Source organism: Trachypithecus francoisi, unplaced genomic scaffold (genome assembly GCF_009764315.1).
Source record: "Trachypithecus francoisi isolate TF-2019V2 unplaced genomic scaffold, Tfra_2.0 Lachesis_group1, whole genome shotgun sequence".
In the NCBI taxonomy this organism is placed as follows: Eukaryota; Metazoa; Chordata; class Mammalia; order Primates; family Cercopithecidae; genus Trachypithecus; species Trachypithecus francoisi.
Genome location: NW_022681454.1, coordinates 90,236,678 through 90,308,766, shown reverse-complemented (window position 1 = coordinate 90,308,766; position 72,089 = coordinate 90,236,678).

The following is a 72,089-nucleotide window of genomic DNA, read 5'->3' as shown; positions in this document are numbered from 1 at the left end:
GAAACTTGCAAATGCTTATACTATCAGCCCTTAAATAGTTAACAACTCTGGTGGTTTTAATACACATTCACAAATTTTAGGAGTTGAAGCTTATTTCCACTTTCCTCTAGTAAGGGGTATACTTAGTGGTTCATTTCTAACAAACAGAATTTTGAAAGCAAAAATATATACAACTTTTCAATACAGACATCTTGCAGACAACACTTTATCCAAGTGATCAAGATTGGTGTCATCAATAATGACATTGGTATTTTGTACTCCTCGATATGATGTTATGAAAAGGATGCTTTACCTCTACACAATATTCTTCCCCAAAATCCAAGTATCAGTCAAATCAAGAGAAAGCATCTGATAAACACATATTGAGTGACGTTCTAAAAACATACCTGACCCACAGTCTTCAAAGTGTTAGTCATACAAGATTAAGGAAGTCTGAAGAATTGGAACAGATTGGAAGTGAATAAGCAGATACGGCAACTAAAGAGAAAGAGTATCCTGGATTTGACACTGAAACACAATACAGAAATTGATGAAAAAACTGATGAAAATTGACTAAACTCAGTATTTTAGTTAAGAAATTTATGCCAATGTTATTTTCTCTATTTTGATAATGTTAATTAATTATGTAAGATGTTACATGAAATGTTAACAATGGGAGGAAGTTCAGTGAAAAGTATTCAGGAGCTTTCTGTACTATCACTGTAACTGCTGTAAATCTAAAGCTATTTCAAAATAAAAAGTTAAAGAAATTTTGTACAAACAACCTTAAAGATATTCTATTCTCTTCTCATTTCTACTTCTACTAAATGTATTGAGGTCCTTACCAATTTGTTTATAATTATTAAAACTGATTTCAATTGTGTTCTAAATGTCTCTTACTTTGACCTTTTTCACACTCTAATATAAACTGTCACATGTAAAAATAATCAAAAATATTTGCATAAAATTTTACAATACCACATGGTTTTCATTACCTGCCATATTTTTAGCTTCATTTCACTCTGCTCTCATGCCTGTGCCATACCTAATTGTTCTTTCCAGTTCTCTATATCTGCTAATCTCATTTAGATGTCTGTTCTCTCACATCTGAGATTTCTTTAACCAAAAATATTCCTCTCAATTATTTAAGCTGATAATTTCTCCTCCCTCAGGAAAAACAAACAAAAACAGCTCAGGAATAACAGTTCCCAGAAGCTTTTTCTAGCATTCTTGATATAAATTGTGTGTGTGTGTGTTTTTTTTCCCCAGAACACTGATCGTAAGTCAATTAGTAGTAGGGAACCTATGTCATCTACAATCCCCTCTTTAGGGCCTAGCAATAAATACGTTCAACCACATTTTTCAATAATTATTAAATAATTATTGAGAATAAATTCAAATGGAAAGATAAAGTCAAATTCAATAAGTAATAAGAACATGTGAGAAAAGATTAAAAAGATTTTTAAAATATCAAATCATATGATTCTATTTAGAAAGTTCCCATTTAAACATTTCAAATTTTATCAGGTATCTGGACTAAGATCCCAGAAATCAGTCATAACTATTACTTGGTGAAACACACTTGACAGGAAAACATCATTGGAGGAACTGATCTCAGATAGAATTATACTGTAGAACTACAGACATTTCTGTGACAGAAGAACTAGATGTATGTGTTCATGTGTGTGCATTAGGGTTCTGCCATCTGCGAATCAAGTCCTAAGTGTCACAGGATTACCAATCCCCTTTCAGAGCCACAAGGACTCCACAACTCAAAGTGCATCTTTATTTCCAAAGATCAAAGTCTCAGAAGATCCATTCTGAAGGCTTTTAAGGCTGACATTGACTCTATTGGGGCAACCTGGACAAGTCATTCATCTTAAGTGACTCGGTCTGCAAAGAAATTCCAAGGGAAGGGCATGAAAGAAATTCCAGGGGAATGGCATTTTGTCTGACAGCAGAGGAAACAGAGCCAGCCTGTGCAAATCTCCTTTAAACTGGGAATGTATGAATTAATTCATTTCAGTCATTGCCAAATAGACAAGAGTTCGTAATTTTTTAATTTGAATTTAAAAAGAAAATCTGGGTTTTCCCCTCCCACTACACACCAACTATAAGATATTAAAGTTCATAAAATTCTTTGTATGTAATGTCAAAATTATATCCAGTATATGTATCTGATTGCTTTACACATTGTATTGAAGACAGTAATGTTGAAAATGTCAATGATCAAGGCCAAAGCAAAGCCTGAACGTTTTGAATGCATTTTCTTCTTAGTTTTATATAGTAGAGTTGCCATGGAAACTGGTGAAGGAGCTAAATTACTTGTTGATTTTGTATATCCCTTATCTTCTGTTCTCCTATTCTGATGCTTAACTGAAAAACTGAATAGGTAGGACTTTTTACATCTTCATCTCCCTTTAAGAATATCCTTCATCTCCCTTTAAGAATATTCATCTCCTTTAAGAATTTACAAGAATATTTCCTTGTGTATTCTAAAGTCAGAAATGCAAAAGTCTTTAAATTTTAAAATGCATTTTATATTACAAAACATTCTCTTCAGTGACTTGAGTCCATGATTTCCTTATCGTCACATAATCATCATATTTAAGGAATGCACAGAGTAGAGCTTAGTGCCTAATGTTATCCAAACTATGCCAGCTGTTGAGGTAAACAATTGTAGTACATCTGCATTTAAAGCTGGATGCTCCACAGTGGGTGTGTATGGGACAACAGCCATTAATGACTCTCACTACCTTATCTTAAGAAAAGTATTTTAAAGAAAAGATAATTATTCAGGCTGAATGTCATCAGTAAAGACAGAAAAAAACAGTATTACTGTTTGCCATGATAAGCTGCTGAAATGCAGCAATGCCATATCAGAAAGGGTGATGGACATGAAACAAAATCATGGCCAGTCTCTTAGGGAAAAACATAACATGATGAAATGGGGTTGATTCAGTGGCATAAGGGTTATTTTAGCAGTAATATTGAAAGTACTAGAAATGAATATTTCTGGGGTGAAGGATTTGAAAGTTTATATAGAGGACTTGGCATCTAGTTATGAATTTTTAAAAGTGCATTCAAAAATGGCTTCTAACGGCAGGGATTTTGGGTGGAAATGGTTTATTATGGAGAGTGTGTGCTTTCTCTCTTCCTCATGCATACATCCCCAAGGGATGTCTGTGTCGATGTGATTTCTCAGTTCAGGAAGTAATATCTCTAGAGTAAAATAATCTAACCATGCTAAGAAAGGGCATCCCAGGAGAGGAAGGACTATAAGGTGATTAAAACTACAGGGAATTAGTATACTCCTCAGGGTAGAAACACACAGGAAATCCAATACTGAAAGAATAGATAATTAAAAGTACTATGCACTGGCAAAATTGTTTCATATACAAATTATATATATATATATATTTGTCTCTGTATCATTTTTAAACAATGGACTATATAAGGAGATGAAAACTACAGGGAATTAGTATGTTCCTCAGGGTAGAAACAAACACACAGGAAAACCAATACTGAAAGAACAGATAAGTAAAAGTACTACTCACTGGCAAAATTTTGTCATATACAAATGATATATATGTATATACATTTATCTCTGTATCATTTTTAAACAATGAAAAAGATTCACATATAATCAAATTAATTGAGCTCAAAAACATTATGTTGAATGCAAAAGTAATCTAGGCAATAATATTTACTGCATAAATCCAGCAAGATATATTTTCAGATATACATTTGTGTAAATAAAATGATGGAAGTTGAATGGGAGGAGATAGGAATGGGATTAGGAATTGAGTACAAAATTAGAAAACCAATAAAGTAAATGAAATAAGTACATGAAAATGACACTTTGCCAGTATGTGGTAGAATATCACATACTTTGTCCTTAAAAGCAAGTGCATTAATTTCTACATGTATTTTGAATATTAGAATTCAACAAAAATGGAATGTCCCATATCATTCTCCTGTGGACAATAACAAAAGACCATAAGGAATAAGGATGCTCCCATGAATTGAAAAGGGAGTGGGTGCTGCATTTAACCTTCAGCACAAGATAACAAGGAGATGAGTCCACCTGAGGAAAGCCCCTCTAACCTTTGAGGAGACTCCAGGGAATTTAGGGTTTCAGAAAAAGACCTCAGAATTTTGATACGCATGTCTTTTTCCTCCTCTTTTTTTTTTTTTTTTTTTTTATGTGCTCAAATTTTCTTACATTTTTCTTCAAGGAGTAAATAATTCCTGCCATACATATTTGAGGAAAAGGGCAAGGACAGTTTTGCTTTAAAACAGAGTCCCTATTAGGTCTGAGCAGGTTGCTTTCTGTGCTAACACATGTGGCTAAAGAGGCTGGTATACACAGAAATGCTGCATAGCTCTGTTCTCCATGCTCTGTGTCTGAGGTGCAGCTGTCTTGGCCATGAAGTGAAGCCCTGTTCTAAAGTGAGCAATGATGATGAGAGCTTGCCAAGCTGCCTACCTACAGAGCTGATTCTGTTCAGAAGGGATGTATTATTCCATTTCCAAGCTGCTAATAAAGACATACCCGAGACTGTCAAGGAAAATAGGTTTAATGGACTTACAGTTCCATGTGGCTGGGGAAGCCTCACAGTCACGGAACAAGGCAAGGAGGAACAAGTCACATCTTACATGGATGGCAGTAGGCAAAGAGAAGGAGAACTTGTGCAGGGAAACTCCACATTACAAAGCCATCAGATCTCATGAGACTTATTCACTATCAGGAGAACACCAAGGGAAAGGCCTGCCCCCATGATTCACTTACCTCCCACCAGGTCTCTCCCACAACATGTGGGAATTCAAGATGAGATTTGGGTAGGGACACAGCCAAACCATATCATTCCATTGTGGCCCCTCCCAAATCTCATGTCCTCACATTTCAAAACCAATAATGCCTTCCCAACAGTCCCCAAAGTCTTAACTCATTTCAGCACTAACTTGAAAGTCCACAGTCCAAAGTCTCAACCAAGACAAGACAAGTCCCTTCTGCCTAGGAGACTGTAAAATCCAAAGCATGTTAGTTACTTCCTAGATACAATGGGGGTATAGGCATTGGGTAAATACAGCCATTCAAAATGGGAGACATTGGCTAAAACAAAGGGGCCACAGGCCTCATGCAAGTCTGAAATCCCATGGGGCAGTCAAATCCTAAAGCTCCAAAACTATCCCCTTTGACTCCATGTCTCACATCCAGGTCATGCTGAAGGAAGAGGTGGATTCCCATAGTCTTGGGCTCCACCCCAGTGGCTTTGCAGGGTAGAGCCTCCCTCCCAGCTGTTTCTAAGGGCTGGTATTGTCTATGGCTCTCCCAGGTGCACAGTGTAAGTTGTCAGTGCATCTACCATTCTGGGGTCTGGAAGATGATGGCTCTTTTCTCACAGCACCACTAGGTGGTGCCCCAGTAGGGACTCTGTGGAGGCTCCCACCCCACATTTCCCTTCCATACTGTCCTAGCAGAGATTCTCCTTGAGAGTCCTACCCCTGCAGCAAACTTCTGCCTGGACATCCAGGAATTTCCATACATCCTCTGAAATCTAGGTGGAGGTTCCCAAACCTCAGTTCTTGACTTCTATGCACCCACAGGCTCAATGCTATGTGGAAGTCACCAAGGCTTGGGATTTGCATCCTCTAACACCACAGCCCAAGCTCTATGTTGGTCCCTTTCAGCCACAGCTGGAGCAGCTGAGCTGCAGGACACCAAGTCCCTAGGTTGCACACAGAAACCCCTTTTTCCTGCTAGGCCTCTGGGCCTGTGATGGGAGACGCTGCTGTGAAGAACTCTGACATGTCCTGGAAATATTTTTCCCATTGTCTTGGGGATTAACATTTGGCAACTCATTATGTATGCAAATTTCTGCAGCTCGCTTGAATTTCTCCTGAGAAAAATTGAATTTTCCTTTCTATCACATTGCCAGGCTGCAAATTTTCCAAAGTTTTATGCTCTACTTCCCTTATAAAACTGAATGCCTTTAAAAGCACCCAAGTCACTTGTTGAATGATTTGCAGCTTAGAAATGTCTTCTGCCAGATACCTAAATCATCTCTCTCAAGTTCAAAGTCCCTCAAATTTATAGGGTAGGGCAAAATGCTACCAGTCTCTTTGCTAAAACATAACAAAGGTCACTTTTGCCCCAGTTCCCAACAAGTTCCTTATATCCATCTAAGACCATCTCAGGCTGGATTTCATTGACCATATCATTATCAACACTGGGATCAAAGCCATTGAACAAGCCTCTAGGGAGTTCCAAACTCTCCCACATTTTGTTATCTTCTTCTGAGTACTTCAAACTGTTCCAACCTCTGCATGTTACCCAGTTGCAAAGTCATTTCCACATTTTTGGGTATTGTTTCAGCAGCAACCCACCCTACTGGTACCAATTTACTCTATTCATCCATTTTCACACTGCTGATAAAGACATACCAGAGACTAGGAAGAAAAATAGATTTAATTAACTTACAGTTCCACATGGCTGGGGAAACCTTACAATCATGTCAGAAGGCAAGGAGGAACAAGTCACATCTTACATGGATGGAAGCAGGCAAAGAGAGAGAGGGCTTGTGCAGGGAAACTCTGCCTTATAAGGCCATCAGATCTCATGAGAATTATTCACTATCAGGAGAACAGCATGGGAAAGACCTGACTCCATGATTCAACTACCTCCCACCAGGTCCCTCTCACAACATGTGAGAATTCAAGATGAGATTTACGTAGCGACACAACCAAACCATTTCAGGGGACAATCTTTTTTTTTCTATTTGGCACAAAAGTGGCAGGTGAATTTTTGTGGTCTTGAGTTAACCTTGCTTCTCTGCCAAATATAGATTGATAATTTTGTGTAAGTGTAGGTCAGAAGATATTGCTTAATATTATAATTAGGAATTAAGGAAGAAAACACATTTTCAGAAATGGAAGTTCAAGGGATTTTTTTTTGCTTCCCCTTTCCCTTATCCTGCCCAACCTACATCGAAGTTATGTTCTTTAGTTTGTCATGTCAGGACAAAGGTAAAGCAGTTCTTTCTGATAATTGTGTGTAGCTTTTTCATGACTTTTCACACATGTTTTAACAGGGACTTTTTAGTGCTGAGCAAAAAGGATTGGGGACAAATTAGAGGATCACTTTTGAAATCTAAATCAATTTCTGCCTCCCATCATCATTTTAAATGAATTAAGGTTAAAATACGACACCATAGTAGAAATTGTAAAATAATCCTGGTATACAGAAAGCCTTCCTAAGCAACATAAGGATGTCCAGGAGTCATAAATGAAAAGAATAACCGGTGGGCGGAGCAAGATGGCCGAATAGGAACAGCTCCAGTCTCCAACTCCCAGCGCGAGTAACACAGAAGACCGGTGATTTCTGCATTTTCAACTGAGGTACTGGGGTCATCTCTCTAGGGAGTGCCGGACAATCGGTGCTGGTCGGCTGCTGCAGCCTGACCAGCGTGAGCTGAAGCAGGGCGAGGCATCGCCTCACCTGGAAGCGCAAGGGGAAGAAATCCGTTTTCCTAGCCAGGGAACTGAGACACACACACACTGGAAAATCGCGTAACTCCCACCCCAATACTGCGCTTTAAGGAAACAGGCACACCAGGAGAATATATCCCACACCTGGCCGGGAGGGTCCCACGCCCACGGAGCCTCCCTCACTGCTAACACAGCCGTCTGCGGCGATCTATCCGCAAGGCAGCAGCGAGGCTGGGGGAGGGGCGCCCGCCATTGCTGAGGCTTAAGTAGGTAAACAAGCCGCTGGGAAGCTCGAACTGGGTGGAGCTCACAGCAGCTCAAGGAAACCTGCCTGTCTCTGTAGACTCCACCTCTGGGGACAGCCCACAGCTGAGGTCCAATAGGGAAAGCAGCGGGGGCGGTGCAGAGGCGAACGACTCTGTCTGACAGCTTTGGGGAGAGCCGTGGATCTCCCAACGCGGAGGTTGAGATCCGAGAACGGACAGACTGCCTGCTCAGGTGGGTCCCTGACCCCTGAGTAGCCTAGCTGGGAGACATCCCCCACTAGGGGCAGTCTGACACCCCACCCTCACAGGGTGGAGTCATCCCTGAGAGGAAACTTCCAAAGGAAGAATCAGACAGGTACACTCGCTGCTCAGCAATATTCTATCTTTGGCAACCTCTGCTGCTGATACCCAGGCAAACAGGGTCTGGAGTGGACCTCAAGCAATCTCCAACAGACCACAGACAGTCCTTCTGACTGTCAGACGGAAAACTATCAAACAGGAAGGACACCTATACCAAAACCCCATCAGTACGTCACCATCATCAAAGACCAGAGACAGATAAAACCACAAAGATGGGGAAAAAGCAGGGCAGAAAAGCTGGAAATTCAAAAAATAGAGCGCATCTCCCCCTGCAAAGGAGCGCAGCCCATCGCCAGCAACGGATCAAAGCTGGTCAGAGAATGACTTTGACGAGATGAGAGAAGAAGGCTTCAGTCCATCAAACTTCTCAGAGCTAAAGGAGGAATTACGTACCCAGCGCAAAGAAACTAAAATCTTGAAAAAAAAGTGGAAGAATTGACAGCTAGACTAATTAATGCAGAGAAGATCATAAACGAAATGACAGAGATGAAAACCATGACACGAGAAATACGTGACAAATGCACAAGCTTCAGTAACCGACTCGATCAACTGGAAGAAAGAGTATCAGCGATTGAGGATCAATGAATGAAATGAAGCGAGAAAGAAACCAAAAGAAAAAAGAAGAAAAAGAAATGAACAAAGCCTGCAAGAAGTATGGGATTATGTAAAAAGACCAAATCTACGTCTGATTGGGGTGCCTGAAAGTGAGGGGAAAATGGAACCAAGTTGGAAAACACTCTTCAGGATATCATCCAGGAGAACTTCCCCAACCTAGTAGGGCAGGCCAACATTCAAATTCAGGAAATACAGAGAACGCCACAAGATACTCCTCCAGAAGAGCAACTCCAAGACACATAATTGCCAGATTCACCAAAGTTGAAATGAAGGAAAAAATCTTAAGGGCAGCCAGAGAGAAAGGTCGGGTTACCCACAAAGGGAAGCCCATCAGACTAACAGCAGATCTCTCGGCAGAAACTCTACAAGCCAGAAGAGAGTGGGGGCCAATATTCAACGTTCTTAAAGAAAAGAATTTTCAACCCAGAATTTCATATCCAGCCAAACTAAGTTTCATCAGTGAAGGAGAAATAAAATCCTTTACAGATAAGCAATGCTTAGAGATTTTGTCACCACCAGGCCTGCCTTACAAGAGACCCTGAAGGAAGCCCTAAACATGGAAAGGAACAACCGGTACCAGCCATTGCAAAAACATGCCAAAATGTAAAGACCATCGAGGCTAGGAAGAAACTGCATCAACTAATGAGCAAAATAACCAGTTAATATCATAATGACAGGATCAAGTTCACACATAACAATATTAACCTTAAATGTAATGGACTAAATGCTCCAATTAAAAGACACAGACTGGCAAACTGGATAAAGAGTCAAGACCCATCAGTCTGCTGTATTCAGGAGACCCATCTCACATGCAGAGACATACATAGGCTCAAAATAAAGGGATGGAGGAAGATCTACCAAGCAAATGGAGAACAAAAAAAGCAGGGGTTGCAATCCTAGTCTCTGATAAAACAGACTTTAAACCATCAAAGATCAAAAGAGACAAAGAAGCCATTACATAATGGTAAGGGATCAATTCAACAGGAAGAGCTAACTCTCCTAAATATATATGCACCCAATACAGGAGCACCCAGATTCATAAAGCAAGTCCTTAGAGACCTACAAAGAGACTTAGACTCCCATACAATAATAATGGAGACTTCAACACTCCACTGTCAACATTAGACAGATCAACGAGACAGAAAGTTAACAAGGATATCCAGGAATTGAACTCATCTCTGCACCAAGCGGACCTAATAGACATCTATAGAACTCTCCACCCCAAATCAACAGAATATACATTCTTCTCAGCACCACATCGCACTTATTCCAAATTGACCACATAATTGGAAGTAAAGCACTCCTCAGCAAATGTACAAGAACAGAAATTATAACAAACTGTCTCTCAGACCACAGTGCAATCAACTAGAACTCAGGACTAAGAAACTCAATCCAAACCGCTCAACTACATGGAAACTGAACAACCTGCTCCTGAATGACTACTGGGTACATAACGAATGAAAGCAGAAATAAGATGTTCTTTGAAACCAATGAGAACAAAGATACAACATACCAGAATCTCTGGGACACATTTAAGCAGTGTGTAGAGGGAAATTTATAGCACTAAATGCCCACAAGAGAAAGCAGAAGATCTAAAATTGACACTTTAACATCACAATTAAAGAACTAGAGAGGCAAGAGCAAACACATTCAAAAGCTAGCAGAAGGCAAGAAATAACTAAGATCAGAGCAGAACTGAAGGAGATAGAGTCACAAAAACCCTCCAAAAAATCAATGAATCCAGGAGTTGGTTTTTTGAAAAGATCAACAAAATTGACAGACCGCTAGCAAGACTAATAAAGAAGAAAAGAGAGAGGAATCAAATAGACACAATAAAAAATGATAAAGGGGATATCACCACCGACCCCACAGAAATACAAACAACCATCAGAGAATACTATAAATGCCTCTACGCAAATCACTAGAAATCTAGAAGAAATGGATAATTTCCTGGACACTTACACTCTCCCAAGACTAACCAGGAAGAAGTTGAATCCCTGAATAGACCAATAGCAGGCTCTGAAATTGAGGCAACAATTAATAGCCTACCCACCAAAAAAGTCCAGGACCAGATGGATTCACAGCTGAATTCTACCAGAGGTACAAGGAGGAGCTGGTACCATTCCTTCTGAAACTATTCCAATCAATAGAAAAGAGGAATCCTCCCTAACTCATTTTATGAGGCCAACATCATCCTGATACCAAAGCCTGGCAGAGACACAACAAAAAAAAGAATTTTAGACCAATATCCCTGATGAACATCGATGCAAAAATTCTCAATAAAATACTGGCAAACCGGATTCAGCAGCACATCAAAAGCTTATCCACCATGATCAAGTGGGCTTCATCCCTGGGATGCAAGGCTGGTTCAACATTCGCAAATCAATAAACGTAATCCAGCATATAAACAGAACCAAAGACAAGAACCACATGATTATCTCAATAGATGCAGAAAAGGCTTTTGACAAAATTCAACAGCCCTTTATGCTAAAAACGCTCAATAAATTCGGTATTGATGAACGTACCTCAAAATAATAAGAGCTATTTATGAACAACCCACAGCTAATATCATACTGAATGGCAAAACTGGAAAAATTCCCTTTGAAAACTGGCACAAGACAGGATGCCCTCTCTCACCACTCCTATTCAACATAGTGTTGGAAGTTCTGGCTAGGGCAATCAGGCAAGAGAAAGAAATCAAGGGTATCCAGTTAGGAAAAGAAGAAGTCAAATTGTCCCTGTTTGCAGATGACATGATTGTATATTTAGAAAACCCCATCGTCTCAGCCCAAAATCTCCTTAAGCTGATAAGCAACTTCAGCAAAGTCTCAGGATACAATTAATGTGCAAAAATCACAAGCATTCTTATACACCAGTAACAGACAAGCAGAGAGCCAAATCAGGAATGAACTTCCATTCACAATTGCTTCAAAGAGAATAAAATACCTAGGAATCCAGCTTACAAGGGATGTAAAGGACCTCTTCAAGGAGAACTACAAACCACTGCTCAGTGAAATCAAAGAGGACACAACAAATGGAAGAACATACCATGCTCATGGATAGGAAGAATCAATATCGTGAAAATGGCCATACTGCCCAAGTTATTTATAGATTCAATGCCATCCCCATCAAGCTACCAATGAGTTTCTTCACAGAATTGGAAAAAACTGCTTTAAAGTTCATATGGAACCAAAAAGAGCCCGCATTGCCAAGACAATCCTAGGTCAAAAGGACAAAGCTGGAGGCGTCACGCTACCTGACTTCAAACTATACTACAAGGCTACAGTAACCAAAACAGCATGGTACTGGTACCACAACAGAGATATAGACCATGGAACAGAACAGAGTCCTCAGAAATAATACCACACATCTACAGCCATCTGATCTTTGACAAACCTGACGAAACAAGAAATGGGGAAAGGATTCCCTATTTAATAAATGGTGCTGGGAAAATTGGCTAGCCATAAGTAGAAAGCTGAAACTGGATCCTTTCCTTACCCCTTATACGAAAATTAATTCAAGATGGATTAGAGACTTAAATGTTAGACCTAATACCATAAAAACCCTAGAAGAAAATCTAGGTAGTACCATTCAGGACATAGGCATGGGCAAGGACTTCATGTCTAAAACACAAAAGCAACGGCAGCAAAAGCCAAAATTGACAATGGGATCTCATTAAACTAAAGAGCTTTTGCACAGCAAAAGAAACTACCATCAGAGTGAACAGGCAACCTACAGAATGGGAGAAAATTTTTGCAACCTACTCATCTGACAAAGGGCTAATATCCAGAATCTACAAAGAACTCAAACAAATATACAAGAAAAAACAAACAACCCCATCAAAAAGTGGGAAAGGATATGAACAGACATTTCTCAAAAGAAGACATCCATACAGCCAACAGACACATGAAAAAATGCTCATCATCACTCGCCATCAGAGAAATGCAAATCAAAACCACAATGAGATACCATCTCACACCAGTTAGAATGGCAATCATTAAAAGTCAGGAAACAACATGTTGGAGAGGATGTGGAGAAATAGGAACACTTTTACACTGTTGGTGGATTGTAAACTAGTTCAACCATTATGGAAAACAGTATGGCGATTCCTCAAGGATCTAGAACTAGATGTACCATATGACCCAGCCATCCCACTACTGGGTATATACCCAAAGGATTATAAATTACTCTACTACAAGACACATGCACACGTATGTTTATTGCGGCACTATTCACAATAGCAAAGACTTGGAATCAACCAAATGTCCATCTGTGACAGACTGGATTAAGAAAATGTGGCACATATACACCATGGAATACTATGCAGCCATCAAAAGGATGAGTTTGCGTCCTTTGTAGGGACATGGATGCAGCTGGAAACCATCATTCTTAGCAAACTATCACAAGAGAGAAAACCAAACACCGCATGTTCTCACTCATAGGTGGGAACTGAACAATGAGATCACTTGGACTCGGGAAGGGGAACATCACACACTGGGGCCTATCATGGGGAGGGGGAGGAGGGAGGGATTGCATTGGGGAGTTATACATGATATAAACGTTATGCACATGTACCCTAGAACTTAAAGTATATAAAAAAAAAAAAAATAAATAAAAAATAAAAAAAAAAAAAAAAGAATAACCAAACAAAACATCTAAAAATATATGTATTTTATACAGTGAGAGGTACTGTACAATAAACTTCATAGACAAATATAAACTGGCAAAATTATTTAGCACAAATAAAAAAGGAAAAGGAATTGAATGACATTTTATACAATGGTATTTTACAAATTTAGAAGGAAGAACACTGCCCTTGAGGAAAACGGTGTCTTAACCCAAACTCCCTAGAAAACAGAGCTAGAGTCAGGCTCACATGGCAATGTTTTACTGGAAGATGCAATCTCAAGGTGGAAAGACTGAGAGAAAGAAAGCAGGGAGAAGATAATAAAATCAGGGACAAGCAATTCAAAACCCAAGTTCATCTGGGCAATAAAAGGAAAAATAAATTTACCTGCCTGCTCTTTCCTGCTTCCTCTGCCCTATTTGTCAAGATTCCTCTAATAGGGAGTTAGCTCTTTGCCCCTATTAGTTGAGTGTATTGGCCTCTTTGGGAAGCCAGTTCCTCTCTCTCTATCATGATGCCTCATTCAAGGCACCATGTGAGAAAAAGGTACTGACCTTGGAGATGAACAGAGACTAGAGGACTAAAAACAAACAAAACTACATGTATACTATACTCTAATTGATGAGTTATTTCCACTAGAAATGTTACTGGAATTTAAGTAAATGAATGAAATGGATGGTGGCTTCTCACTGTGGGGGAGAGGTGGTTACAGTTAACCAAGAGCAGAGCAGTAAAATGATTCATGTGGTAATGGGCTAGAGTTAAAGACATGTGTATGAATTTATGTTGACTTAATATAGATACACTTGGATAAATTTGTAAATATGTATAGATATGTATATGTGCACAAGTTACTATATGAATATATATTTCCTTCCTCCATCAGCTGAGAGAGTCTAAAGGCAATGGTATCACAGGAGTATTGAGCACATCTAGAGCCAAGACCTTAGTTTTTCCAATACCATTTACAAATAAAAGGAACCAGCACTCTTTAAAGAAATGGTGGATTTTGGAAGTGGGTAAAGAAATATACAGGATGAGTCTACAGCATCTTGTAGTGCCAGAAAACAATAAAATGCTTAAAAAAGAAGAAAAAAGAAAGAAAGAGAAAGAAAGAGAGAAAGACAGAAAGAAAAAAGAAGAAGAAAGCAAGAGAGGAAAGAAGAAGGAAAAAGAAAAAGAAAGGAAGAAAGAGAGAAGAGAGAAAGAAAGAAAGAGAAAGAGAAAGAAAGAGAAAGAAGGAAGGAAGGAAGGAAGCAAGGAAGGAAGGAAGGAGGGAAAGAAAGAAAGAAAGAAAGAGAAAGAAAGAAAGAGAAAGAAGGAAGGAAGGAAGGAAGGAAGGAAAGAAAGAAAGAAAGAAAGAAAGAAAGAAAGAAAGAAAGAAGAAAGAAAGAAGAAAGAGAAAGAAGAAAGAAAGAAAAGAAAGGGAGCAGAGGAGGAAGGAAGGAGGGGAGAAAGGGAGAGAGGAGAGGAGGGAAAAAACTAATATTTGCACAATCACAAGTGACTACTGTTAAGATACAATTAACTGGTGAAAGTATAAGTGATCTGTCAGATAGGAAAGTAATCAATAACTACAAGCATACAGATGGCATGAGCCAGTATGGTTTACTGGGAGAATGGTGAATGTAGTTAGTTAAACAGGTAAATTGAGGGATTTTGATTTTAAATGAGATCTGCTGTACAGAGAAGATTTTTTTCTGTATCTGACTGTCTAAACCAAAAACAAAATATCCATATAAACATATAGATATAAAAGTAAAAATAATAATGGCATAAAAAGCATACTTTAAATGAAAACTGAGATTCTCACAAGGACCACAGTTTATATACTATAGAAATGAAGTGAAATGGTTTGGCTGTGTCCCCATCCAATAATCTCATCTTGAATTGTAGCTTCCATAATCCCTACATGTCATAGGAGGAACCCAGTGGGAGGTAATTGAATCATAGAAGTGAGTTTTTTCTCCTACTCTTCTCATGATACTGAATAAGTCTTACAAGGTCTGATAGATTTATTATGGGGAGTTCCCCTGCACATACTGTCTTGCCTGCCACCATGCCAGATGTGCCTTTGCTTCTCCTTTGCTTCACACCATGATTGTGAGGCCTCTTCAGCCGTGTGGAACTGTAAGCCAATTAAGCCTCTTTCATTTGTAAATTACCAGGTCTCAGATATTTCTTCATAGCAATATGAAAATGGACTAAAACAGTAAATTGGTACCAGTAAAGTGAGGGTGCTGCTGTAAAGATGCCCCAAAATGTGGAGACAACTTTGGAACTGGGTGACAGGCATAGGTTAGAGCAGTTTGGAGGGCTCAGAAGAAGACAGGAACATTTGGGAAAGTTTGAAACTTCCTAAAGACTTGGAGCACTCAGAAGACAGGAAGATGTGGGAACGTTTGGAACTTCCTAAAGACTTGGAGCACTCAGAAGACAGGACGATGTGGGAAAGTTTGGAACTTCCTAGAGACTTGTTGAATGGCTTTGACCAAAATGCTGATAGTGATATGGATGATAAAGTCCAGACTGGGGTGGTGTCAGATAGAGAAGAGGAACTTGTTCAGAACTGGAATAATGGTCACTGTTGCTATGCAAAGAGACTGCTGGCATTTTGCCCTTCCCTAGAGATCTGTGGAAATTTGAACTTCAGAGAGATGATTTAGGGTATCTGGTAGAATAAATTTCTAAGCAGCAAAGTGTTCAAGAGAAAGCAAAGTATAAAAGCTTGAAAAATCTGTAGCCTGACGATGTAGTAGAAAAGAAAAACCCATTTTCTGGGGAAAAATTCAATCCCACAGCAGAAATTTGTACAAATAACGAGGAATCAAATGCTAATCACCAAGACAATGGGGAAAATGTCTCCAGGGCATGTCAGAGATCTTCATGGCAGTCCCTCCCATCACAGACCCAAAGGCCTAGGAGGGAAAAATGGTTTCCTGGGCCAGGTCCAGGGTTGCCCTTGCTATGTGCCCTGCATCCCAGTCACTCCAGCTGTGGCTAAAAGGGGCCAAGCAACAGCCCGGGACATGGCTTCAGAGGGTACCATCCCTAAACCTTGGCAGCTCCACATTGTGTTGAGCCTGTGAGTGCACAGAAGTCAAGAGTTGAGGTTTGGGAACATTCACCTAGATTTTGGAGGATGTAGAGAAATGACGGTATGTCCAAGCAGAGGTGTGCTGCAGGGGTGGAGCCATCATGGAGAACCTCTGCTAGGGCTGTGTAGAATAGAAATGTGGGGTTGAAGCCCCCACACAGAGTCCCCACTGGAGCACAGCCTAGTGCAGCTGTGAGAAGAGGGCCACTGTCCTCCAGAACACAGAATGGTAGATCCACTGACAGCTTGCACTGTGCATCTGGAAAAGCTGCAGACACTCAACACCAGCCTGTGAAAGTAGCTGGAAGAAGGTCTGTACCTTGCAAAGCCATAGGGGTGGAGCTGCTCAAGACTGTGGGAACCATGCTCAATATGGTGCTTATATTGAGATAATTACTATCTATCTTCATTTTTCACCTCTTGCATCAGCATGACTTGTACATGAGACATAGTCTCAAAGGAGATCATTTTGGAACTTTAAGGTTAAAGACTGCCCTAATGGATTATGGACTTGCCTTTTCTCAGATGAAAACTAGGACTTGGACTTTTGAGTTATTGATGGAATGAGTTAAGACTTTAGGGGGACTTTTGAGAAGGCATACTTGGTTTTGAAAAGTGAGGGTATGAGATTTGGGAGGGCCTAGGAGCAGAATGATATGGTTTGGCTGTATCCTCATCCTAATCTCATCTTGAATTGTAGCTCTCATAATCCCCATATGTCATGGGAGGTGCCCAGTGGGACATAATTGAATCATGGGAGCAGATTTTTTTCCCATGGTGTTCTCATGATAGTAAATAAGTCTCATGAGAGCTAATGGTTTTATAAAGGGCATCTCCCCTGCACACACTCTCTTGCCTGCCACCATGTAAGATGTGCCTTTTCTCCTCCTTTGCCTTCTGCCATGATTGTGAGGCCTCCCCAGCCATGTGGAACTATGAGTCCATCAATCCTCTTTCTTTTATAAATTACCCAGTCTTGGGTATTTATTCATAGCAGCATGAAAATGGACTAACACATGGAGGAACAAAGAAAAATGTCTTATGGAAAAATAAGAAAAGTTTCAATGGTAATACAAATAGTAGCTAACATTTGCTGAGCATTTACTGTGTACTCAATGTGGTACTTATGCTGAGTTAAGTATTATCTATCTTCATTTTTCAAAAGAAGAAACTGAGGCACAAAGAGATTAAGTAGTTTGCCTAAGGTCTACAGCTAATGTGAGAAAAATGTATTATAATATGTCACATACTGAATAAAACAACATTAATCACTTAAGGAATCAATGGAAACACGATTATAATACAGAAGGCAAACCAAAAGAATATGAGGCTATCTTTAAAAAAAAAAAGTTTTTTTTTGTTTGTTTTTGGTTTTTTTGTTTTTGTTTTTGTTTTTAATGAAGAGCATCACAGGCTCTGAGGGTCAGGAAATAAAATAAAATAACTAAGAAAAAAATGAAGAGGAAAGCCTTCTGCCTAAATTCTCTTTAGATGAAGAACTGCAGATGCAGTTCCAACAGTAATTATTATTTCCATATAACAGCCATCCAATGAAAGCAGCTTAGAGGGACGCAAATGTACTGCCTCACATAATCATAGAAAGCATTAAACACAAAAATAAATAAATAACATAACATAAATGAACCTCATAATAGAAAAATGCTTCACTTGATAGCTTTTCATTTTCCTTCTAATAACAAATGTTACAGGACTTTTTGTTCAGTGCTATCTCATAGGAATCCAGGTAAGACTCTAAGAATCTCTGAGTTATGTTCCATGTGGAAAAATTATGTGATTAACAGAGCTATAGTAAAAGGGAGTTATTAATTAATGGGCATAAAGATTCAGTTAAGCAAGATGAATAAGCTCTAGAGATCTGCTATACAACATTGTACCTGTTGCCAACAATATCGTATTATACACTTAAAAATTACTTAAAAGGGAACATCTCATATTGAGTTGTCTTACCAAAGGAAAAAAATTAATAAACATAGTCGTAGAGGTTATCAGATATGCTAGGAGAAATCTCTGCTATCTTGGAGCAAATAACATGTCCTTCTTTTCATTTACAATGTTTATGCAATTCTCATGCTGTAACTCTGACAAATTACAAGAACTAGGAAAAGGTCTAAAGAAGGCAATTAAAATGATAAACAAACGAATGGGCTTCTAAACAAGAGGAGACTAATAAAGCAGTATTTTGACTGCAGGAATTTAGGTTTGCTATCAAACTGAAGGACAGTAGAACTAGTATTAACACTGCTGTTTGAAATTTCAAACAATACATTTAAGACAAAATTATACACCACTTTAGAAAGCATTGTGTATAATGCAATTAGTTATTGCTAAGAGTAGTACAAAGTAGACATAGTTTCCAGGAATGGTTAGAAAGCAGAGTTTGGTGGAAATGGCTTATTGTATATCTGTTCAAATATTCTTTCTGCCTCTCCCTGTAGGAGTGTTATACATGGCTTCTCATTGATATCAGAAATGACCTTGTGACTTACCGTGAAAATAAAGTGTTGGTGGAAGTGATTAAGTTTCAGTTCCAAGAAACTTTAATGATAGTAGGTGCTTTGGAGTGATGATCTCTTGTCCCTCAATTTCCAACAATGTTCCAGGTTGCAGTTGCTCCATTCACCTAGTTCCACAGAGAGAATGACATGAGAGTGGAGCCATAGCCAGGCCTAACGTAGACTTGTTAAGTGGATGACACGTGAATGTTTGGGGTCAAAGCCACCAAGACTTGTTGTTGTTGTTGGGGAAACTTAGCCTATCCAGAATGACAGAGTAGACATGGAGTTGGTTCCCCCTAGCAACTAAGAAGTATGGAAATATACACCTTAAAATTATTTTCTGGAAGTTTACTCTAAGCTAGGAATTATACCAGATACTACAGAAACAACAACAACGTCCCATCCTTAAATACTTCAAAACCTACCACAGAAGCAAATATGAAAACAGATATTTACAGAAAAAAGCATATATTAACAAATAAATAGATAATAAACCCGTGTTTAAGTCTTCAATTTAAATATACTTACATGTCAGAAAGAGGTTCTTAGCTCAAGAAGACAAATATATTTTTTAAAAAAGCAATTTTGTTATAATGATACTAATGGAAATATTTATATACCACCACATGCCTGACACTCAGTGCTGGGCATACATTTACAGATTCATCTAACAGTCTTGGGAAGTAGCTACTTTCATTAACCATTTTATAGCTGAGGAATTTAAGGCATTAAAGGCTAAGTGATTTCCAAAACTACAAGGATTGACGGTAAGATTCTGAGTTCTACCCATGTATTAACTTCTAGTCTTTCTTGAAATCTTGCTAAAATAATAGTAAAGATGTTTTTAAGGCCATAAATTTACAAGAACAATGAAAATTATAAGCCATAGAGACAAACTTTTACAAGCTAGAACGCCATTTCTTACTCTGAACAACTAGATACATTCTGTCACCTCTTTAGAAAGCTAAAAAATGTTTACCTCAACTTATGATCCATATAAAAAAATAGTTAAGTTAAAAGTAAAAGCATAGGAAATATAGTCTATTCAAACACTCATCATAATAAATCTTCCTATATATTGATATAGCCAAATAAATTTCAGAACAAAGAACATTTATAGAAATCAAGAAGAACAGAAGGAAGACATAGCAATCCTAAATATCTATGTGCATGAATTCAAAATACATGAAGCAAAACTGTTAGGAATGTAAGGACAGTAAAAATTTCACTTCTGAAATTAGCCATATTAATAGAATAAAAAAGAAAAACTGTATGATGGCCTCTAAAGATGAAAAAAAAAATTTGATATATTTTCTTTTTTTAACTTTTAAGTTCAGGGTTACAAGTGCAGGTTTGCTACATAGGTAAACTTGTGCCATGAAGGTTTGTTGTACAGATTATTTTATCACCCAGTTATTCAGCCTGGTACCTATTAGGTGTCCATTAGGTTAACAGCTTTAATACATGCAGTATTTGGTTCCTGTGTTAGTTTGCTAAGGATAATGGCCTCCCTTTTATCATGGACATACATAATAGTCAGAACAAAAAGGAACTCCCCCAACCCGATAAGGGGCTTCAACAAAGAACCCACAGGTAACAACTTACTTAGTGGTAAAAGATTGAATGCTTTCCTTCCAAGATCAGGAACAAGACAAAATTATCTATTCTCATTACTTTTCCCAACATTGTACTGGAGATGATCAGAAAGAAAGAAGTAAAATCACCTTAAGTCACATTGACATGATCTTTTATATAGATAATCCTAAAAATATGGAAAAAAGAAACTACTAGAACTAATAAATAAATTCAGCAAGTTGTAGGACACTAGGTCAATATGCAAAAATCAATTTATGTATGCACTTTAGCAACAAAAATCATAAAATAAAATTAAGAAAACAATTCAATTTATACTTTCAAAATATTTAAATGCTTAAGAATAAATTTAGAAGTTTTATTTAACAAAAACTAAAATTTGTTGAAACGTTGAATATTTTTGAAAACTATAAAATCATGTACAAATAAATTTAAAAATGAAATTAATGGAATGAAAGAAATGGCAACCCATATTCATATAAAATACTTAATATTAAAATAGCAATCATCCTCAAATTCATACATAGTTTCAAGTTAATCATTATCAAACTCTAAGACTACTTTCTTACAAAAATTGAAAAGCTGATTTTATTAGTTATAAAAAATTCAAGGGACCCTGAATAGTCAAAACAATCCTGACAAAGAAGAACAAATTTGAGGAACTCACAATTGAACTGAACTTCTCAATTTCAAAACCTACTACAAAGCTTCGGTAGAAAAGACACACTATAGCACTGCCATAGGACAGACATGAAGATCAATGGAATATAACTGACATTCTAGAAAGAAATCATGACTCTTATGCTAAAATTACACTCAATAAAGTTTCCAGGAAAATTCGATGAGGAAGGAATATTCTTTTCAAAACTAGTGCTGGAACAACTGAATATCCATGTGCAAAAGTATAAAGGTAAACCTCTAACTCACATCATTCACAAAGATTAACTAAAAATGGACTATAGTTATAAAAGTAAAATGTAAAACCATATAACCCTTAGAAAAAAATGTAGGTGTAAATTATCATGACTTTAGGTTAGGCAATGTTTTCTTAGACATGACATCAAAAGCACATCAAGAAAAAATAGATAAATTTGAATTCATAATATAAAAAAATGTTGTGCTACAAAGAACATCATCAATAAAGTGAAAAGACAAATGATGGAATGGGCGAAAATATTTCTAAATCATATATCTTATCATCATATCTTAAATGATATATCTCTAAATCATATATCTGTAAAATAGTACAAGCACTTTACAAAACAGTTTGGCAGTTGGTCCGAAAGGGGACTAACATTCAGAATATATAAGGGACAACTACAACCCAAATGTAAAAAGACAGACAACCTGATTTTTTTAATTGGCAAAAGATTGGAATAAATATTTCCCCAAAAGAGATACAAAAGTAGCCAATAAGCATTGATAAAATGCTCAGTATCATCAGATAATAGGGGTCCACGAACCAAAACTACAATGAGATATCACTTCACACTCACTAGAATGGCTAAAATAAAAAGATATAAAATAACATGTATCGACAAGGATATGGAAAAATTAGAACCCTTATTCATTGCTGGTAAGATTGTGAAACAGTACAGGCACTTTACAAAACAGTTTGGCAGTTGGTCAAAACGCTAAACATTGAGTTTCTGTATAATCCAACAATTCCACTTCTAATTATATACCGAAAGAAGATAAATGAAAATTTATGTACAGACAAAAATTGTACATGAAAATTCATAGTAGCATTAGTCACAATAGTCAAAGTGGGACTTAAATGTTCATCAGCTGACCCATCGATACACAGATGTGGCATAGTCAGACTATGAAATATTATCCACCCACACAAAGGAATGAAGTACTAATACATGCAACATCATGAGTAAACCTTGTAAAAGTTATGCTTAGTAAAAGAAGTCAGAAGAAAAACCCACGTATTACAGGATTTCATTTATATGAACTACCAAATCATACACCTTAAAATGGTAAATATCATTTTTGAAAATAATATTTCAATAAAAGTGTTGTAAAAAAATCAGTGTGTGCACAAAGGACCAGAACGGTGAGTAGATAACCATATATCAATCAGAGCATTAGAAACAATGCTGAAATTCATCCAGGAGTGACAGGGACCATCACAGGCACAGAAAAAGAGAAGAGTTAAGCAGCTGGACTAGATGAAATGGGTTTATAGCCAGGAGAGTCTTCTTGTTTTGGGGAAAGGGAAGAAAGAGCTCCCCAGCAGTCCACACTTGCATCACAAATGCCTGCAATTTAGCCTCAGGAGAGCACCTTGGCTACCACAGGCCTTAATCCTAGTATAAGAAGTGGCTTAGGGTAAATGTGACTGCGTTATTCCTGAGAGAGAATTTACACTAGGTCCCACACTGAGACTGAGATCCAAACTGCTACAGCATGGTGCAATTTTGAGAGCCCAGTTCCCACCAGATTACATCCTAACAGCCCCTGCATCTCCACATTCGGGAAGTAGCACTGACAACCACCCAGAGTGTTGCAGCATCACAATATTGGCTGGACCTAGTGGAGGTACAGCTAAGAACCCAGCAATCTAGCCCATATAGTGTCCTACAATCAGAGCAACATGAGGTTCAGTGCAACAGGAATGCTGCCTTAGGACAAAGGGAAGTGACACATGTTTCCAAGAGTATGGGAGCCAACTCTCTGGAAATGCTGTCGCTGACAACAACCTGTCTCCTCCAGTGGTGGGCCACCATGCACCTGCATGTGCCTTTTGGGGGCCTGAGGACTGGCCCATCCTACCCACCACCACAAACAATACCCATGCACACTGCCTGAGTACCTGAGAACAGAAGTGTCATCAATGCAGCCTATGCTACACATAGGCCACACACTGTGGGCATGAGATCCTGGGCACTAAGGTTCAGCCAGCCCTATTGGCCAACACTAGTACCATCACATGTGCTTCAGGAACCTAAGGATAGATCCACCACTTGCTGCCACCTCCAGTACCTGCACACAACTTTGGGAGTCCTGTGAACTAGACCATTCAGCCTGCTGCTGCTGCCACTGGCACCAACCCAAGAGTGCCACCTGGGGACCTGGGGACTGGCCACCTGGCATCCTCATCCCCAGCAAACACCACTAAAGATTTTTCCAGTCAAAGAAATGACAGAAATCACATTACTGCACACACCCAGAATCAAAACCAAAATACCCCCACCCAATTGGCACTGTAGGTACATTTACAGAAAAAAGTATGTCCCTGTGAAAGCCAATACATAACATTAGAAGAAGCTACCATTGCACCAAATTTGTAGATATCAATTAAGGACACAAGAAACACGAAAGAGCAAGGAAACCTGACACCTTCGAAGAATACAATAATTCTCCCCTAACACATTTCAAAGTAAAGGAAATCTATGCAATGCCTGAACAAAAAGATAGATTTTATAGAACAGAAGCCAAATCAAACAGAAATCCTGGGACTGAAGAATTAAATGCATGAAACAAAAAAGATAATAAAGAGTTTCAATAATGACTAGATCAAGAAGAATAAAAAAATTCTGTACTTGAAGACAGGTCTTTTAAGATAACCCATTTACACAAGACAAAAAAGAAAAATAAAAACTCTATGTAACATATGGGACATGAAAAAGTGAATAAATGTTTGAATTCTGAGAGATTCATAAGGAGAAGGGATTTTTCCAAAGGCATAAAAAAACTATTTAAGGGAATAACTAAAATTTCCTCTGTCTTTTAAGAGATATAGGTAATAAGTTACAGGAAATTTAAAGATCCCCAAATAGATGCAATTCAAATAGATCTTCTTTAAGGAATATTATGGGTGAAACTGTCAAAAATCAAAGACAGAGAAAGAATTTTAAAAACAACAAAAAGTAAATGTTAAGTAACACGGAATAGAATATCCAGCAGACTAACAGCAGATTTCTCTGCAGAAAACTAAGAGTTCAAGAAGTTCTAGTTGGAGTAACCAGGCAAGAGAAAGAAATAAAAGGAATCCAAACTGCTGTAAAAGAGGAAGTAAAATTATCCATGTTTGCTGATTATATGATCTTATATCCAGAAAACCCTGAAGAGACTACCAAAAAAGTTCTTGGATTTGATAAATAAATTTAGTAAAGTTACAAGATGCAAATTGAATATACAAAACTCAGTAGCATATCTTTATACAAAAAGCAATCTACCTGAGAATGAAATCAAAAAGGCAATTCCATTTACAATAGCTAGGAAAAAAATAAAATACCTAGGAATAAACTTAACCATGGAGGTGAAAGATCTCTACTAGAAAAGCTGCAAAACACCGATGAAAGAAATTGTAGACGATGCAAACATGTGGAAAAACATCCCATGTACATGAATCCGAAGAATTAACATCATAAAAATGACATTATTTCCCGAAGCAATCTACAGAGTCAGTTTGATCCTTATCTAAATAAAAATGTCACTTTTCACAGAATTAGAAAAAAAATATTCCTAAGAATGATATGGAACAAAAATGGAGCCCAAATAGTCAAAGCAATCCTAAGAATAAAAGAACAAAGCTGGGGGCATCACATATTCTGACTTCAAAGTATTCTACATATCCTTGTAGTATAATTTGAAGTCAGAATATGTGATGCCTCCAGCTTTGTTCTGACTTGTTACTAGCATGGTACTAGTATGAAAATAAACATATAGATCAATAGAACCAAGTGAAGAAACCAGAAATAAAGCCACATATTTACAATCATCTGATCTTTGATAAACCAACAAGAACATACATTGAGGAAGGAACAACCTTTCCAATAAACGGTGCTAGGATAATTGGATTGCCACATGCAGAAGAATGAAATTGAACTCCTGTCATTCACCATTCACAAAAATCAACCCAAGATAGATTAGAGACTTAAAGGTAAGACCCTAAACTGAAAGCACTAGAAGAAAACCTAGGTTAAACTATTCTGGACTTTGGCCTGGGCAAAGAATTTATGACGAAAACTTCAAAAGTAAAGACAATAAAAACAAAAAATACACGAAAATACTACTGCATAGCAAAAGAAATAACAGTGTAAACAGGCAACCTGCAGAATGAGAGAAAATATTTGCACACCATTTATTTAACAATGGACTAATATCCAGAATATACAAGGAAATAAAACAACTCAACAACAAAAATAATGCAATTAAAAAGTGAGCAAAAAACACTAGTAGACATTTTTCAAAATAAGACCTACAAATGACCAACAGCTATATGAAAAATGATCAACATCACAAATCATCAGTGAAACACAAATTAAAACCTCAAGGTGATATCATCTTACCCCAGTTACAATGGCTATTAATAAAGACAAAAAATAACAGATGTTGATTAGTTTGTGGAGAAAAGGGAACTCTATGCATTGTTTCTGGGAACGTAAATTAGTCCAACATCTATGGAAATAAGTATGAAGATTTCACAAAGAACTAAAAGTAGAACAACCATTCAATCTAGCAAACTCACTAGTAGAAGAGATAAGGAATCTTTATGTCAAAAAGATACCAAGACTAGTATGTTTATTGCAGCATTATTCATAATGGCAAAATATAGACTCAGAAACTAAGTGTCCATCAGCAGATGATTAGATAAAGAAAATGGGGGATATACGCACAATGGTATACTGTTCAGTATTCCATTCTTAAAGAGAATAAAATCACATCATTTACAGCAACATGGATGAAACTGGAGGGTATCATCTTAAGTGAAACAAGCCAGACATAGAAAGTGGAATATCACATGTTCTCACTCAGAGGTCAGTGCTAAAAAATGTGTACACATGGATGTAGGAAGTGGAATGATAGGCAACGGAGATTCACAAGGGTCAGGGAGTGCCAAGAAGGTGAACAAAAAGAAGCTACTTACTGGATATGATGTATGTTTTTCAGGTGATGAGTACCCTAAAAGCCCTCACTTGACCACTACACAATCCATGCATGTAACAAAATTCCACTTGTATCCCAAAAACTTATACCAAAAAAATCAACATACAAAAATCAATATCATTTCTATGCACCAATAATAATCTAGCTGAAAAAGAAATAGAAAAGCAATCCCGTTTACAAGAGCTAAATAAATAAAAACAAATGCCTAGGAATAAATTTAACCAAGGAGGGGAAAGCTTTCTACAAAGAAAACTCATAATTCTGGCAAAAGAAACCAAAGAGGACACAAACAAATAAAAAGATATTACATATTCATTGATTGGAAGAATAAATATTACTAAAATGACCATACAATGTGACCCAATTTGCAAATTTAATGCAAACACTATCAAAATACTAATAACATGCTAAATATCATTGCTAAAATTTGTATGGAACCACAAAAATCTCTGAATAGCTAAAACATCACCAAGCAAATAGAACAAAGCTGGAGGTATTACACTACCTGCCTTGACACTGTGCTACAAATATATAATAAACCTGCATTTTATTCAGTGCTCTCCAAAGGGACAGAACCAATAGTATATATGTGTATATAAAAGGGAGTTTATTAGAGAGAATTGGCTCATACAATCAAAGCGTGAAAACTCAAGACAGGCTGTCTGCAAGCTGGGTAAAGAGAGAAGCTAGTAGCGTGGCTCACTTCAAGTGTGAAAACCTCAAAACCAGGGACTCCAATAGTGCAAACCTAAGTCTAAGACTGAAGATGTAAGGGCACTGTGAAGATTGCTGGTACAAGTTCCTCAGTCCAAAGGCTGAACTACTTGGAGTCTGAGGTCCAAGGGCAGAAAGACAGGAAGCAAGCATCAAGCAGAGGAGAAAAGAGAAAGTGAGAGACCCAGCAAGCTGCTTGTCCCTTCTTTGGTCTGCTTTGTTCTAGTCATGCTGGCAGCAGATTAGATGGGGCCCACCCACAATGAGGGTGGGTTTTCCTCTTCCAGTGCATGGATTCAAATGTCAGTATCCTCTGGCAGCACCTTCACAGATACACTCAGAAACAATACTTTATCAGACACCTAGGCATCCCTCAATTTAGTCAAGTTGATACCTAATATTAACCATCACGAAAACAAAAACATCATGATATTGCTATAAAAACTGACACACCAATGGAAAAGAATATATAACCCAGGAGTAAATCTGCCTATTTACCTCCAACTGATTTTTGGCAATGTCACCAAAAACATACATGGGAAAAAGAATATCCTCTTCAGTGAATGATGCTGGGAAAACTGGATATCCATATGCAGAAAGATGAATCTAGACCCCTCTCACCATATAAAAATATCAACTCAGAATGTGTTAGAAACTTAAATGTAAGACAAAAAATTATAGGACTACTGTAAGAAATTTAGGGAAAACTCTTCAGTGCATTGGTCTAGGTAAATATTTTATGCCTAAAATTTCACAAGAGCAGGCAACAAAACCAAAAATAGACAAATGGGACTATATGGAATGAAAAAGCTTCTGCACAGCAAAGGAAACAATCAATATTATGAAGAGATAATCTGTAGAATGGGAGAAAATATTTGCCAACAATTCATCTGCAAAGAGCCTAACATTCAGAATATACAAGAAACTCAAACAATTCAACAAAAAACCTCAAATAATCCAATTAAAAAGTAGGCAAAAGATCCGAATAGGTATTTCTCAGAAGAAGACAAACAAGTGAACCACAAATACATGAAAAAAGTGCTCAACATGACTAATCGTCTAAGAAATATAAATCAAAGCCACAGTGAGACATCATCTCAACTCAGTTGTGGTGAGAATGTGTAGGAAAGGAAACGGTGATACACTGTCAGCAGGTATGTGAATTAGTACAGCAAGTATTATAATACAAGTATTATGTATACATATTTGTATATATACAGTTATATATACATATTTATATATACAGTTATATATACAATATATACTATATATAATATGTATACAATTGAACCAATAGATGAATTTGATAAAGTTGCATTATACATGGTTAATATATAAATTTAAGTACATTTTCATAACTAACCTTAAACAACTAGAAATTGAAATTAAAAAAAAAAATTTACAGTAGTGTGAAAACCCATCTTACTTAGACATAAATTTAACAACATAGGCATGAATTTGTTTCACTGAAAACTATAAAACATTTCCAAAAGAAACTAAAAAGGACCTAAAAATGAAGAGTTATACTATTTTTGTATATCAGAAGACTCAATATAATAACATATCAATTATCTCTAAATTGATTATTACAATTGAAATATAGGAAACAATCAGAAGCAATTAGCAGAATATGTAAATTATAACATTATTAATCTTAAATATACAATATTAAAAAAATTAAATATGTTTAGTGTAGGATAATTTATGTAAATTAAAGACAATGTATATTCAACATAATTTTTTAAATGTATCTATTATATAATTGAGAAGATTGTATTAGTTAGGTTATAGACTGTATCATGAAACATCAAACTATGACTATAGGCCAAATATAAACAGTCACCTGTTTTTTTGAAATAAAATTTGGAACACATCAATTTGTGCGCATCTATTTATGTATTGCCTATGTCTCCTTTCACACTAAAACGGAAGAGTTGAAGCATAGTTTGGTAGTTGCAACAGAGACTACATGTCTTGAAAAGCTGAGAATATTTACTCTCTTACCCTTTATGGAAAAAAATTTCCAAATCTTTGACTAACTTATTGTGAAGAAAAGACTCCAAAGTATAGCGACTCAAAACAAGATATAAGTATTTCATGTTTTTTAATTTATCTTTTTTGTTTTTGTTTCTTTTCATTTTACTGTATAGTGGTAGATAGGTAGTACAGGGCCAAAAAGACATTTCTGTTACAGTCACCAAAATTTCATTTTCTTATGCTTTGCTATCTGGTAGTGTAGACTACACATTTCAGCACATGAGTAGGAGAAAGAGTGAAAGCAATGGGTATGCATGTTCCCTTTAAGTAGATGACATGAAAGTGCACATACTACTTTCACTCACATTTCACTGACAAAAAGTCATGTAGTTATAACCTAGCTGCACAAAAAGACTGGTAAGCATATTCCATGCTAAAATTTTGGGAATATCCTTTTGTTAATTAATAGAAAAAAAAAGTACAAACAGAAATGGGGGAAAGTTACTTGTTATTAGTACAAATATATTCAACACTTTAGATTGGATGCCTAAACAGGGAAAGAGAATCAAAGTTGAAATCAGTATTGAAAAGAAAAAAATATAAAATAAAATAAAAATATAAAAAAGACTTGGGAAAACAGAAATTATTAATCCATTTATGTAATAAGGACTTGGGGATGTGTTGACACTTTGGTTGAATCTGATCATTGGGAACTTATGCAGCCTGTTGCTCATTTTTGGAAGTGTTTGGTATGCTAATTTGAATGTCATGGCAGTAGGATGACAAAAAATTCCTCTAGTGTGGCAAACAGATTTTCTCTCTTAGGATATTTCCTCCCTCATGAGCAGTCATATGCCTCTATGAGGAAACTGAAAAAAACTGGTAAGCTTGTACTACTATGTATGAGCATGCAGAGCTGTCTCCTGTTTAGGTAATTATCTTCCTAAGTTTCCATTTCTTTCCCATTAAAGAAACATTACTTCTTTAACTATGCATGTTTTACTGCCAAGCACAGTATTATCCTTGTGTGACAACCAAACTAACACTAAATTAAAGAAAAAGCTCTTCCTCAGAAACAACTAACAGTAGACTAATGCTGGGAAAACCTAATTAAGAAAATAAGAGAAAGCAAAAGTGTACAATTCCAGGATTGACCAGGAAGACGTAACTACGTATGTGGAAGAGACCAAAATAATTATAGTCGAACATGATATGAAAAAAAGGGCATTTTCTGGATAATACAGAGAAAAAAAATAAGTGGGAGAAGATAGAGAACAGGAATTTCAGAGAAGAGCAAAACTGAAAGCTTGATTATTAACTTATATGGTGATTGACCCGATTGCTGTTCTGGAAAATGCAAATTACAGTGACAATTAAGGTTTCCTTCAGATAAGAAAACACTAAAACAAAACTAAACTAAACTAATATTATCCAACACTAGTCAAGACAAAGAAACACTTGTATTAATTACGAATAGAAATGCAACAATGTACATTAAATTATAAAATATACATCATTTTTGACTTTGAATTCTACTTTTGAAAAACCATACAAAAGAAACAAAAGCACTAATATCTCAAGGTACTTGAACAATAATATTTATTGTTGTAGTGTTATCGATAGAACAAAAACTGAACATAGTTGAATGTCTATCAGTTCGAACAAGATTTATTAACTTGCTCTTCAGACATGTAAAGTAGAAAAATTAAAATAATGAAATCCTGTCATTTGAGGCAACATGAATGGGGCTGGAGGGCATTATGCTGAGTTAAATAAGCCAGGAACAGAAAGTTAAATACCACTTGTTGTCACTCATATATGGAAGCTAGAAAAAAAAAAAAAAAAAACCTCGTTGATCTTATAGAACTAAAAGTAGAACAGATGATACTAGAGATTGGGAAGGGTAGGGGAAATGGAGAGACAATGAGAGATTTGTTAAAGGAGACAAAATTACAACTAGATAGGAGAAATAAGTTCTAGTGTTATTTGCCACTGTAGGATGATAACAGATAAAAATAATCTAGCTTCAAAAAACTAGAAGAAGGATATCGGAAGTTTCCAACATGAAGAAGTAATAACTGAGGTGATAAATATACTAATTAGGCTGGTCTCATTACCATAAATTGTACATATTGAAACATCATTATGTATCCCATGAATACATGCAATTATTATTTGTCAACTTAAAGATAAAATTTAAAAATAATGACTTACATCTATATTTATCTTTCTGTTAAGGTAATTAGGATACATTTTTGTCAAAACAAAAAAAACTGACCTTTAAATTAATGTTATTTTTTGTTTTTCTATTTCATATGAGATGAAGAATGAAGTGAAAGATAACCCTCCAAGATTTTAAGATAAGGTTCTTAAAAGTTATGGAGATGTTTGTGTGGGAAGAAATGTGAGATTATTTTATTTATGCATCTGACTTTCCTATTTAATTCAATGGTAAACATGCTCCTTTTGTCATTTAAAATATGAAGAAAAATTAATGATTGGTAATCATAATTGGAAAACAATATATGAAGATTGACTGGTAGGAGATAGAAAGGGAAGGAAGAGTTTATCAAACAGCTGTTTGTTAGAAGCACTGTCATTGAAGTCATCTGTAACCACAATGCTAAATCCAATGGTCAGTTTATATTATTCATCATACTTGACCTATAAGCAGCATTTGACACAGATAATCACTTCCTCCTTATTGATAAACTTCACTAGTAGCTGCAGATGTCATATTTTCATTATTTTTCTTTGATCTTAATGGTTGCTCCTTCTTAATATGTTTTGGTCATTGCCTTCTCTTGTCCTTTATGGACAAGAAATTCTGATGTAGAATACTTCAAAAGTCAATCCATGGTCTTTTACCATTTTTATCTGTAATCATCGACCTCTTGATTTCATTTAGTCTTTTAGCTTTGTATACCACTGTAGGGAGACCCCCTGCATCTATTGTTATGGAATAAAAGATGAAATGCTCCTGATTATTGTAAATACAAACTTGCATGCAGGATTGTGTAAAGACAATGCCAGGTTGGACTGCCAGAACGAGCCAACAGTGCGTGATGTGCTTCCCCCTGCAGAGAGCCTATGAATGGACGTGCACTCAGGGAAGTTTCACATCACCAAGATTCCTATCCCAGAAAAGGAGATGTTCATAGCTCTGGGAATGGAATTTGACCCTCGTGGAAAGCCTATAAACAGATGCATGGGGGCACCTGTCCATATGTATAAGATAGGGCTATAAACGCCCTCATCTTGCCATGGCTCTTCTAGGCCTCTTTAGAATTAAGGCATACTCCCTTCTGAGAAATTCTGGTCTAACCAATTGTCTAACTTCATGTCCTGTTTCTACGAATTGTTTGTAACCAGCTTTTGCTGTAACTGTTACCGCTGATTAATATCTTACTAATCATAGGTTATGGAAAGACTATGTTCCCACTTTAAGGCTCTCTTCAAAATTACTGATGCACACGCTATATTGTAAATTCTTATCTCTGTGTATGGTACTTCTGCATACAGATGTTATGTTAAAGGATTACTTTATCCCCATTGACCATCTTACCTCATAATCAAATGACACTAAATCCCTCACTAACCTACCCCCGTCCTCACTAAGCTTGATAATAAATGCTGGCATATCCAGTGCATTGTTGGCACCATGGGACCAGAAGGCAGTGACCCCCCTGGACCCAGCTTTCACTATCTTGTGTGTGTCTGTTATTTCTCGACCTACCGATCTGCCTGGGAACAAAGAGAGAGTCCCATTGCATTGGGGCCTGCTGGCCAGATGCCGCAATATACCACCTTATGTATTAATTCCTAATTTCATATTTATAGTACTGACTTCTTTTGTTATCACCAGACTCATCTATTCATCTACTTACTTGACATCTCCACTTAGATATTTATTGAAACCTGAATTTCAAAAGGAAGCCACAGCTTTTCCTCTTCCACTACCCTCCCCAAAATCTGTTTCTCCAGTAGCTTCCCACATCTCACAAATCATACCTCCCTCCTTTCTATTTTCCCAGACTGATGGCCTTGAAATCATCCTTCATCTATTGGGAAGTACCAAGAAATCCTGTTGATTTCAACATTGAAATGCATCCAAAGTTTGACCAGTTCATGCGTTTTCTACTCCTTTTACTTTGGTAGAACCCACATAATCTCATACTTTAAAAAAAGAAAAGACTTTAGGGGCCTTCTAATTTGTCTTCATAAAAGTCTATCCTTACCACTTGTGCAATCTATTCTTAAAAGAATAACCAAAGTAATCCTTTTGAAATGTAAGTAAGCTCATCATAATCCTCTGGTAAAAACTGGCCATTTTCTCACAGTAAAATCCAAAATCCTTACAATGTCCTCTAAGTCAAGATGACTAGACCTAGATGACCCAGGTTCCCATGGCTTCTCTGATTTCTCCTACTTTTTTCTTATCCTAGATCTCTACACTGCAGCCACTCTGGCCTCCAAACACTTTCTGGAGTATACAAAGTAAACTATCTCAGGACTAAGCTCCAGCTCTCTTCTTGCCTAAATATTCTTGCCCTAAATAGTTGTTTGGTCAACTCACACCTCCTTCAAGTCTTTGCTCAAATTTTAACTCCTCAGTCAACACTACCCTTACTATGTCATTTAATATTGCACCTGTTCCACTCATACTATTGCCTGAACTTGTAAACCTAATTGTCCTCCTCTACTTATACTTCTTTCCTGTAAAATGTATCATTATCTATATATTTTGTTATTTTATTTTTTTACACTTACTTTTATTGTCCCATCAGCTAAAATGTGAACTCCTCAAGGGCAAATATCTTTGTGTTATTCTCTGATATACTGCATGCACCTGTAACAGGGCCTGATGCATAGTAGACACTCAGTAACTGTTGGATAGATGGATGGGTGGATGTGTGGGTGGGTGGATGAATTGATGGATGGATGAAAGCATGAATGGGGACAGGAAAATTTTAAGAGAAAGTTCTCAATTGCAATTATAAGTGCTGAGTATTCCAAAATGTGAATAGATTTAAGTCATTTATTGAATATGAGCTTTATACAAAGATAGTATGAATTAGATAAAATATATAAACTGCTAGTCTTATTCTATAAGGAGCTACAGAACAGAAGAGTGTTTTTCAAGATGGAATTGAGAATTGTTTGTAGCCAAGGCCTTAAAGAAGTGCCTCTGCAAAATTTTGCTAGAGTCCAAAAATGCAAATTTACCCCATATTTATACTGCATATTTATGTCTGCACTGCTAGACAACATTCCTTCCTAATTCTCTGAGAAAACACAAAAGTGTCAAAGATGAGTTTGAGTAACACAGATTTATAAAATCAAAACAGTATTTGCCTTATTTAAAGTGGATCTCTCTCCGTATTTTCAGTATGTAAAAGGAAAAGCAAATAAGTCAAAATTGTCTTTAAAATCAGATAATAGAGCTTAAGTTGAAAATTGTTTATATACTAAAAATTTTATTGATTTTTGATATAAAGTCCTGACCTCTTTCATTATCTCGAGACTCGTCTACCTATCTACGTACTTGACATCTCTGCAAGTGGTCTTGAAGAGCAACATTTGATTTCTCATACACATAAAATCATACGATAGTTTTCTTAGCATTAAATAATTAATTGTTTTCTTAGCATTTAATAAGCTGTAGAAAAAACATAATAAAAATGGTTTGTATTTGACAAAACCTTAGATTTGGTATTTGAATCATATATCCTACTTTTAAAAAAGTAAGTCGTGATCTCAGGTACACTAAATCTGCAAAAGATACATTGAATCTAACAATTCCATCTGTCAGACCTAAGACCAGAATTTCACAGTTAATTTAACTGTATGATTTTTTCTCTACATATTTTAATACTTATTTTACTGATAAACCAGAATATAGGAGAAGGAATCACAATCAAGTGAGGAAATTATCTCCAGATGATGATGCGACTGATGATACATACAGGACACTCAGGACTCTGGAACAGACGCAGTCTCAGGAATAATTTTCCCCTTTTCAGAGTAGTAGTTATTAACCACACTTAATGTTGTTTTAAGTATTCTACCATCAGGAAATGGGCTCATTTATACCTTTTCAGAGCTTTAATATATTACATATTCAGTAGAACTTGTGTATGTATGTGTTTACCTTGTGTGATTTGTACTAATTATGAGTGATTCTTAACATCTACACCATAAAGTTCTTTATAAATGAAGATTACCCAGTCCTTTAAGACTAGTGTGCTTGCTCAGTCAGTCAGTGAAGGTCCGTCTTATTATTCAGCACCCACATTTGAATGCTAATTTGTTCCTCTTGTTTAATATATGATCTAATTTATTTCTCACAACAATCTTTTGAGGTAGATATTTTGTCTTTGTTTTAATGAAGAATTTAAATACTGTTACATGCAAATGTGGACATGTTTTAGATCTAAACACATATTCCTTCAAAGTGTCATATTTATCCATCGCTGACCTCTAACTATCTTCTCTACAGAGAGAGTTCTGTATTGTTTTCGCTCTCTTCCAACTTCTAAACGTATTGAACACCTAATCACCGTCATTTGGAATCTGATGAAGCAGGCTTATAAGAGGTACTGAGAAATAGGGAACCAAGATGACAAATATATTCATGGATTTGACCATTAGAATAATGATTTGACTATCCTTCGAAGAATGGGTATTACATACATGGGTAACTGATTCATAGATTGTTTTGTTCCATGGATTAATCCACCTAACTTGATGTCAGAACCTCAGTGAAGACGTAAGAATCACGGATCTCTTATAGGCAAGACTGAAGAACCATATGGCTGATGAAAAGTGAGTGAAGTGTAATGGCATAAGAGAACTGAGCATAAGTTAGATATAAGAGGGAAGTGGAGGGCATATTTGGCTTTATAGAACATTTTTAGTGTTGATTTCAAGTGCAATAAGAAGCCAAACAGTAAAATCAATTCATGTTTTATTTATTGAATAAATTGGCAGGAATTGTTGGAAAATATGAGACAAATCGTGAACAGAAAGCTAAAATTAAAGTTAGAGATTTTACATTCCTTCTTCACACTGAAAACAAAAAATGACATTTGATGGCCAATCTCAGGAATTATAATTCAGTAAATTCATTTGAAAAGTTTTATAATAATAAGTAGTGATACATTATAAGTAAGGATCGTACTCTTGCACTAAATTATTTCTACAAATACAGCCTATTTAGGCTTTAACAACCTCAGTGGATTATAAATCTTCTTTACATTTCCAAAGGTTTACTAGTATTATACATTGGTAATATATGGGGGTAATGGAACACACAAGTAAGAATCTAGAACTTCTTTAATATTGATATAAAGGAAAAATATCAAATAGCTTAAAGCATTGCCTATTTATTCATTCTCTTTTCCATTAGGAGGTTTTGATTATGATGTTTTTCTTGTTTCTGTTTTTCTGAAAATATATTTATTTTACTTTTTTAACTCATACAATCGTTATTGAAATATAATCCACATGCTATTAAATTCACCATTTTAAAGTATTTTTTAGTATATTCACAAACTTGGGCAACCATCACCACTATCTTATTTCAGAATATTTTCAACTCCTTTCTAGTCATTAGCAATAACTTCCCATTGTCCCCTCCCCACAGACTCTGGAAGTCACTAATCTACTATCTCTTTCTCTGGATTTGCTTATTTAGGACACTCCATACAAATGGAATTCTACAATATGTGCATTCTTGTGTCTGGCTTCGTTCACATAGCATAATATTTTCATCTGTGTTGTGGCATATATCAGTACTTCATTACTTTTTATCAGTGAATATTTTTAATTGTATGGATATACCCTTTATCTTTGTGTCAATTGATAGGCCTGAGGTTCATCATATGGTTTTTAAAGGTAGTACTGCTATAAACATTAATACATTTTTTGTGGACATCTGCTTTCAATTCTCTTGGGTATTATCTACAAAGATCTTAATTTTATTTTTCAGTAATAGCATGGAAGAATCTTAAACTCTACATCTAATGATAGAAACTGTTATGGACTAAATGTTTGTGTCCGCCCAAAATTTATATGTTGAAGTCAAATTCCCCAGTGGGGCAGTTATTTGGAGAGGAATCCTCTAAGACAGGGATTAGGGTTAAATGAAGTTTTGGTGGGGTTAGTATCCTCATAGAAAAAAATATCAGAGAGCTCACTGCCTCTCTTTCTGTGCATAAATACTGAGGAAAGGCCATGTGAGGATATAGCAAGAAGTTGGCTGCCTGCAAGCCAGAATGAGAGCCCTCATGAGAAACTAAGTTAGCCAAAATCTTCTTGGACTTCTAGCCTCCAGTACTGTGAGAAAATAAATTTCTGTTGTTTAATCCACCCAGACTGTGATTTTTTGTTATGGCAGGTCAAGCAAACAAAAACATCAAACTGGGTTACTGCTAACAGCGCTAATTCTGCTTACTTAGCTGACTCTCAGTCACATTATGACTCCTCTAGATGGAATCTCAAGGTTTTAAGGATGTAAAAATACTAGGTTGGTGCAAAAGTAATTGCAGGTTTGGCCATTGAAAGTAATAGCAACCCACAATTACTTTCATACCAACCTAGAATATATTTCCTCACAAAATGATAAATGACCTTGAAGTTTCAAAACACCTATACTGAATTAGACTCACTGTACCAAACCACAACTTGGGCCTACTGGTATTTCGTAAGATTTTAAAGATTTTTAAAATGCCTTCAGAAAATTTTCAAGAAATCTCATGACTTCACATATGAAAGGTGAAAACCTGTGAAAAGTGGCTGTAACATTTCACATTGTCTAGATAATGCAAACATATCTGGAATATAATGTCAGGATTTTCTGTAGTCTATCACATTGGTTTTTGGTAACAAAAACTATAAGGTGAAGAGCACATATTCTATAAACTTGTTCCTTGCGGTATTTATTACAATGTCCTCCTATCCCTGACCTTTAATTTTTGTTATTTTTGTTTGTTTTTTACTTTGCTGTCATCTCAGTTCCTATCCCTGTTATCCTACAATGGAATAACTAAGCTGGACTGCTTATCGCTCTCTCTGCCCATTCTGTTATTCCTACAAAATGCCATTTATGCACACAGGTACAAATTTTATATTCTTAAAGCTCAGCATTCACTATGCTAATCAGTTACTTTAAAACCTTCAGAGTTACCTCAGTGTTTATAAGATTTGCTTATTCCTTAGCCTGATATTCTGGGCTTACCACAACTTTTATCTTAACATTAGTGCATCAACATTTGTTTCATTATCTTTTGTCATATTATGTAACTTATATTCCTATTGCTCAGGTGCTTTCAACCAGGTGTAATTTTCATCCTCCTCCCCACAGGGATATTGGCAATATTTGGAGACATTGTCTTTTATACTACAGGGAACAGGGTGTGCTACTGGTTTCTAGTAGGTAGATTATAAGAAGAAGCTAAACATCCTACAATGCACAGGACAGCCACCTACAATGAAGAATTTTTGTTAGTGGTTAATAATAATTAATAATAAGTGCTAATAGTTCCAAGTTTGATAAACATTTTCTAGAGCTTAAGTCCCAGCATGCATTTTTCTTGAATGACTATCTTATTTGTTACATATCTTATCTACTCTTCAAGGTTAAGCACAAGTTCTTTATGAAGGCATCATTGAAAACGTAGACCCTGTCTTCTGCATCTGTAACCACACATTTTTGTTTTTGTTGTTGGATGCATTTGGCACTGATCATATACTATGCTGGTATGTAAAAGTCCGGTTTTTAGGTTTACAGTATGTATCTTCCAAATACAGTTCAAAAACTTTAAGCAAAGTCACAGACTTTTGAAATGTCTTATTTTGATTACAGGTATTCTGAAGATTTTATCTTGCTAGAAAATGTAAGTGTGAAATTCTAACATACTTCTGAAAATCAAATTGCTTTAAACACTACTATTAATAACCCTACTGTTGAAAATAAATTAATTCAAAACAGTAGTCAGTGTTGATAATAAAAGTAAAAAAGTATTTCAGTTAATATATTTGACAATCGGCTTTTCTTTTTTTTTTTTTGGTGTAAAGCATATATTTCCATTTGTTGCTTATGAGGAAGGGATTTTCTAATTATTTTGTGAAGTTTTACATTGATTTGAAAATATAAGCTTTCTTATGGGCTGAGTATGCTTTGATCATACCATTGTTTATACATGATTATTAGATTATAGGGTGGAAAAATATTTATTCTCTCTTCAGTTTTGAATGAATTAATAAATAGAATTCATTTTAAAACTATGCCTGCTTTCTCTATCCCTTCTATAAACTTTTCTCCTGCAGCATTTAAAATTAGCTGCAGTGCAGCCTAGAAATTTTACTCTAAAGAAAGCTCTTCTGCCTTTTCTCCTTCTTTGTTTGTTTCTTGCAAGAAAAACCTTAGAAAGATGAAAGTGAATAATGATGGCATTTTTTAAATTTGTGTTTTAAAGGGAGGGTAACTCTTCATGCAAGTCCATTTAGTAAAAATTTACATGATGGAAAATGAGGAATTAACCTACTGCTTTTCTGCATCATGAAATCCATGTACTGTTTTATGCAGCTGTAAAATAGATTACTGCTTTCCATAATCCACACGGATGCCACGCAAATCTACATAGTACCCACTTGCTCCCAAGTGCTAAGAATACCACTTGAGCAAGCACTGGGAAGATGAATCTGAATTCATGTTCCTTAAAGATGATCTGGCCTTTGTGCTCTAGCAGAATCCTGTTCTGGGAATGGAAATGTACATTCTAAAGAATGTAAAGAATGCCTGATTGTTAGGAGGCAAGCTAATTTTATTAAAACAATTTTTGTCTCCCTCTTGCTTAAATCAAAAACAAAACATTATTTCAAAGTCTGAGCAAAGCCTATCAATCTTCCTTAATTAGCTTAAGAAAAAAGTCTGTATCACTGAAATAGAAAAATAACTATCAAATTACTCCATTTGGAAACAGACACATGCAAATTCCTCTCCCAAAAGGTGTGATCAAATGCATATAGATAGAATTCGTGTGTTTGTTAAGAACATGAGGTTTCAAAACTCTACACAGATCTTTTGGTAACTCACTGTCATGTGAAAGTTTTCAGATGCTATTTTCGTTACTTGATGCTGGTGTGTCTGAGCACCTGGAAGTGAGCAACATTGCATGACCTGGAAAACTTAAATGTCATAGTCATTTAGTTTACATTATCAAGGCCAAGTCAAAATGTAATCTCCTCTACATGTTACTGATACTCTAGTCTCCAATCTGTAAAAAACCTTTAATATTCCATTCTTTTTGACGTCCCTCCTCCTCCCAAGACCCACTTGCAAGCTCCAATACAGTTAACGGGATCAGGCCCACTCAGACCTCATAAATCAAATGAAAAATGCAATCTTAAATTCTAAAGTTGACTACTACTCAGTCCTTTCTTGACCAATCTTAATTACTATAAACCTTTCATTATTTTGAAATATCTCTTATGCATAATTATTATACTTGTTACAGGTAATCTTTTAATTTAAACAAAATAGAGCATCAATATTGAAGCTTTACTTTTTAATTTTATTTAATTTAAATACTATTAAAATATTGGTCTCCATTACACATATCTATATGTATTATTAGTGTTTATTTCCTAGATTTGTTTTAAAATTTCATTTGTTTCTGCCAATATAACCTCATGCCAAATATTTCCTCACTTAAAACTACGCATTACTATCTCCATTTTATAGAGAGTAAACCAAGCTATGTTTCTGCCTAAGCAGGTAGATAGTGAAGTCAAGATTTCAACCAGACAATTTGGTTCAGAGTTTGGGAAAAACAAGATAATCTCCATCAAATGCACTGGCAAATTAAAATTGATATTGCTTTTGAACATGGCCATACCATATATTATACACTCCAAAATATTTCCTTAGGAAAAATAAATCTATAGTATTTTTTTAAGATATTTTTTAAAAGTTTTTGAAGTCCTGCATGCTAACCAGGAAATCATTATAAGCTGTGAAAAGAATAAAATAATTTAACTTGGTGACATACGTTGAATGGCTGGTACTAGATGAAAACTATATAGGCACCATATTGCTGATTTGAAAGTATTTCATTGTGAATAAGTCAGCTTCCTTAGGGGCTTATGGAAATACTATATGGGGAAAATCAATGATTTCGTTTTTTTTTTTTTGAGACGGAGTCTCGATCTGTCACCCAGGCTGGAGTGCAATGGCCGGATCTCAGCTCACTGCAAGCTCCACCTCCCGGGTTTACGCCATTCTCCTGGCTCAGCCTCCCAAGTAGCTGGGACTACAGGCACCTGCCACCTCGCCTGGCTAGTTTTTTGTATTTTTTTAGTAGAGACGGGGTTTCACCGTGTTAGCCAGGATGGTCTCGATCTCCTGACCTCGTGATCCGCCCGTCTCAGCCTCCCAAAGTGCTGGGATTACAGGCTTGAGCCACCGCGCCGGCCAAATCAATGATTTCTTATTAAGATAAGCTATGAAGGTACAAATATTTAGCCTATGACTTAAACACAAATACCTTCCATTTTGTTGTCATTGAGTAAAATGTTAACAAAGGGTCTTACTGTTGAAGACTAGATTTTTAAAATCATATTTTGAAAAACGGAATCCAATCTCTGTATCTCAAGCATACTAGTCATTTCTCCAACCTGAAACACTTTATACTCTCCTCAATGTCAAAATTCAATCTCTCTCATCTTCAAATTTTTGTTTTATGTTCCCTTTCCTCTCATACATATCCCCAGACCAATGCTGCCAAGGTTCACAATAAAAATTAATACAAACATTAGCAATCATCTGTACATAAAGTCTCAGGATTCTGTGGTAAGCAGTCAAAGGCTATATAACATGAGCTATGATCTATCTTTTTCAGTAGACTCTAAATTACTCTATTTTTTATCATTATTATTATTTTAGATGAAGTTTTGCTCTTGTTACCCAGGCTGGATTGCAATGGTGCAATCTTGACTCACTGCAACCTACACCTCCTCGATTGAAGTGGTTCTCCTGTCTCAGCCTCCAGAGTAGCTGGGATTACAGGCAGGCACCACAATGCCCAGCTAATTATTTTTTTATTTTTAGTAGAGACAGGTTTTCACCATATTGGCCAGGCTGGTCTCGAACTCCTAACCTCAGGGAACCTTCCCACCTAGGCCTCCCAAAGTGCTGGGGTTACAGGCGAGAGCCACCACGCCCAGCCTCTAAGCTACTTTAAAACTATAATCTAGGCTCCTATTTCCTTTAAAAATTAACAAAAGAGGGGGCAGGCCCAAGATGGCTGAATAGGAACAGCTCCAGCCTCCAACTCCCAGCATGAGTGACACAGAAGATGGGTGATTTCTGCATTTTTAACTGAGGTACCAGGTTCATCTCACTGGGGCATGTTGGACAATTGGCGCTGATCCACGAGTGCAGCCCGAACAGCCAGAGCTGAATCAGGACGAGGCATCACCACACCTGGGAAGTGCAAGGGGGAAGGGAATTCCTTTTCCTAGCCAAAGGAAATTGAGACACATAACACCTGGAAAGTTGGGTAACTCCCACCCTAATACTGTGCTTTACCAAGGGTCTTAGCAAACAGCACACCAGGAGATTATATCCCACACCTGGCCCAGAAGGTCCAAGCCCACAGAGCCTCCCTCATTGCTAGCACAGCAGTCTGAGATCTAACTGCAAGGGGACAGCGAGGCTGGGGGATGGGCGCCCACCATTGCTGAGGTTTAAGTTGGTAAACAAAGCTGCCTGGAAGCTGGAATTGGGTGGAGCCCACCACAGCTCCAGGAGACCGGCCTACCTCTGTAGACTCCTCCTCTGGGGACAGGGCAGAGCTGAAAAAAAAAGAAAAAAGCGGCAGAAACCTCGGCAGAGGTAAATGCCCCTGTATAACAGCTTTGAAGAAAGCAGTGGATCTCCCAGCACAGAGGTTGAGATCTGAGAACAGACAGATTGCCTGCTCAAGTGGGTCCCTGACTCCTGAGTAGCCTAACTGGGAGACAACCCCCACTAGGTGCAGACTGACACCTCATACGGCAGGGTACACTGCTGGGACGAAGTTTCCAGAGCAAGAATCAGACAGCAGCCCTCACTGTTCAGCAATATTCTATCTTCTGCAGCCTCTGCTGCTGATACCCAGGCAAACAGGGTCTGGAGTGGATCTCAAGCAAATTCCAACAGACCCACAGCTGAGGGTCCTGACTGTTGGAAGGAAAACTAACAAACAGAAAGGACACCCACACAAAAACCCCATCAGTATGTCACCATCATCAAAGACCAAAGGCAGATAAAACCACAAAGATAGGGAAAAAGCAGTGCAGAAAAGCTGGAAATTCAAAACAATCAGAGCACATCTCCCCCTTCAAAGGAATGCAGCTCATTGCCAGCAATGGACTTTGACAAGTTGAGAGAAGAAGGCGTCAGTTGATCAAACTTCTCAGAGCTAAAGGAGGAACTAAGTAACCAGCACAAAGAAACTAAAAATCTTGAAAAAAAATAGATGAATGGATAACTAGAATAATCAATGCAAAGAAGACCTTAAAAGAACTGATAGAGATGAAAACCATAACATGAGAACTACATGACAAATGCACAAGCTTCAGTAACCGACTTGATCAACTGGAAGAAAGAGTATCAGCGATTGAAGATCAAAAGAATGAAATGAAGTGAGAAGAGAAGTGTAGAGAAAAAAGAGTAAAAAGAAATGAACAAAGCCTCCAAGAAATATGGGATTATGTGAAAAGACCAAATCTACGTCTGATTGGTGTGCCTGAAAGTGAGGGGGGATAATGGAACCAAGTTGGAAAACACCCTTCAGGATATCATCCAGGAGAACTTCCTCAACCTAGTAGGGCAGGCCAACATTCATATTCAGGAAATACAGAGAATGCCACAAAGATACTCCTTGAGAAGAGCAACTCCAAGACACATAATTGTCACATTTACCAAAGTTGAAATGAAGGAAAAAATGTTAAGGGCAACCAGAGAGAAAGGTCAGGTTACACACAAAGGGAAACCCATCAGAGTAACAGCATATCTCTCGGCACAAACTCTACAAGCCAGAAGAGAGAGGGGACCAATATTCAACATTCTTAAAGAAAAGAATTTTCAACCCAGAATTTCATATCCAGCCAAACTAAGTTTCATAAGTGAAGGAGAAATAAAATCCTTTACAGATAAGCAAATGCTTAGAGATTTTGTCACAACAGGCCTGCCCTACAAGAGATCCTGAAGGAAGCACTAAACATGGAAAGGAACAACAGGTACCAGCCCTTGAAAAAACATGTCAAAATGTAAAGTCCATTGATGCTAGGAAGAAACTGAATCAACTAGTGAGCAAAATAGCCAGCTAATATCATAATCACTGATCAAATTCACACATAACAATATTAACCAGGGCGGAGCAAGATGGCCAAATAGGAACAGCTCTAGTCTCCAACTCCCAGTTCGAGTGACACAGAGGACCGGTGATTTCTGCATTTTCAACTGAAGTACTGGGTTCATCTCACTAGGGAGTGCCAGACAATCAATGCTGGTCAGCCGCTGCAGCCCAACCAGCGATAGCTCAAGCAGGGCAAGGCATTGCCTCACCTGGGAAGCACAAGGGGGAAGGGAGTCCCTTTTCCTAGCCAGGGGAACTGAGACACATAACACCTGGAATATCGGGTAACTCCCACCCCAATACTGAGCTTTAAGAAAACAGGCACATCAGCAGATTATATCCCATACCTGGCCGGGAGGGTCCCACGCCCACGGAGCCTCCCTCATTGCTAGCACAGCAGTCTGCAATCTAACAGCAAGGCAGCAGCGAGGCTGGGGGAGGGTCGCTCGCCATTACTGAGGCTTAAGTAGGTAAACAAAGCCTCTGGGAAGCTCGAACTGAGTGGAGCTCACAGCAGCTCAAGGAAGCCTGCCTGTCTCTGTAGACTCCACCTCTGGGGACAGGGCACAGCTAAACAACAACAACAACAACAACAACAACAACAAAAGCAGTGGAAACCTCTACAGACGCAAACAACTCTGTCTGACAGCATTGAAGAGAGCAGTGGATCTCCCCACACGGAGGCTGAGATCTGAGAAGGGACAGACTGCCTGCTCAAGTGGGTCCCTGACCCCTGAGTAGCCTAACTGGGAGACATCCCCCACTAGGGGCAGTCTGACACCCCACATCTCACACGGTGGAGTACACCCCTGAGAGGAAGCTTCCAAAGTAAGAATCAGACAGGTACACTCGCTGTTCAGCAATATTCTATCTTCTGCAGCCTCCGCTGCTGATACCCAGGCAAACAGGGTCTGGAGTGGACCTCAAGCAATCTCCAACAGACCTACAGCTGAGGGTCCTGACTGTTAGAAGGAAAACTATCAAACAGGAAGGACACCTACACCAAAACCCCCTCAGTACGTCACCATCATCAAAGACCAGAGGCAGATAAAAACACAAAGATGGGGAAAAAGCAGTGCAGAAAAGCCGGAAATTCAAAAAATAAGAGCACAACTCCCCCTGCAAAGGAGTGCAGCTCATCGCTAGCAATGGATCAAAGCTGGTCAGAGAATGACTTTGACGAGATGAGAGAAGAAGGCTTCAGTCCATCAAACTTCTCAGAGCTAGAGGAGGAATTACATACCCAGAGCAAAGAAACTAAAAATCTTGAAAAAAGAGTGGAAGAATTGATAGCTAGAATAATTAATGCAGAGAAGGTCATAAATGAAATGACAGAGATGAAAACCATGACATGAGAAATACGTGACAAATGCACAAGCTTCAGTAACCGACTCGATCAACTGGAAGAAAGAGTATCAGCAATTGAGGATCAAATGAATGAAATGAAGTGAGAAGGGAAACCAAAAGAAAAAAGAAGAAAAAGAAATGAACAAAGCCTGCAAGAAGTATGGGATTATGTAAAAAGACCAAATCTATGTCTGATTGGGGTGCCTGAAAGTGAGGGGGAAAATGGAACCAAGTTGGAAAACACTCTGCAGGATTTCATCCAGGAGAACTTCCTCAACCTAGTAGGACAGGCCAACATTCAAATTCAGGAAATACAGAGAACGCCACAAAGATACTCCTCCAGAAGAGCAACTCCAAGACACATAATTTCCAGATTCACCAAAGTTGAAATGAAGGAAAAAATCTTAAGGGCAGCCAGAGAGAAAGGTCGGGTTACCCACAAAGGGAAGCCATCAGACTAACAGCAGATCTCTCGGCAGAAACTCTACAAGCCAGAAGAGAGTGGGGGCCAATATTCAACATTCTTAAAGAAAAGAATTTTAAACCCAGAATTTCATATCCTGCTAAACTAAGTTTCATAAGTGAAGGAGAATAAAATCCTTTACAGATAAGCAAATGCTTAGAGATTTTGTCACAACAGGCCTGCCCTACAAGAGATCCTGAAGGAAGCACTAAACATGGAAAGGAACAACAGGTACCAGCCCTTGAAAAAACATGTCAAAATGTAAAGTCCATTGATGCTAGGAAGAAACTGAATCAACTAGTGAGCAAAATAGCCAGCTAATATCATAATCACTGATCAAATTCACACATAACAATATTAACCAGGGCGGAGCAAGATGGCCAAATAGGAACAGCTCTAGTCTCCAACTCCCAGTTCGAGTGACACAGAGGACCGGTGATTTCTGCATTTTCAACTGAAGTACTGGGTTCATCTCACTAGGGAGTGCCAGACAATCAATGCTGGTCAGCCGCTGCAGCCCAACCAGCGATAGCTCAAGCAGGGCAAGGCATTGCCTCACCTGGGAAGCGCAAGGGGGAAGGGAGTCCCTTTTCCTAGCCAGGGGAACTGACACACATAACACCTGGAATATCGGGTAACTCCCACCCCAATACTGAGCTTTAAGAAAACAGGCACATCAGCAGATTATATCCCATACCTGGCCGGGAGGGTCCCACGCCCACGGAGCCTCCCTCATTGCTAGCACAGCAGTCTGCAATCTAACAGCAAGGCAGCAGCGAGGCTGGGGGAGGGTCGCTCGCCATTACTGAGGCTTAAGTAGGTAAACAAAGCCTCTGGGAAGCTCGAACTGAGTGGAGCTCACAGCAGCTCAAGGAAGCCTGCCTGTCTCTGTAGACTCCACCTCTGGGGACAGGGCACAGCTAAACAACAACAACAACAACAACAACAACAACAAAAGCAGTGGAAACCTCTACAGACGCAAACAACTCTGTCTGACAGCATTGAAGAGAGCAGTGGATCTCCCCACACGGAGGCTGAGATCTGAGAAGGGACAGACTGCCTGCTCAAGTGGGTCCCTGACCCCTGAGTAGCCTAACTGGGAGACATCCCCCACTAGGGGCAGTCTGACACCCCACATCTCACACGGTGGAGTACACCCCTGAGAGGAAGCTTCCAAAGGAAGAATCAGACAGGTACACTCGCTGTTCAGCAATATTCTATCTTCTGCAGCCTCCGCTGCTGATACCCAGGCAAACAGGGTCTGGAGTGGACCTCAAGCAATCTCCAACAGACCTACAGCTGAGGGTCCTGACTGTTAGAAGGAAAACTATCAAACAGGAAGGACACCTACACCAAAACCCCCTCAGTACGTCACCATCATCAAAGACCAGAGGCAGATAAAAACACAAAGATGGGGAAAAAGCAGTGCAGAAAAGCCGGAAATTCAAAAAATAAGAGCACAACTCCCCCTGCAAAGGAGTGCAGCTCATCGCTAGCAATGGATCAAAGCTGGTCAGAGAATGACTTTGACGAGATGAGAGAAGAAGGCTTCAGTCCATCAAACTTCTCAGAGCTAGAGGAGGAATTACATACCCAGAGCAAAGAAACTAAAAATCTTGAAAAAAGAGTGGAAGAATTGATAGCTAGAATAATTAATGCAGAGAAGGTCATAAATGAAATGACAGAGATGAAAACCATGACATGAGAAATACGTGACAAATGCACAAGCTTCAGTAACCGACTCGATCAACTGGAAGAAAGAGTATCAGCAATTGAGGATCAAATGAATGAAATGAAGTGAGAAGGGAAACCAAAAGAAAAAAGAAGAAAAAGAAATGAACAAAGCCTGCAAGAAGTATGGGATTATGTAAAAAGACCAAATCTATGTCTGATTGGGGTGCCTGAAAGTGAGGGGGAAAATGGAACCAAGTTGGAAAACACTCTGCAGGATTTCATCCAGGAGAACTTCCTCAACCTAGTAGGACAGGCCAACATTCAAATTCAGGAAATACAGAGAACGCCACAAAGATACTCCTCCAGAAGAGCAACTCCAAGACACATAATTTCCAGATTCACCAAAGTTGAAATGAAGGAAAAAATCTTAAGGGCAGCCAGAGAGAAAGGTCGGGTTACCCACAAAGGGAAGCCCATCAGACTAACAGCAGATCTCTCGGCAGAAACTCTACAAGCCAGAAGAGAGTGGGGGCCAATATTCAACATTCTTAAAGAAAAGAATTTTAAACCCAGAATTTCATATCCTGCTAAACTAAGTTTCATAAGTGAAGGAGAAATAAAATCCTTTACAGATAAGCAAAAGCTTAGAGATTTTGTCACCACCAGGCCTGCCTTACAAGAGACCCTGAAGGAAGCACTAAACATGGAAAGGAATACCGGTACCAGCCATTGCAAAAACTTGCCAAAATGTAAAGACCATCAAGGCTAGGAAGAAACTGCATCAAATAACGAGCAACATAACCAGTTAATATCATAATGGCAGGATCAAGTTCACACATAACAATATTAACCTTAAATGTAAATGGACTAAATGATCCAATTAAAAGACACAGATGGGAAACTGGATAAAGAGTCAAGACCCATCAGTCTGCTGTATTCAGGAGACCCATCTCACATGCAGAGACATACATAGGCTCAAAATAAGGGATGGAGGAAGATCTACCAAGCAAATGGAGAACAAAAAAAGCAGGGTTGCAATCCTAGTTTCTGATAAAACAGACTTTAAACCATCAAAGATCAAAAGAGACAAAGAATGCCATTACATAATGGTAAAGGGATCAATTCAACAGGAAGGGATAACTATCCTAAATATATATGAACCCAATACAGGAGCACCCAGATTCATAAAGCAAGTCCTTAGAGACTTACAAAGAGACTTAGACTCCCATACAATAATAACGGGAGACTTCAACATCCCACTGTCAACATTAGACAGAACAACGAGACAGAAAGTTAACAAGGATATCCAGGAATTGAACTCATCTCTGCAGCAAGCAGACCTAATAGACATCTATAGAACTCTCCACCCCAAATCAACAGAATATACATTCTTCTCAGCACCACATCACACTTATTCCAAAATTGACCAAATAATTGGAAGTAAAGCACTCCTCAGCAAATGTACAAGAACAAAAATTATAACAAACTGTCTCTCAGACCACAGTGCAATCAAACTAGAACTCAGGACTAAGAAATTCAATCAAAACCGCTCAACTACATGGAAACTGAACAACCTGCTCCTGAATGACTACTAGGTACATAACAAAATGAAGGCAGAAATAAAGATGTTCTTTGAAACCAATGAGAACAAAGATACAACATACCAGAATCTCTGGGACACATTTAAAGCAGTCTGTAGAGGGAAATTTATAGCACTAAATGCCCACAAGAGAAAGCTGGAAAGATCTAAAATTGACACCTTAACATCACAATTAAAAGAACTAGAGAAGCCAGAGCAAATACATTCAAAAGCTAGCAGAAGGCAAGAAATAACTAAGATCAGAGCAGAACTGAAGGAGATAGAGACGCAAAAAACCCTCCAAAAAAATCAATGAATCCAGGAGCTGGTTTTTTGAAAAGATCAACAAAATTGATAGACCGCTAGCTAGACTAATAAAGAAGAAAAGAGAGAAGAATCAAATAGACGCAATAAAAAATGATAAAGGGGATATCACCACCGACCCCACAGAAATGCAAACTACCATCAGAGAATACTAAAAACACATCTACACAAATAAACTAGAAAACCTAAAAGAAATGGATAATTTCCTGGAAACTTACACTCTCCCATGACGAAACCAGGAAGAAGTTGAATCCCTGAATAGACCAATAGCAGGCTCTGAAATTGAGGCAATAATTAATAGCCTACCAACCAAAAAAAGTCCAGGACCAGATGGATTTACAACTGAATTCTACCAGAGGTACAAGGAGGAGCTGGTATCATTCCTTCTGAAACTACTCCAATCAATAGAAAAAGAGGGAATCTTCCCTAACTCATTTTATGAGGCCAACATCAGCCTGATACCAAAGCCTGACAGAGATACAACAAAAAAAGATAATTTTAGACCAATATCCCTGATGAACATCGATGGAAAAATCCTCAATAAAATATTGGCAAACCGAATCCAGCAGCACATCAAAATGCTTATCCAGCATGATCAAGTGGGCTTTATCCCTGGGATGCAAGGCTGGTTCAACATACGCAAATTAATAAACGTAATCCAGCATATAAACAGAACCAAAGACAAAAAACATGTGATTATCTCAATAGATGCAGAAAAGGCCTTCGACAAAAGTCAACAGCCCTTCATGCTAAAAACTCTTAATAAATTCAGTATTTATGGAATGTAGATTAATTAGTACACATTATACAGAACATTGTTTTCCATAATGTATACACATATACATGTTAATATATATTTAAATTACATATTTAATAAACTATATTTACTTACATTACTATATTTGGTAAACTATAGTTAAATTTCATGTTATCTATCAAATTATATATAATCAATTAACATTATAAACAAATATGGGAATGCCTATATCTTTTTTATTAATTACAGTTTAAAAATAAATCACAGTATGTTATCCATCTTTATAAGCAAAATGCAAATTATGTTATGTGTGATATCCACAATTAAGATTTTTTTCTCTCAGAAACATTCCTGTAAAAATGGTAATGAATTTTGCTTTTTTAAGAATAATGAAGTTTAACCAATAAAGTCACTTGTATATGAACTACTATTATATTTTTCCAATCAGATATACCAGGCTATAAAATAAATACTTCAATAAATTATTAGTAAATACCTTTTACTTCAGAAATTCCATGTGTTATTTTGATATAACACATGAATATTTTATTGTCTACCTCATATATTAGGATAATGTGGCCCAGCTTCATGAAATATATTTTCTTGATTTAGGAAACAAATTTTCTTTACCTGGAAAACAATTATTCTTAATATGACAATTGTATATATTTGAGACCTTCATCCTTAACCTGATGCAAATTTTTGCTTGAATGTCACCCTTAAAAATATAATTGTCTTTTTTAAAGCAGTTTAAGATTTACAGAAAAATTGAGCAAAAAGTACAGTATATACTTCCTATCCTCCCTCAACTATCCCCTTCCTGGCTTCTAAATGTTACTAACATTTTGCATTAGTGTGGTACATTTGTTACAACTGATTAACTGATATATTATTATTAACTAAAGTCCACAGCTCATATTCTGGTTCACTCTTTGTGTTGTACATTTTATGGATATTGATAAATGTATAATGACATGTACTTGCCATTACAGTAGATTATACAGACATTACACATTAACATCATTAATGTTAATTAAACATCACACAGAATAGTTTCACTGTCTTAAAAATTTCCTATGCTCCGCCAATTCATCCCTCTCTCCCTCCCCCAAAGTCACTGATCCTTTTATTGTCTTCATAGTTTTACCATTTCCAGACTGTTACATAGTTGGAATCATACAGTAAATAGGCTTTTCAAATTGCCTTCTCTCGCTTAGCAATATGTACTTAAGTGTCCTCAGTCTCTTTTTGTGATTTGTAGCTCATTTCATCACTGCATAATATTTCAGTATACAGGTGTACCATATTTTGTTTATCCACTCACCTATTGGAAGACATCTTGTTTGCTTCCAAGTTTCGACAATTATGAAGGAAACTGTTATAAACATTCATGTCAGGGTTTTTTTTTTTTTTTTTTTTTTTTTTTTTCTGAACGTAAGTTTTCAACTTACTCGGGTAAATACCAAGAAACTCAATTATAGGATCATGTGGTAAGTCTATTTTTAGCTTTGGAAGACACCAACAAACTTTTCTAAAGTGTAATTTTCATTCCCAACGCCAATGAATACCATCCTTGTCACTCCACATCCTCAGCGGCTTTTGCCATTGAAACTTTGTCGCCTACCCCATCCCTCACCAAACACTTTCACTTATTATATTACTTCCAAAAACCTTTAGATATTTGATTCTGTGACCCCTGTTCTTTATGCCATATTTCACCAATGATCTCTTCTATAAGTGACATAGGTTTTCATGTTTTATTGTTAAATTTGGCCTATAGGTATTATTTTTCTAGAAAGTAATTAAGAGGTATCAAGTCACCCTGAATATTAGATGACTGAGTAACAATATATATGCAAAGTTACCATTTTCATATGCACATATCAAATAAATACATATAATCTCATCAACTGTTCATAAATCTACAAATTTTAGTGGGGAAAAGTAATATTTCTGAAAATAGAACATCATTTACTACAAAAATTGTGTACATTTAAGTAGTCCATGTATCTTCCACATACAGTATTGAACTCACAAAATTAAAACAAAAAATTGTGTATTCCATCACAGAATGATTTATTGAATAATTATTGAATGCATGCTATGGGCTATAGACCAAATACTGAATGAGGTATCGGAATAAAGAAATGTAGAGATACTAAAAATTACCTTTCCTGGAAAGCTGTGCTGCAATTTGTAATTTTCTTAGAAATCCCTGTGCCTGAATTTTTTAGATGTGCAATATTAGTTGAGTTTGTTACTCAAGCCTTAGGGGAATTCTCTTTATTGAGGCATTTTCCCCCTCAAACTGCGTTTTTCAGTGTGTGTTTATTACCTAGCAACCAAACCATAAAAAACTAATGTTAGATCTTAGATTGATAGGGTTTCTTGGTAGCTGTAGTATAAAATATTTTTTATGATGAATCCCATAGAAATGTTCTCCACAACTAAAAAGGATTTAAGAATTATTGTACTAGCTTTCTCACTTCAGGAAAACACATTTCAGCTTTCCGGGATTTCTGATTGATATTCTTTGAAATGCTGGAAGTACCAAACTAGTAAATGATACCCTACAGACTCAAATCATCTTTTTATCTGTAGAACGATAGGCCAACATAGTATAAACCGTCCTGTGACAGATCGACTACCTCCCATTTGGCATCAAATGACAGCATCATTTCAGATCATGGTGGAGAGTCAACAAATGTAGCCAGGAAGAAACACTCACCCTGGGCAATGCTTTCTATGTGGCTTCCCTTGGATATGTGTATGATCTTGCAAAATCGTTTTACTTGCTTCTAAGGATGAATGCTACTCTAAAATCTGTATTATGACTCAAAACACAGTTAACATTAACCTTGAGAAGCAGTGTACTCAGTGGTCAAGACCCTCATCTCTGAAGCCAGGTTGGCTAAATTTAAACCATGGCTCTTCACATCTTAGCTGTGTGACCTTGGATAGCTTACTACTAAATTACTCTGTGCCTCAGTATCCTCTTTTGTAAAATGGAGAAATGATAACACTTCTCTCACAGGATTGTTTTGAGATTAAAATAAGGTCACTAATGGAATGTGGGCATGTTAGAGTAGAGCATACAGTAAATATTCACTAGATGGTGAATATTATTATGAGATACGTTTATCCTTTTGGAATGTCACAAAAGTGCATGGGATCTTGATTCTGCTTGGTGATCTTTGCATTTACTGTATTTTGACTTCCTCCACTGTGTCCAACAGTGGGCCTTTGAAAAGCTTTCTGCAATCTTCAAATCCCCAATGGTACCTTTTACTTTCATTAGGTGACCTTCCGGCTACTGTACTGAAATGACTGAGGCATTCTTAAGATAAATCCTTTAGTGTCCTCTTTCCATTTAAAAATGCCTCTGGGCCATTGTGTTGCTACTCTAACTTTCCTATTGATGTTTAGGAAGAACACTCCCCCTTTTTTATCAAAGGTAACTACTCTGCTTATGTGCTTGATTTCATTTCTCCTCTCTTGTCTGAGTTTACCAAATGCTTACTCTCCTGTTAGCAAGGATATAGTCTGTAATTGTCCCTAGCTGTCTCCTCTTATTCAGAGTGACTGTTATATCCAGCAGTCTGGAGAAAGTACTACTTCATGGCTGTTGTAAATCTATTAGCATGGTTATTATTTGGTATCTCTTTTCACTTTCAAAAATGTCCCAGTTTGGACAATAAGTGTATAAGGTCATTCTGTTGTAGGCTACAAATACACCTATGTCTTCCTTTGCCTCCAAAACAGTCAAATATGAAAATATATTTTCCTTTAACAATATTATCTTCTCTCTGCACTGTTTCTTATCCCAGTCTTTTCAGTCTTTTAAATAACTCTTTTTCTTCCTCTAACCCATAAATATAGACATTATGAAATCTGATACTCATCTTTTATTATTTTCTTTCTCATTTCTCTTCTTTCTTTTTACTAACTTCAATATTTCAATCACTTCCTGTCTGCCTGTGAAACTCCAATATATTCCTCTTCCTCTATTTCCAAGTACCCCACTGAATCTTGGTCCTGCATTTTCAAGTCCTAGCTGTGTATCTTCCCCTGTATATCATTTCTGTTCTTTGAGCCCACATTAGATTTTCAGTTTTTTAAATGTGTAATAATCAAATAGCCCGCTCCCTTGTCTCTAATGTCTTATTTCTCTAATTTAGCCTGCCTTCACTGCCAGAATAATTTCTCAGAAACTCAAAATTTATAAAAAATAAACATTTCCAAAACCTCTTCCTGAAATTCAAGATGCTTAATAATATTGCCCAAACTGATTTTCAAACAGAATCACATCTGGTAGAAGATTTTACTCCTTGTGTTTGAACATACCTTGGAACTGGTTTATTTTTAGCATAATCAAATATGTTTTGGAAAGGAGACAACTAGGAAAACAGTTTTACAGATATGTATGACAAAATACTTGTGAATTATAAAAACTTTGTACCTATGAAATATGTGAAATCAGGGATTTTGGACAGGCAAATGTCTTAGTAATATCCAGAGCTTTGAATAAATGGACACTATAATTCACAAGTTGTTGTGACAGCAGACAGAGTTCTTTGTAATGTTAAAAAGTGTTAACATGCTGAATTGTACATAAATGTTTTCTGACCAGCATGTTGAGAAATGTCTAGATGGAAAGATTAATCATACTTCTGGATATTTACGCTTAACTTGATATAGTGAATACTCTCAGCTTCTCAGTAGGCTTTCAGGATATTATAGTCTTCTTGTTTTTCATTTACCTCATTGGTCATTTCCTCGTAGTTCATGTTGTTAGTGTTTCCTCCCACAGTATTTACGTCTTCATTCCCTACTTTTTTTTCCCCAAAATTACCACTCTAGATAATCTCACCAAGTCCAGTGGTTTAAAGGGAACCCACATGGCAAAGAATCGAAAATTACAGCTCTGACTTATCTCCTGGTATCTAGAGCAATAGCATTAACTACTTCCTCAAAATTCCCATTTGAATGTCTAAAAAGCTACTTAAAATTAACAGATCCAAAAGATAAGTCTTAATTATATTGTATTTGACAAACACACACATAAAAAAAAATACCTACTTTGTATTGTCTTACAATTCAGTAAATGTTGCCACCTTTTTTTCAATTTTTTCAGACCAAAAGGTCAGGATTTGTTGTTAATTCCCTTCCTTCCTACAGCTCTGTATTATTTCCAGAAGAAAAATTCCTGAAAGAGCTACCTTCAATATATTAACCCAAATGCCAAACAGTGCTACCATCTAGTTTAATCTACCACTCTTTATCATCATTATCTTCCTCATAGTAAGGTTAAGAGGGACTAGGTTTGGGAAAAAAATAAATTTAATATAGTCACTACCAAGGCAATAAATACCTATGGTAAGGTTGTGGAATCCAAATATACTAGCTGGCCAGCAATGTGGTCAAAGGATGGCTATACCATGATGCTATTAGTGCAGGGCATTTCTGAGGACTACCATTTTATCTTTGTTCAAATGTAGAAGATATTGGATTGTAAAGAATTGGGTGGAACTGAGTGAGAGACAAGATGTCTCTCCTAATCTTAAAGCTGAATGAGAAGTTTGAAGTCTTGTAACAGTAGTAACTATGCCAAATCAGTGTGGTAGACTGTCACCCTAGGGAATAATAAGTTCTTGTCATGTGGAAGACCCAACAGTTTAGTCATTTGAGGAAGTGGACACCAATCTCAGCCTAGAATATCAAAAAAATTGGGCTATTTTGGTGAACTGGGGCCCAGATGATGGTTTTAATTTCTGGAGCTTTAATATATGCCTGTAGGGGCTTGGCAGAAGTAGATGTGGAAGTAAAATGAGAAGGGGTGGTATGTGTAATTGTGGAAGGATTTACGGTTTTCATAATCTCTGGAGAACAGCAGAGGTTAAAACAGGAGCAGTTCTTTTCATGCAGAACACACTTTAATCCATAGGCACTTCTCCAGTAAGACAGAAGAGAGGGACATTATTGTGAGATATGATTAGATTTGGGTGTTACAATACACAGGTCTCCTCCATGTTTCTTTTGTGTAATTTGTAGGGCAGCCTTATATTCTAACCTGAGCCTTGTGGTTTTCTTATTGTATGGAGTATAACTAATGAGGTTATTTACATAGAGACAAATGGTAATCTCTGCAAAATACCATTCTATGGGATCATCTTTGGTGTCCTTTCCCTAGTGTATGTTCTTGACCTCACTTAGCTGTAAATATGTAGACTTATTTCTGGGTTCTTGATTCTGTTATTTTGGTCTATGTATCTTTTTTTATACCAATACCATGCTAATTTGTTTACTGTAGCTTTGTAGTGTATTTTGAAGATGTGATGTGATGTGATGCCTCTATTTTTACTGTTTGGGGTTTAATTGGTTTTTTGGGGTCTTTTGTGTTTCCACATAAATTTTAGAATTGCTTTTTTTCTATATCTGTGAAAAATGTTATTGGTAGATTTATAAGGATTACATTAATCCTGTAGATTGCTGTGGACAGTTAAATCATTTTAACAATATTAATGTTCCCAATTCACATGCATGAGAAGTCTTTCCATTCTTTTTGCATTTTCAATTTCTTTCGTCAGTCTTTTATATTTTTATTGTGGAGATATTTCATCTTCTTGATTAAATTTATTCCTAGATATTTTGTGTCACTCTTCTAAATAGGATTGCTTTATTGATCCCTTTTTTAGATAGCTCATTGTTAGTGTATAAGCATGCAAATGAATTTTGTATGTTAACTTTTTTAACCAGCAGTTTTACTGAATTCATATATCAGTAGTAAGTGTTTTATAGCGGACTCTGTAGGATTTCTATACATAAGAACATGTTGTCAGCAAAGACAAAAAATTTGACTTCCTCTTTTCCAATTTATGTGTGTTTTATTTTTTTTTCTCTTGCCTAATTGCTCTGGCTAAGACTTCTAGTACTATGTTGAATAAAAGTAGTGAAAGTGGGCATCCTTTTCTTGTTACATTTCTTAGAACAAAGGCTTTCGCCATTTTACTGTTCATTATGAGTTATATGTGGGTTTGTCATATTTGACTTTTATAGTGTTTAGATATGTTTCTTCCATGCCTAATTGGTTGAGTGTTTTTATCATGAAGGGATGTTGAATTTGTCAAATACTTTTTCCACATCTACTGAGATAATTACATGATTTTTGTTCTTTATTTAATTGATACGTTATATCACATTCATTGATTTGTATATACTGAACCATCCTTACACCCTCATATGAATCCCACTTAATTGTGGTGTGTTATATTTTTTATGTGCTGTTGGATTTGATTTGCTAGTGTTTTGTTGAGGGTCTATATTTATCAGGGATACTGTTCTGTAGTTTTATTTTGTTGTTGTTTCTTTGTCTGGTTTTGGTATCAGGGTAATGCTGGCCTTGTAGATCAGGTTTGGGAAAACTCCCCCCTCCTCTTCAGTTTTTTGGGATACTTTAATAAGAGTTGGTATTAGTTTTCATTTTAAAGTCTGGTAGAATTCAGCAGTAAAGTCATCCAGTACTGTGGTTTACTTTATTGGGGAACTTTTCATTACTCATTCAATCTCATTACTGATTATTAATTTGTTCAGTTTTGTTATTTGTTTCTGGTTCAGTCTTGGTAAATTATGTGTGTACAGAAATTTATCCATTTACTCTAGGCTTTCACGTCTGTTTGGTGTACAGTTGTTTGTAATAGTCTCTAATTATCATTTATATAGCTGTGGTGTCCGTTATTATATATACTTTGTCTTTTCTGAGTTTATTTATTTTGGTAATCTCTCTTTATTTTAGTCTAGTTAATGGTTTGCTACTTTTGTTTATTTTTCTTTAAAAAAGCAACTTTTGTTTCAATGATACTTTTTATTCTTTTTGTCTCTATTTCATTTAATTCTGCTCTGATCCTTATTATTTCCTTCCTTCTACTAATTTTTGATTTGGTTTGTTCTTGCTTATCTAGTTCCTTGAGGTGCATCATTAGGTTTTTTATCTGAAATCTTTTTTTTTTTTTTTTTTGACAGAATCTTGCTCTGTTGCCCAGGCTGGAGAGCAGTGGTACAATCATAGCTCCCTACAGCCTTGAACTCCTGAGCTTTTGTCATACTTCTGCCTCAGCCTCCTGACAAGCTGGGACTATAGGAACACACCACCACAACATTATGCCCAACTAATATATATATGAATAATTTAGAAATGGGGTCTCATTATATTGTCCAGGCTGGTATCAAACTCTTGTCCTCAAATGATCCTACAATTTCAGCCTCCCAAAGCAGTGGGATTACAGGCAGGAACCACTGTGCCTGGCCAAAACATGTCTACTTTTTTGATGTAGGCATTTATTGCTATAACCTTCCTTCTTAGAACTCGCTGTTTTAACCCACCGGTTTTGATATGCTGTTTCCATTTAAATTTGTTTCAAGAAAATTTTTAAATTTTTTTCTTAATTTCTTTATAGACCTGTTGGTCATTCAGGGGCATGCTGTTTAATTTCAACGTATTTTCATGGTTTCTAAAGTTCCCCTTGTTATTGATTTCTAGTTTTATTTGATTGTGATCTAAAAGATACTAAATGTAATTTTGATGATTTTAAATGTGTGAAGACTTATTGTATAACCTAAAATATAGTCTCTCCCAAATAATGTTCTATGTTCTGCTGAGAAGAATGTTAATTCTATAGCTGTTGGATAAAATGTTCTATAAATGTTTGTTAAATCCATTTTTTCCATAGTGCAGTTTAAATCCAGTGTTTCTTTGCTTGTTTTTAAAAATCTATATGTTCAGTTAAACGTTGTTAAGTGGCATGCGAATGTCCACAGTAATTGTTCTGTTAGGGGCTATCTTTCTCTTTAGTGCTAATAATATTTGCTATATCTGGATGCTCCAGTGTTGCATGCTTTTGAGTGTTGTTGGGTATTATTTATAGGTAGAGTTGAAAAAATTCAGCCAGTCTATCTTTTTAAATTTGAGAATTTGTATCATTTATATTCAATTTTCTTATTGATAAGTTAGAATTTACTCTGGCCATTTTGTTAATTGTTTTCTGATTGTTTGATATACCTTTTGTTTCTTTCTTTCTTATTGTTCATCTCTATGGTTTGGTGGTTTTCTCTAGTGATAAGGTTTGATTCCTTTATCTTTATCATTTTTTATCTGTTCTACTAGTGAATTTTATATTTTGAGCATTTTCATGATGCTAGATATTGTCCTTTCTCTTCCAAATGTAGGATTATTTTATATGTTTTTTATAGAATAAGTCAAGTGATGAACTCTCTTAGTCTTTGTTTGTCTGAAAAGTAATTTATTATTCCTTCATTACTTTAGTATAACTTTGCTTGGTATAGTATTATTAGATAACAAGTATTTTCTTTCAACACAGTAAATATACCATTTCATCCTTTCTTACCTGAAATATTTCTGCTGGGAAATCCATTTTTAGTGCTATGGGGATCCTCTTACATGTAACTTGACACTTTTGCTGTTTTTAGAATTATCTTTTTGATTCTTTGACTTTTGACCATGATACTCTAATTCACTTTGGTACGCACCTTTTGGAGCTGACTATATTTGGGGATATTTAGGCCTCGTGTATCCAGATGTCTATATCTTCCCAAACTTGGGAACTTTGCAGCTCCAATTTCATTATATAAGTTTTCTATGCTCTTTTTCATCTTTTCTCCTTTTAGAATTAAGGAAATGTGAATATTTGTTCACTTAATATTTTCTCATATACTACATAGACTTTATGGTTTTATGTTCTTTTTTTCTGAGTTTGTTTCAAAAGACCTGTCTTCAAATTCAGATATTATTTCATCTGCTGGAGCAATCTATTGTTGAAGCATTAGATTGTATTTTTTATTTCATTAATTAAACTCTTCAGTGCAAGATTTCTGAAATATGGTCTCTCCTAAAGAATGTTAGAGGTTGCTGCAACCCCAGAACTGGAGACTCATCTTGATCCAAATTTCTAATCAGTGCATTGAAGTGAAACTTACAGCATTATACTGTCAACACTCTCAAGATGCTAGCTGACCATGGACACAGCCCGTAGCATGCCCTACATGCTAGATAGCTAGCATGAGAGCTATCTCTTTGTTGAATTTTTTGTGATAGGTATCTCTTTGTTGAATTTCTCATTTACATCATGAGAATTTTTTTTTTTTTTGCTAATTTACTTGTATCTTCTATCTGTGTTCTCTTGTGTCTCACTGAGTTTTCTTAAAATCATTATTTTGAATTCCTTTTCAAGATTTTTTTTAGGTTTCCTTTTCTTTAAGGTCTGTTAGTGAAGAATTATTGTGTTTCATTGGAGGTGTCATGTTTCCTTGCTGTTTTACCTGCCCTGTGTTTCTACTTTGATATCTATGACTCTGGTTGAACAGTCACTTCTTTCCTTTCTCAGGAAAATATTTTTTTCTGGAGATGCATTTATAGCGTCTGTGGAGCAGGGTGCTTTGGCTTTGATTCTTGTAAGTGCACTATTACAGACTTTGTATGACTTCTTCTGATGTAATCAATGTCAATGTTATCTGCATAGGCTGTAGCTGTTTTTCCAGGCTATGAAGTGACTTTGCTGGGTCCAGGCATGTCATGCAAACTGGTCCTCAGGCACCTAGGGGAAGCACATTGGCATTCCATGGCCCTGCTGCTGGAGGAGGAAGGTTCATCAGTCATGGCAGCAATAGGCTTCAGGCAGGCCACTGAATGACACACACAGGCTTTGGCAGTAGTAGTGGTAGGTTCCATAAGTGATGTGCAGACCATCTGTGAGTTTCACACTCTCCTGATCCCCATTCTTAAATTTTGCCTCCTTCTCTACCTCATCCCTAATGCTCACTGCATTTTCAACATACCTTAGCAATAAAAGTCAGAATGACAGGAGGAATCAGTGATGTGTGTTGCATACATTATTTGATTATAAAGATGTCTTTTAAATTTTTACATGTAAAAATATTCTATGTCATAACAGCTTTTTCAGTTTGGCTCTTCTAAACCATCTACCTTATTACTGGCAATTAAGAGAATATGTAACTATTTTTAGATATAAGAGCATTTCTTCTAGTATGTAGGGTGCACTAAGGGCTGTGTCCATGGTCAGCTAGCAACTTGACCTTGACAGTGTTAGGAGTAAAATATTGTGAGTTTCACTTCAATGCACTGACTGAAAAGTTGGATCCAAGATATTTCTCCAGTTTTGGGGTTGCAGTGAACAGCAGAGGTTATAAAAGTCTTCAAAGTTTTTATTTTGTTTGTTTGTTTGTTTGTTTTAGAGGGTTAACGTTGGCAAAAAAGAAAAAAGTCACTGCAACAAACAATCATAGAAATTTCTCCTTGTTGATGGGCATCATATTCATCATATTTTAATTCTCTTGGCACATAGTATGTTTCCAGTTTCTGTGTAATGATTTTGTTAGATTTCCTCTTTCTCCTTTAACATTTATGTGGAAGAGGTTAAAGAAATAAGAGTATATGCTGGATGTGGTGGCTCACACCTGTAATCTCAGCACTTTGGAAGGACAAGGCAGGTGGATCACCTGAGGTCAGGGGTTCAAAGCCAACCTGACCAACGTGGCAAAACCCCACCTCTACTAAAAATACAAATTAGCCAGGTGTGGTGGCGCATGCCTGTAATCCCAGCTACTTGGGAGGCTGAGAAAGGAGAATTACTTGAATCCAGGAGGCAGAAGTTGCAGTGAGCTGAAATCACACCATTGCACTCCAGCCTGGGCAACAAGAGTGAAATTCCATCAGGAAAAAAAAAAAAAAGAGTATCTGGTAGATACACAATTAAGGCTTATTTTTCATTTCATTTTTCACTTATTTCTTTAAATGCTATTCTCTCTTAGAATAAGTGGAAGAATACAAATCTAAGTTTTATGTGATTCATAGTTCTATTCAATGTCAGTAGCAGAAAGGTCAGCTGTTCACTTGAGTCAAAAAATAATCAATTGTCTATTAGTTCTTTTTTAATGAACTTATTCATTAATTTACTGAGTACCTTTATGTGTTGAGTGGTATAACCAGACAAACAAAATCACTGATATCATAAAGATTATTTAAGAAGATTCATAGCTATAGAGATGTGCAAGTATTAATCATCAATCACCTACTATAAACAGTCTTAGAAATTTCCTGAATCTCACCTCTCTTGAAAGTAGATGTATTAGTCAGGGTTCTTCAGATAAACAGAACCAAAGGGATATGTATATAATAAAAGGAGATTTATTATGAAGAATTGGCTTACATGATTACGGAGGCTGAGAAGCCCCAGGATCTACTCCTGCAAGCAGGAGACCCAGGACATTTTTAGACTGTCAATCTAAAAAGTGATGATATAAGCCCTAGTCCAAGAGAATATGAGATGAATGTCCCAGATCAAGCAGTGAAGCAGGGAAAAGGGCACAAATTCCTTCTTCCTTCAACTTTCCTTTCATTCAGGCCTTCATTGGATTGAATGATGCCCACCGACATTGGGGAGGGCAATCTACTTTTACTAAATTTATACATTCAAATGCTAATCTTACCTGGAAATATTATCACAGACAAATCCAGAAATGTTTAATCGGGCACCCATGTCCTACTCAATATGACACATAAATTAATCATCCCAATAGGTATGGCCGTAGACTAAGTCCTAGATGATAGAATGTAAGCAGAAGTTTTGTGTATCATTTACAAACCTGATTTCTAAAAAACCTCTTATACAGGATGCTTCATATTGTTTTCCTTTGTGCCAGATTTGTATAGAAAAACACACTTATGTTGGAAGTCAAAATGTTGTAAATCGTAAAGCCACTATGTGAAAAGAATTTGAGTCTCTGATTCAGCCCTTGGAAGAAAGGCATCTGTCCTCAGGGGCCACTCTTCTATTCCTTACTTGAGCAAGAAAGAAGGCACTAAGGTCTTGGAGTTTATTTGTTAAAGCAACCAGTGTTATCTTACTGATAAATCAAGAGTACTGTCTTCTCTTCCATACCAAATACTACCAAAATTCCAAAATTTAATGCCTCTTGAATACTTAAATTAATGTCACAGGGAAAGGACCAGTGAAGAGCGATTGCATTCCTTTCTGCAGTTAGATTTAACAGAAAGGTCTAGAATTGTTGTGATACCTAATAAGAAAAGGAAACAGGATGCATCCCTTTGCTTGCTATAAAAAGGAAAGTAAAAGATGAAGACCTCAATTCAGGACCTAAGAAGGAACATTTCTCAATAAAAGAAAATACTATGTGGATTTTCCTGCATTTTTGGAATGGAATATCCTTGAGAGAAGGGAACTCAAGAGTAGTCTCCTAGTCATAACTATACATTCAAGGGCTTAAAATAGTGCAGACCACTAAGTAGACATTTCATAAAATCTCCCAAGAGAAAGTATAAATTTCTAATATTTAAAGTTTCTCAACCTAATCATTGTAAGGTACTGATTGACCATAAGCACATTCTAATATGACATCTGATGAAAGAGCTGCCATCATGCTTTACAAATTATCCCATTTTCCAGTGAATATTGTTACATTAACAATACCATTAATGTAACTAATCATCAAGAATTCTAATGGTTATACCAAGTCCAGCATTGGTAACTCATCTTAAATGTTTAATCATTTTAGACTTTTAAGCTAATGCTTAAGGATGGAGGAAAAATGTCAAGGAAGTTGACAGTGAGAGAAGAAGGAGAGAGTGAATGTAGAAAATCAAACAGAAGCCTGCAAAGAACACCCTTTATACATGTAAAGAGACCTAGGCAAAGAACACTAGATTTACTGCTACATCTCTAGTGCTTGCCACTCAACTGTGTTACATGGAAACCTAAAATTCGGTGAGATGGTGGCAGCGGTTCATTAAAACGTGGCAATTGCCAAAATATATAGATTTTCATTTATCATCACATGCTGTGTGATACTGGCACTTGCAGTGATGACAGTTACTGAGAAACCTCATCAGCAGTGTTTTAGAGGTTTTTCAGTCCTCCAGGACAGTGTAAAGTAGAAAGCAGTCAGTTGCTTGAGTTTATTCTGAGATTTTAATGAAATATGGATGTAATTATAGATATAATGGAAAGGTGAGCACTGTAATGCACTAAGGGAGAATGGAAGGCTGGTGGCCTCAGTTTTTCTTTCATAAATTACTTTCCTAATCTCCTCTTATGCAAACAAACAGGTTGTCTCAGTGTATGTGAAAAATCATGGGAAATACTCAATTTAAAGTAGCAAGTTGTATGTGCTACTTATTATTATCTTCCCCCATCTACTTTATTGTCCTTAATGTTCCAAACCTTAGTTTGTGCATGTCAGAAGTAAATCATTTTGTCAAGATTTTATATTTTTAATATTAAATTAAATTAAGTAATATTATATTTTAATACTAATTTTTGTCTTTTTAACAGTATTCTTTTTTATATTTTATTAGAACATGTATTTTAAAATATGTCTGATGGTCCAGTTAGGTAACTTTTACATACATGTTGTGATATGAGAAAAAAGATTTCCCCCTTTTTTCCCTAAGGACAAGTATGATAAATTTGATAATGAATAATTGAGCAACTGCTTGAATACACTAAAATCACTGAGGTGTATACTTTAAAGGGTTGAATTTTATGGGATGTGAATTATATCCTAATAAAGTCATTATTTAGAAAATTAGTTATGAAGAATTAAAATCTTCTGAGTCATTTCACTGCACTAGTGATACAAGGGACATACACTAAAAATAACATGTTCATAGTGAAAGCAATTTATGAGTGGATATTGCATGAGAAGGGATGATAATACAAATTGTACTATTCCATTATGTGCTGTATGTGAGAAACAACATACAAATGCAACATGACTCTGGAAGAGTAGAAATAACACTCAACCACAAGTCACAGGCATTTGACACTTAAAAGTGCTTATTTCTTTTTTAGAATTGATGCATAATAGTTGTACATATTTCTGGGACACATGTGGTATTTTGATACATGCATGCAATATGTAATGATCAAACCAGGAGAATTGGGACATTTATTTTCCGAAACATTCACACCTTTTTTATGTTGCGAATGTCCCAATACCATGCCTCCAGCATTTTGACTATGCAACAAATTATATTTTTGCTGAAGGGGAAGTATGTTAACTATAGTCGCCCATTTACTGTACTACCAAACAATAGGCTTTATTTCTCCTATGTAATTCTATCTTTGTATCTATTGACCAACGACTCTTCTTCTCCCTTTGCTTTCACCCTTCTCAGCCTGTTAACCACCAATCAACTTTCTACAAAGATCCACATTTTTAGCTTCCACAAATGAGTAAGAACACGTGGTATGTATATGTTTTTCTGTGCCAGGCTTACTTCGCTTAACATAATAACCTCCTTGCTGCAAATGACAGAGATGTATTCTTTTTTATGGCTAAGTTATATTGAGTTTTGCATATATAACACTTTTTTTGTTCATTCCTTTGTTGATGAACACAATAGTGATGCAATAAACATGTGGGTGCAAGTATCTTTTTTATGCACTGATTTCATTTCCTTTGGATAAGTATACAGTAGCAGGATTGCTAGATCATATAAAACTTCTATTTTTAGTTTTGTAAGAAATCTCCATACTGTTTTCCATAAAAGTCACTGTGTACTAATGTACTAACTTACATTCCCACCAACAGTGTACAAGAGTTGTATTTTCTCCATATCTTCACCAGCATCAGTTAGTTTTTCATCTTTTTAATATTAGCTATTCTAAAAAAGGTAAGATAATATCTCAGTGTGGTTTTGATTTGCATTTCCCTGGTGATTAGTGATATAGAGCATTTGTTCATATAACTTTTACCTATTTGTATGTCTTCTTTTGAGAAACGAATGTTCAGACCTTTTGTCTATTTTTAATTGGATTATTTATTTTTCTGCTGTTGAGTTGTTTCAGTTCCTTAAATATGCTGGTTATTAAATCATCATCAGATGATAGTTTGTAAATATTTTCTCCCATTCTGAGTTGGGTCTTCACTTTGTTGATTATATCCTTGGCAACACATTATCTTGATGTAATCCCATTTGTGTATTTTTGTTTTTGTTGCCTGTGTTTTTGAGATCTTACCCAAAAATCTTTGCCCAAACGAATACCCTAAAGTGTTTCCTAAATGTTTTATTCTGGTAGTTTTGTAGTTTCAAGCCTTAGAATTAAGGCTTTAATGAATTTTGATTAGATTTTTATATGATGAGAGATAGGGTCTAGCTCCATACATCTACATACATTTATCCAGTTTTCCCAGCATCATTTATTGTAGGAACTCTCTTTTCCACAATGTATGCTTTTGGTGCCTTTATCAAAAACAAATTGGTTGAAAATGTGTGAATTTATCTCTAGGTCCTCCATTCTGTGTCATTGGTCTATGTGCCTGTTTTTATTCCAGCACCACGCTGCCTGAATTACAATGGCTTTGTAGCATATTTTGAAGTCAGGTAGCATGATGCCTTCAGCTTTGTTCTTTTTGCTGAGGATTGCTTTGGTTATTCTCGGTCTTTTGTGGGTCCATATGAATTTTATGATTGCTTTTTATATTTCTGTGAAGAATCACTGGTATTTTGTTAGGATTTGCACTGAATTTGTAAGTAACTTTGAGTATTGTCATTTTAACTATTAAAGCTTCCAATTCATAAGGATATCATTGCATTTTTTGTGTGTCCTCCTTAATTTCTTACATCAGTGTTTTGACTATTCCTTGTAGGGATTTTTCACTTCTTTTGTTAAATTTATTTCTAGTTATTTTTTCTGTCACTATTAGAAATTGGATTACTTTCTTGAACACTTTTTCAGATGGTTAGCTGTTGGCATATATAAATGCTGCCTATTCTGTTATGTTGATTTTGTATCCTGCAACTTTACTGAATTTGTCTATCAGTTATAACAGGATTTTTTTTTTTTTATGGAATCTTTAGGTTTTTCTAAATATAACATCATGCTATCTGTTAACAAGGATAATTCCAGTTTTTCCTGTCCAAACTGGATGACCTTTATTTTTTTCTTATTCCTAATTGATCTGGTTAGGACTTCCAGTACCAAGCTGAGTAAAAGTGAGCATCTTTGTTTTGTCCCAGATCTTAGAGAAAAGGTTTCCAATTTTCCCCATATGATCTTAGCTGTGGATTTGTCACTCATGGCCTTTATTTGTTTTGTTTTGTTTTTGAGTTTTTCTTTCTGTACCCAGTTTGTTGAGACTTTTTGTCACAGACAAATGTTAAATTTTGTCAAATGCTCTTTCAGTATTTATTGAAATGATTATATGGTTTTTGTCCTTGATTCTGTTAATGTGAAAAGTTGCATTTATTGATTTGTCTTTGTTGAAACATTCTTGCATCCTTGAATGAATCCACTTGATTATGGTGAATGTGTTGTTAAATTCAATATATTGTTGTATTCAGTTTTCTGGCATTTTGTTGGGATGTTTGCATCTATGTTCATCAGGGACATTGGCCTGTAGCTCTCTTTCTTTGTTTTATACATGTCTGATTTTGGTATCAGGATGATGCTAGCTTCGTAGAATGAGTTTAAAAATAGTGCCTGCTCTTTCATGTTTTAGTAATAGTGTAAGTAGAAATAATATTTATTCTTTTTAAAACGTTTGGTAGAATTCAGCTGTGAAACCATCAGATTCTGAACTTTTCTTTGATAGGAAAGTTAATTACTGCTTTCATCCCATTACTCATTATTGGTCTGTTCATGTTTTCTTAAGGGGCTGTTTTACTATTTAAACAAGCACAATGACAATTCCTGTTTTGGGGGAAAAAAATTAAATAAAAAGGTACAAAATACAAGGCATTTAGTGGCAGAATTTATCACCAAGATAACAAACAGGCACATTATTAGTATGAAACTAATAATGTCACCATACAAAATTATAATGACTAAAATGTTGAATGAGATGCAATAGGATAAGTTGAAAAGTTGTTTCGCAAATAGTGTAAGAGGTCAACATATTAATGACATATTATGTGATACTGAAGAAAATTTGGATAATAAACTGAAAATTAACAGCTTGTCTATCCTGGTTGATGATTCAACATATTTCACCAATAAATGCCATGTCAGATGTCACTTTTTACAATGTCACTATTGCTTCTTTTAAAAAAGTTATCTTTCAAATTTATTAATATTATATGTCTAGCTATAAAATTTTTAATACATTTGTACTACTTGGTGTTCTGTGAGCCTCCTGAATCTGAAGTATAGAATCATTAATTTTAGATAACCATCATTCTACCATCTGTTTTTATGAGTTCACCTTTTTGTTAAATTCCACATACTCTGCGGTTTGAATGTATATGGCACTCTAAAACCCATATTTTGGAACTTAAACCCCAAGATGATAGTATCAAGATATGAGGTATTTGAGAAAGTGACACTGGAGTCTAGGTCCTGCCAAAAGACTCAAATAAATAGAATCTGAATGAAAGAGGAAACATCACAACTGATATCACAGAATCAGTAACCAGTAAGAAGATTAAATCAGTTAAACTAACAGTAACAATTTTCAGTATACATAACTTTCACCTTTTTGGTTAAATTTATACCTATCTTAGTCCATTTTCTTTTGCTTTAAAGAAACACCTGAGGACGAGTAATTTATGAAGAAAAGAGATTTATTTGGCTACAGGCTATACAAAAAGCATGGCATTAGGATCTGCTTCTGGTGAAGGCTTCAGGCTGCATTCATTTGTGGTGGAAGGTTAAGGAGAGTTGGCATGTATAGAGATCACATTGTGAGAGAGGAAGTAAGGGAGAGAGGGTCAGGTTCCAGTGGCCGGATCTCAGCTCACTGCAAGCTCCGCCTCCCGGGTTTACGCCATTCTCCTGCCTCAGCCTCCCGAGTAGCTGGGACTACAGGCGCCTGCCACCTCGCCCGGCTAGTTTTTTTTTTTTTTTTGTATTTTTTAGTAGAGACGGGATTTCACCGTGTTCGCCAGGATGGTCTCGATCTCCTGACCTCGTGATCCGCCCGTCTTGGCCTCCCAAAGTGCTGGGATTACAGGCTTGAGCCACCGCGCCCGGCCTTTTGTGCTGTTTTTATTTTTCCATAAGTTATTGTTGTGCAGGTGGTGTTTGGTTACATAAGTAAGTTTTTTAGAGGTGATTTGTGAGATTTTGGTGCACTCATCACCCAAGCTGTGTACACTCTACCATATTTGTAGTCTTTTATCCCTCACAAGTCTCCAAAGTCTATTGGATCATTCTTATGCCTTTGTCTTCTCATAGCTTAGCTCCCACGTATCAGTGAGAACATACGATGTTTGGTTTTCCATTCCTGAGTTACTTCACTTAGAATAATAGTCTCTAATCTCATCTAGGTCACTGAAAATTCTGTTCATTCATTCTTTATATTGCTGTGTATTATTCCATTGTGTACATATGTACATATATAAAGATCACAGTTTTTCTATCCTCTATTCTCTAACACTCGTTGATTGGTGTTTAGTAGCAGATGATTGATGGGTACTTGGGTTGGTTCCATATTTTGCAGTTGTGAATCGTGCTGCTATAAACAAGCATGTGCAAGTATCTTTTTTGAATGACTTCTTTTCCTCTGGGTAGATACCCAGTAATGGGATTGCTGGATCAAATAGTAGTTCTACTTTTAGTTCTTTAAGGAATTTCCACAGTTTTCCATATCAGCTATACTAGTTTATGTTCCCACCAGCAGTGTAGAAGAGTCCTCTGTTTACTGCATCCATGCCAACATCTACTGTTTTTTTTATTTTTTGATTATGGCCACTCTTGTGGGGGTGAGGTGGCATCGCATTGTGGTTTTGATTTGCATTTATCTGATCATTAGAGATGTTGACCATTTTTTCATATGTTTGTTGGCCATTTATACATCTTCTTCTGAGAATTGTCTATTCATGTCCTTAGCCCAATTTTCGATGGGATTGTTTGGTTTCTAGCAGCCAACTCTCATGGGAACTAATAGAATAAGAACTCACTCATTACTAGGAGGATATTACTAAGCCGTTCCTGAGGGATCTGCCTTCATTACCTAAATACCTCCCATTATGCCCCACCTTCAACACTGAGAATCACATTTCAACATGAGGTTTCAATGAACAAACATCCAAACTACAGCAATACCAAAGTATTTCATTTTTTTAATGCTATCATTGATGGGATTTTTTTCATAATTATGTTTTAGATAGTTGGTTGTTGGTGCATAGAAACACAATCGATAATTGTGTGGTGATTTTGTGTCCTGCAAATTTACTGAATTAATTTATTGGTTCAAATTATTATTAGGTAATGCCATTAGGGATTTCCACATATAAAATTATGTCATCTGAAAACAAATATTTTTCTTCATTTTTTTCTGAGTTGTATGCCTTTAATTTCTTTTTCTTACCTAATTGCTCTGGCTAGGTCTTTCAGTAGTATTTTGTATAGTTGTGGCAAGAGTGAGTACTTTTCTTTGTTCCTGATCCTAGAGGAAAAGCTTTCAGCTGTTCACTTTCGAGTATTATGTTAGCTGTGGGCTTGTAATACATGTTCCATATTGTGTTGAGATACATCTTCTCAAAACATTATTTGTTGAGAATTTTTATCAGGAAAGAATATTGAATTTTGTCCACTGCCTTTTCAGCATCTATGGAGATTATCATATGACTTTTAACCTTCGTTCTGTTCATGTAGTTGCTCCAATTTCTTGATTTGTGTATGTTGAACCATCATTGCATCTTTTGGTTAAACTCAACTTAACTACAGCGTGTGATCCTCTTAATGGCCTACTGAATTCAGTTTGTGAGTATTTCATTGAGAATTTTTGAATTTTTGATCATCAGGGATATTAGATTGTAGTTTTCTTGTAGTGTCCTTGTCTGACTTTGCTATCAACATCACATTGGCATCTTAAAATGAGTTTGAAAGTGCTCTTTCTTCTTCAATTTTTTAGAAGACTTAGAAAGGTTGATATGAATTATTCTGTAAATGTCAGGTAGAAGCCATAGGTCTTAGGCCTTTATTATGATGTGAGACTCTTTAATACTGATTCAGTCTCCTCAATTAGTATTAGTTTATTCAAGTTTTTGTATTTCTTAATAATTGTGTTTTGGAAGGCTGTATGTTTCTAGGAATGTATTTATTTCCTCTAGGTCATCCCATTTGTTGCCAAATAATTGTTCACAGCATTTTCTTATAATCTTTTGTGTTTCTCTGGTATCAAATGTAATGTCTACATTTCATTTCTGATTGTATCTGAGCCTTTGCCTTTTTTTCTTGTTTAGTGTAATGAAAGGTTTGTTAATTTTGTTTATCTATTTTTAAAAAACTAACTTTACTTTTGTTTATTTGTTCTATTGTTTTCCAAATCATGGTTTCATTTATTTCTACTCTGATCTTTGTTATTTTCTTCCATCCATTAACTTTGGCTGACTTAGTTCTGTTTTTTTTT